At 36.6% G+C, this 72,089-nt stretch overlaps 3 protein-coding genes and 2 pseudogenes across 3 annotated transcripts; 3 read left to right on the forward strand and 2 right to left on the reverse strand.

Moving 5' to 3' along the window:
* The first annotated feature begins 886 nt into the window (after positions 1-886).
* Positions 887-7,924, forward strand: LOC111406538 (annotated as a pseudogene).
* A 17,593-nt stretch (positions 7,925-25,517) lies between these two features.
* On the forward strand, positions 25,518-27,992 carry LOC111406539 (leucine-rich repeat receptor-like protein kinase PXL1). The gene is made up of 4 exons (XM_023035947.1): positions 25,518-26,032; positions 26,210-27,428; positions 27,513-27,541; positions 27,644-27,992. The coding sequence occupies exons 1-4, from the start codon at positions 25,518-25,520 to the stop codon at positions 27,990-27,992; spliced, it is 2,112 nt and encodes a 703-aa protein (XP_022891715.1).
* Positions 27,993-33,947: 5,955 nt separating this feature from the next.
* LOC111406540 lies at positions 33,948-35,971 on the forward strand. The gene is made up of 2 exons (XM_023035948.1): positions 33,948-33,957; positions 35,274-35,971. Exons 1-2 carry the CDS (start codon positions 33,948-33,950, stop codon positions 35,969-35,971), a joined length of 708 nt encoding a protein of 235 aa, XP_022891716.1.
* A 12,283-nt stretch (positions 35,972-48,254) lies between these two features.
* Positions 48,255-50,514, reverse strand: LOC111406541 (annotated as a pseudogene).
* Positions 50,515-55,619: 5,105 nt separating this feature from the next.
* Positions 55,620-56,174, reverse strand: LOC111406542 (uncharacterized mitochondrial protein AtMg00860-like). The gene has a single exon (XM_023035949.1). It carries the CDS (start codon positions 56,172-56,174, stop codon positions 55,620-55,622), a length of 555 nt encoding a protein of 184 aa, XP_022891717.1.
* Between the last annotated feature and the right edge of the window lie 15,915 nt (positions 56,175-72,089).

Here is a 72,089-nt window from a genome sequence, read left to right on the forward strand (position 1 = left end):
AGGTAGCCTCCCTGATAAAGTCATTTTGGATGAGCTTCTGGACCTCTTCTTTCATAGCCTCATACCTTTCAGGATTGAGGGCTCTCTTTTTTGTCTGTGTGGGGCAACCTTTGGATCGACCTTTAGGTGGTGGCAACTGACCTTGGGGTCTATGCCTACCATGTCCTCATGCTTCCAAGCAAAGAGATCAAGGTTCTTACTTAGGAAATCTTTAATCTTTTCCTTCAGAATGTAGGATAAGATCTTACCTACTCTTAGCATCTCGGATGGGTCCCGAGGATCTACTGAGAAGTTCTCAAGTTCCTCAACTGGGGATGCTTGAGGTTCGTGTTCAATTATGCGGGGATCGATCTCATCAATGACCAAGACTTCCGGATTGGGTGGTTCATCAATCATATCGATATCTTCTGGTTCAATGGGAGCATCACCTGAGATGTCAGCCATGACTATATCGACTATGATTACATGGACGTCCCGGGGCTCTACCTTTTTTATGGAGCTTAGATAACACTCTCTCGATCCTCTTTGGTCACCTCTCACTGTTGCTACCCCATTTTTCGTCGGGAATTTCATGCATAGGTGGTGGATGGAGGTGACTGCTCCCAATTCCTTTAGGGCTAGCCTACCTAATACTCCATGGTAAGTCGATCGACTGTCGACAATGAGAAACTCCATGAAGTTCATCGTAGTTTGGGGAGACTCTCCCATCTCCACTGTAAGTGTTATCTTTCCCCTTGGAGTGATGCTATCTCTGGTGAATCCGTACAGAGGAGTTGTGGTGGGTGTCAACTGATGATCCAATATCATCTTGTCAAAGGCGGATCCAAATAGAATGCTGACAGAGCTACCGTTGTCAACTAACATTCGCTTGAGCCCATTTCGGACTATGACGGCTCTCACAACAAGTGCATCGTAATGGAGGTAGTGAACTTCTTCGGCGTCTTCCTGGGTGAAGACAATGGGTGGAACTTGGTTCCTCCGGAAGCTGCTGTCCACAATGTAGCTTGCCAAATGGGGGGTTTAGCTTCCCGGGCGTAATTCCTTTTGGCGTTTCGTGTCTCACCGCTGGCATACGGGCCTCCAAATATGTTGTCTATCTCGTGGTTAGGGGCCTCATCCTAGGCTTGTCGATTTCTTCGGTGCCTGTGTCTTTCCTAGGCCTCTCCGTTTCACGCTCCCTCCGTCATAGGGAAACATCCGTTTGACGGAGAGCAGCCTTCTCACGCCCACGTCGGTTGTCCTGCCTGGGCGGGGGCCTATTTGCCTGGGGTGATTCATTTCTGTCCCTAGGCCGGGAACGGTGCGCATAGTCTTGACAATCCGCTGTGTCGTGTCCATAGGACTGGTGGTGTACACAGTATCCCGGTGGGTTCTGATTTGACCTATTTCTAGGTCCCGAACCCCGGCCTCGGTCTCTCCCCCTACGAGATCCTTGTGGGGTTTTCGTCTGCTGGGTGTCAGTAACTGGGTTGATATCCTCATACGCCAAGGTAGAAACCGCGTTCAAAGTGGTAGTGGCAAGTGCTTGGCCAGAACTCTCATTTCCAGCCTGGTTCATCTGGTAGTCCATCAGGTGGGAGGTCGGCCCTCTAGCACACTGCCTTTGAGGAGGTGGGAGGCCTCTACTTGCCATGTTCCTATGCTCAATCAGTTCTTCATTGATGATTTCCCACCTCATCATCTCGAGTAGGGCATCATAGGTGGTGGGATCTTGATTTTGCATGTCCCTCCAGAATAGGGTATTCATGTTTAAACCTCCTTTTAATGCGGATAGTGCCTCACGGTCGGTGACTTGCATACAATACGTCATCTCATTGGTAAAGCGTGATAGGAAGCTCTTTAGGGACTCCCCATGTGCTTGTCTCATGTCTTGGAGACGTTGGCTGGAGGCCTTTCCCTCTTTGCTTATCGCGAATCTCTTCAAGAATATTGTCTTAAACTCGGGCCAGCTTCTTATGCTCTCATGTGGTAACGTGCTATACCAAATTTCAGCTGCTCCACTCAGTGTCAAATGGAAAGCTCTTCACTTTACAACTGGGATGGCGTCCCTTAGGCTCATGGGAGTTTTGTAAGCGATCAAGTGCTTCTTTGGGTCACCTCTCCCGTCATACTTAGGTATCTTTGGCATTATATAGTGGTTTGGAACCTGGGCACTCTTTAGTTCCCTCGAGAATGGCAAATTCTCATCGTCGTCGTCCAAGTCACAGGACCTCTGCTATTCATCTAAATCATATTCCTCGGCTTCTTGTCGTGGTTGTTGGTGAGAGGTTCTGGGATGGTTCCTAGCCTCTTCCTGCCTCCTCTGACGCCTATTTCTAGGTGGTGCAACATGGGGATGGTTTCATGCCTTTCTTCCGGTTGCTGGGGCATTGGAGTTGGAAGAGGTGACCTTGTCCAAGGCTGATGAGTCTGCTGTTGCCTAAACTTTGGTTCAACGGGGCTGATTCTGTCAAATACACTGCCTGCCCTCCTATGTCTTGACTCCTGCTCATACGGAGGTGGGAAGTTATCATGGTTCAATGGGACCTCGGTGGGTCGGCCAGAAGCGTAGTTGGAGGAAACATCAACATCAACTTCCCTTTCAAATGGGCTTCCACCTCGGCTATAGTCCGGCAATGCAGCTCTATGACTTTGAATTTCATCTTCTTGCTGGTAGTGCCCTTGAGGGGCATATGGAGGAATGGGGAAGCCTCATTTGCGCTGCATTTGGGCCATGAGCTCCCTCATAGCCAAGTTTTGGCTAGCAATATCCCTCATGTTGGCTGTCATGACAGCCATTTCTTTTGACAGCTGTGTCGTCGCTCGCATTCCACCTCTTCTTTGGTAGTGGTGGAGTCTTTACCGAGCTGCTGGGGCAGCGGTTGGAAGAGGCACATTTGCATTTTCTCTTACCATTCTGGGGGGTGTGTCTTCGTTTGAACTCATTTTCTTTTTGTCTGACTCTTCAAATTTTGCTAAGTTGTGGGGCTTTCTCTTGTTCTTGTTCAAGAACAAATCCTTTTTCAAGAGGGATGTCCAAATGCTCTTCAATAAGCTTTCACCACAAGTTTATTCGTGGTTATGGTATGGTCTTCCATAGATGGTGCCAATCTGTTGGCCCCAAAAAGTGTTGCCAACAGATGTCGGACCCACCCGTGCACATGTAAGCGAAGGTCCTACACGCTAAGACACGTGGACGGTCTAGAACGAAAGAATCAGGGGCGTGTGAGCTCAATGACGCGGGACGAGAACGTTCAAAATCCGGCGTGATGTTCGTAATCCGATTGTACGATTAAAAGTAATAGCCAGTAGGCAAATGTCAATGAGAAATATGAATAATGAATTATTTTTTTTAATTTTTTTTAAGAATGTACATTAAAATTGAATTGGAAAATTTTAATTTTCAAAAAATTACTCACACGCATGCACTTATTTTCTTGTATATTTTTAGTATATATGATGAGTTATTTAATTGTGTAGTAATCAAAAATGAGTTTGAGAATAAATGAATTTTGAAAAAAGAGCCTCAATAACATAGGCTCAACTTCTATTTGTAGAATCTGTTTGTTAATCCGATTTGCTAGGCTTGGCGTATTTATTGCTGTCTTGTCCCTTCGGAGTAACTCTATGCAACTAATTCTGCTGCATATTTTTAGTAATCTATGACAGTTTACAACAAAGCTCTACGCCTTGGAAAAGTTAGATAGTTAATATAAATGACCAAAGGTGTTTTAAACCAATACTATTTAGAAGGAGATTCATGGTCACAATAAAAATCAAATATATCTATTATTATATTACTGGTATATTTGATTTCAACATTTACCGAATATCTATTACTTTACTAAAATTGAACATATATATGTCATAGTGGTAAAGCTTTTCTTAATTCAAAAGGAGATCAAAGGTTCAAATCCTTTCAATTGCATCAGTTTTAATAACAATATTTCAAAATGATGGAAAATATTGAAGTAAAATAATTAAATAAGGGAGTTTCTTATAAAGAGTGAAAATCCTTACCTCCAGCTTAGGAAACGAGTCTCTTACCAATTGAGCTACAAGAATTACTAGAAAACAAATGAAATTACCAGATATATATCTAAAAAATATATACATTGATACCAAAAAAAAATCAATATCGGCAGATCCAGCACGGGTGATCACAAGTGCTAGATCCGTCGGTGTTAGGGGCACAAGACATACTTCACTTTACTCATGATGATGTAGATTAAGTCACGTGAATGTAGTTTTTTAACCTTTCATTGTACTTTGCATCTCCAAACAAGCAAGCTTTATGTTTATTTTTAATATTTTTGTCGTTTATAAAAATGCCATATAGAATGTTTTATTGTTAAAAAAAAAAAAAAAAAAAACCACCTATCCTACAATATGAAAAAAAAAATTTATATACCTCAGATACTTTGCATCTCCAAACAAGCAAGCTTTATGTTTTTTTTTAATATTTTTGTCGTTTATAAAAATGCCATAAAAAATTTTTTTTTTTTAAAAAAAAAAAAAAAAAAAAACCACCTATCCTACAATATGAAAACAATAATTTATATACCTCAGATTTAAAGCTACTTTTCTTAACAAAGTTCAACTTTTAAGAACTAACCTCAAACTGAATAATTACCAATAATTATGAATTTGATCATCAAAATAAACAGTTGACTTTGATTCTTAAATTCTTTATCTGCCGAGATTCACTTTTGATATCTTATTTATTCCCACCTATCTTCCTAGCTAACATACAATTGGAGGAAAATATTACATTTTGACCTTAGAAGCAATAAAAAAATGGGACAGAAAATCAAGAATTAAAAAAAAAAAGGAAAAAAAAAAATCCTTTTGCGTTGAAGAATGCATGTGCTTGTAGGGTCAATGAGATTAGCAATGGATATACAGAACAGATGCATCTGCTCAAAAATATGATTCAGTTTCTGTGGCTATCAGAGATTAGTGCAGTTAAGCTCTCAAATCTCTAGCCTACATTTTTCTATATAAAAAAGGCCATGCTCATTCTCCTCCTCTCTCTGCATCTGTATCTCACTACTTCATTTCTGTGTTTCACAATGGCTAATATATCAGCAGTTTCTCTTGTGCTTTTCTTTAGCTTATGCCTCTATCTCTATGGAAGTTATGGTGATTATGGAGGATGGCAAAGCGGTCATGCTACTTTCTATGGCGGAGGCGATGCCTCCGGCACTATGGGTACGTATTTTAAACATTTTCAAGATGCGCTTTGAAAAACAATATATTTGGCAGGTGATATCTGTCCATGCATATTTAATACATTGAATTGGACATCAATCAAATAACAAAGCTACAAATTGTGTCATGTGATGTTGATCGTCAACTTTGTCTAGTCGAGCATATTTTACTACATGGCTTGTAATTATAGTGAATTGAGATATGCCACATTGGCATATCAACTCTCCTTAATAAATGAAAACACTCCGAAATAATTTACTACAAGATTAAATAATTTAAGCAACTCTAGTCCTTGTTTGGTGTGGCTTAATATTTGATAAAAATTTAAAGTTAAGATTAACAATTAATTTGATCACATATTTTCAACCACACATTCCATCAACTTTTATTTTAAATTTACTAAGAATCTATTCTTATCTAAGTCAAACGTGGTCTAACCAAAGTTGCAATTTGAAAATGCAGGGGGTGCCTGTGGGTATGGCGACTTGTACAGTCAAGGTTATGGTACCAACACTATTGCACTAAGTTTTGCTTTATTTAACAATTGTTTAAGTTGGGGGTCGTGCTACGAAATGAGTTGCACCAACGGTGCTAAGTGGTGCCTCCCTGACTCGATAATTGTCACAGAAACAAATTTTTTGCCCACCAAATCCTTCACTACCTAATAACAATGGTGGGTGGTGCAATCCTCCCCTCAAACATTTTGATTTGGCAGAGCCCCCATTCTTGCAAATTGCTCACTATCGAGCTGAAATTGTCCCCCGTATCTTTTCGAAGGGACTTAATTGAACATGTTTAAAAGTCAAGGCTTGATGTGCAATATTGTATAGTTGTTAGGGTTTGGTTTGTGTATGGAAAGGGAGCCAGCCAAAAATTATATATGCACGCAACAGAAAACGGCAAAAGTGTGGCTGCTTGAGGAATAAAATTGGAGGCTGCTAGGTTAATTTTCATATACATACGCACGGGAAACGAAGCTGTGGGCTGGGGTGCTGAATTGAAGACATATTACACGCACAAAGAAAGGGCAGAAAGTGGACTCCAAACATTAATAAGGCTGCCGGCTGCAATATTATAGAGAGATATACGCATTGGAGCAGTTTTGGGCAGAAGAAAATCGGCAGGAGCAAAATAAATACAAACACAGAAATTGAAGCAGCTTTGGTGAAAATTAATTGCCGGCAAACAGGGAATTAGAAGGGGAGATTACACAAGCCGTTAAAACCAGAAAATTGGGAGACACCATAAGGATGAAGACGTCACATGCGATTGGAATTAAACACGTTCCATCAATGTTTTTGTTTTTGAGAAAATTAGAGATTGCCATATTGCTCTTACATTGAGAAACATCCTCCCATATTCTTTCAAGAGATCCAAGGAGTGCTTCAAGAGATTAATTCATCTTCTTTGTTCTAGTGATCCATCAATCCGTTGTGTGGGGAAAACATCAAAGTTTGTGAAGACAAAACACCGTGGTTCCTTAATCTTTTGAGGAACGGACTCTCTCATTGGAGGATTGAGAAAGGGGATGACAAGCGCAGGAACTGGACAAGAACAGGAGGTTCTTGGAATTTCACTTGGTGATACAATCAGCTAAAGACCAGGAGGCTGTATTGAATAGCAGATTGGGCTACAGGAGATATATCGAGAAGCTAGCAGGAGATTAGCAGTATCTACGGCAGTAGATAGTGAGACTGGAATAGCAGGTCTGACTGGGTATGGAGTTTGACAGAACTTTTACTTGCTGAATTGGTATAGTGGAAACTATTGGCTTGGTTCCGGAGTTTTACCCACATTGGGATTTCTCCGTCATCAAACAACTGTGTTCTTTATATTTCTACAATTTACTTATTTCCAGTAATTCAACGTAGGATAGTAAAGCATGTGAATTGACTTGGACACATTAATAATTGTGACTTGTTGCATTTATTAATTAATTTGTAAAATTTCGCATAAACACCTATTTACGCCCCCCTCTAGGTGTTATTTGGGTCAAACTACGTTATTTCACGAAGGTAAGGTGACATTTTAATACAAGAGCGATCATGATACAAAATATTGAATAGTTGACCAGAAATTTTAATTATTTTCTTCTTTATGCCATACTAAGTAAGCACAAATTCAAGCGACATTTCCTAAAATACAACATTTCTACTTATCATACACTTTTTATTTTTCTTAAGTAGAAAGTTACTTAACTAAAAATTATCTTTTAAGTAAATTACTTACTTTGAAATAACTAAATTACTTATTTCGAAACTTATTTATTCACTTATAAGTCAATATTTTAATCTTAGCCAAACATGCTAAGAGAAAACTTACTTTGTTTAGAAAAGATTTTCTTAACCATATTCAATTTTCGGATCAATGACCTTAAAATTGCATAATTTTATATATTTTTTATTGGTAATTTTTTAGAGAGTGCCATGCACAAAGAAGGGAGGAATAAGGTTTACAATAAATGGGCACTCCTAGTTCAACCTAGTGTTGATCACCAATGCGGTGGTGGTGAAGGTGTCCATTTTGCGTCAATCAAATGATCAAGAACAAGATGGTAACAAATGTCAAGAAATTAGGGTCAAAATTGGCAGAGCAACTTGTATCTCAAAGGTGAAACCCTCTCGTTTCAAGTCACCACTAGTGAAGGAAGGTCCATCGCGGGCTATAATGTCGCACCACTAATTGGCAATTTTGACAAACATTTCAAAAGGGGCAATTGTACTTTCGCTACTAGTTCCTCAGTACATTTTAAAAGGACTTAATAAAACTAGATAGTATTAAGAAAAAAGATAAAATTTTATATATTATATTGTTTAGTTCTATTCAATAACACGTACTAATAGGAGAATGGTGAGAGTTTCTATTGTTGTCGTGGCTGGTGACTAGCACCGACTTAGGCCCATTTGTGGAATGTTAAGGAATAATTTCGATTTTTTTCTTTCTTTCTTCTTTGAAAGTTTCACATGAAATGAGTATCATATGAAGTTGGTAGATTTATTCCCTGATTCGGTAACTTACCAACCATATTACTATTGAAATATTGATTCCTTGTGGAATCTATTATTCTCGAACTAAATATATTGGCATCTTACATAACAGATGTTGCAAGTCGAAAACTTTATTGTCTGATTAAAATGGCAATCAACTTTTTATCAAGAATTTTGTCAATTATCATAACTTTAAAATCATCAAATAGTACGAAAATTTTATTAGACATGTAGAAAATATTAAGTTAGCAGAAATTAGAGCTCATAGTTATAATATAGAATAGTTGGGCCATCGTCTTCATTTGTTATTGTAAAAATGTGCATGAATGGAGTCTTCATTTCTTGGTGTGAAAAGTTCATGTGTGATCATTGAACTTTGAACGAAAATTACTACTAAACTTAATTTTAGCTTTAAAAGTTATTGAACTTCAATTTTAATTTTAAATTTCATTGGTTTGTTGATTAATTGACGATCAAACTTCAACACTTCTTCTAAATAATCGTGATATGAAATGTTATAAAATATTAATAAAATCACGTCTTTTGACATTTTAATATAAAGGCATGCCATTTACTTCATTGTACTATTTCCGGGCTAATAGCTTAATAGACTGTAGGATTCAATTGTCAATATTTTCTATGAAAAACGTATTTTTTTAAATTTAAAATCCTACTTTTGTGTTGTTTGACTGACATTTCTTTCAATGGAAAATATTTTCCTACTTTTGGTCACGTGACCATATTTTCCTCAAAATTAAGGAAAATATTTTCTTGAGGAGAATAGGATTTTATTTTTCAAGGAATTTACTCTCTCTTTCTCTCTCTCATATAACCACTCTCTTTTATCTACCCAATAAAAAATGGACAAATATAATATTTTCTAAATTAAAAATTAAATAAATGAAACACACTTAATTGACAATAAGTTATAGGCAATTGAACTGTCTAGAGTTTATTTTCTTTCCATGCAAATTCTATACTTGCAATCAAGCGCACCCTTAGTTTAATGATATTTTAATTATTATTTTTTAAATTTCTCTGGTTAAACGATTTTCTCATTTTTTTTATTCCTTTTAAATAAAATTTTAAATAAATTCGGAGGTCTGTGTTCAACTCTTAGGAATATTGCAATTTGCAGGGAATCTCTCTCTCTCTCTCTCTCTCTCTCTCTCTCTCTCTCTCTCTCTCCATTTGATAGATATAAATTATATTATTATTAATACGTTAACTTGACTTAAAACATTTATATAATTATAATTCATTTAAGCGTATGCCTATATAGAGAATTTTTGGTGTAACCAAATGTGGATGGACTGCTTAATTTAACTGCTTAATTTTTCCAAATCCGAGATACATAATTCACAGCTGGTTCTGATTTTGTAGAAAATTGAAATTCAGACCTACAAGCACGAAATGTTGATTTAAAAATGGTATTTTTGTACTATAATGAATTGAATGTCCTTGTAATTGCTCTGTATATTGCCTCAGTCAGATACATTTAATGCTTAAAATTTATGTGTCATTACATAACTTATATTCCTTGGTGCAAATTATTTCTGAATTGATGGAATTGGTAGTGTTACAATAATGACCCAAGTTCAACTCAAAAATCGCAGAACCAAGATTTCACACAAAAGCTTCAAGTTCTCATCGATTGGGCTCAGATTACTCCTTGTACCCGTCTATACAAAGGTTGAATCTCACAAAAACCAGCCCTAAACTAAGGAATACAGAGACAGTCACTTCAACACTTCCAAAAACTCCCAACCCGACAGAAAAACCCTTTCTAGTTCGAAACCGAAGGATTACCAAGATTCCTCAGTCACTAATCTGCTAGAAAACCAGAAGTTTAGTGGCTAAAGAACATTTTTCACGTAGAAGATGAAAAGGGAGACACACGGTCACTTGAAAGGAGAGAGACCTAGAAGCTTCTCCAAGAAGCACACAAAGAGGCGAGAGAATAAGAGAAAACTAGGACAAAAGTCTCAGACCAAGAATATATATAGGCAAGATCATCACCATAGATCATAGGGTTAGGAAATCTAATGGACCAAAGCGACACATATGTATTACCAGAGTTTTGGGCCGGGTTACAAGGAGTCCAACTCAATGCTTTATTGGTCAAGGTCCTGTAGTATCTGAATTTCCAACCATTTATCATCATAGCCCAAAGTGGGCTGGACCACCAACTAATTATGGCATCACAGCCCAACAAATCTCTCCATTGATGCCAATGACCAAAAGGCACACAAACAAAAAAGGAATTATAATAATAGACTTCTCAAGCAATTGGTATAACTTCCCCAAGATCATCAACACCAAGTAAAATACACCTGCATCAGCACAAAAATTTACCCAGTATCAATTCTTAAAAATTGCAAACATGACTTAAACTTATTTAGAGGAAATTTTTAGTACCCATATCAGTGGGATTAAACTGAGTAGGGATTTTCTCAAGCAAAATAGATTTTTTTTTGTACAATATCTCTTATGAAATGAAATCTTACATCTATGTGTTTAGTTCATTCATGAAAAACTGGATTTTTACATAAATGTACAGCACTTTGACTATCCGAGTATAGAACAACAGGATCAACAAATTCATTTACCTCATTTAGGAGACCTTTCAGCCATAAGACCTCTTTAATGGCCTCGGTTGTAGCAACATATTCAGCCTCGGTAGTAGATAAGGCTACAATTGATTGCAATTGAGACTTTCAACTAATACAAGTGTTGCATAAAGTAAACATATAGGCTGTTGTCAACTTCCTGTTATCTGTATCATCGGCGTAATTAGAATCTACATATCCTTTTAATCTAACTCCCTCCTTATTAGGTCTAAAACATAAGCCTAAGTCTGCTGAGCCTTTTAAGTACCTTAATAACCATTTCATTGCATTCCAATGTTTGGGACCAGGGTTGGACATAAATCTACTTAAGGTATTTATAGAATGTGCAACATCGAGTTGTGTGCAAACCATGGTGTACATTACAAATCTAACAGCATTTGACTATGACACTTTTTCCATATATTTAATGTCAGATTCATCATGTGGGTATTGATCTTTACTCAACTTAAAATGACATACAAGGAGTAATGTCACAGATTTAGAATCATGCATAGCAAACTTAGATAATACATTTTTCATATAATCAGTTTGTGACAAAACTAATATTTGTTGTGACCTATTCCTTTTTATATATGTCCCTAAAATCCTTTTAGCATGCCCTGGATCCTTCATTTCAAATTCAGCACTTAGCACCCTTTTAATCTCATTTATATCACTCATTTTCTGGCTAATTAGTAACATATCATCCACATATAAAAGCAAATAAACACTCACATAGTTGCTGTCAGTCCTTTTAAAATACAAACAATGGTCAAGAACTTCTCACAAAGCCAACTGAAGACACAAAGTTATCAAAACATTTGTACCATTGTCTAGGAGATTGTTTTAGGCCATAAAGTGATCTTTTTAACAGGCATAGATGATCAGATATTTTGTTATCAATAAAACCTTGAGGCTGTCTCATATATGTGGTTTCATCAAGGTCACCATGCAAGAACACAGTTTTAACATCCATTTGCCCTAATTCATAATCATATTGTGCAACTAATGCAAGCAAGACTCTAATAGTAGTATATTTTACAACAGGAGAAAAAATTTCATTGTAATCTATGTCAAATTTTTGGGTAAACCCCTTAACTACTAATCTGGCCTTAAATATGAGGGGTTGATTAGGGGGAATGCCTTCTTTTACCGCATAAACCCACTTACAGTCAACTAGAGATTTATTTTCAGGTTTAGGCACTAAGCTCCAAGTCTTATTTTTCCCTAAAGACCTCATTTCTTCCTCCATAACAAGCTTTCATTCCTTAGAAAACTGACAACTAATGACCTCTTCATAGGTTTTAGGCTCCTTAAAGGTTAATTCCTGATAAGACAACATAGCAAGAGACATATAGTCTTGCATCCTAATAGTCTCTTTTATTTCTCTTCTAAATCTATCTCTAGCTAACTGGTAATCACTTAAGGGGTTTACTAATTCACCAGTAGGCACTTGAACAGTTTCATCTCCTGATTCTTCCACAATTTCATTTTCATCTTGATTTTCAACAACGTGATCAGGTGAAGGTTCAAGTTCCACCTGCAGCCTAATATTTTCATCTTCCTGAGCTTTAAGTGTGTATAGTTAGCCAACCTTCGTATCCACACTTCCTCAGGTGTTCTATTATCTAATGCACTAGTTGGGGTCTTATTTATGACATAAACTGCTGCCATAACAGCCTCTCCCCACAACACTTTAGGGATACCTGAACTGAACATCATACACCTAACCTTATCAAGGATTGTCCTATTTATCCTCTCAGCTATACCATTCTGTTGTGGAGTATATGGTACTGTTTTATGTCTCAAAATGCCATCATCCTTACACAATTTTTCAAAATCCGCATTACAAAATTCTAATCCATTGTCTGTTCTTAGAATTTTAACCTTTTTACCCATCTGATTTTCAATCAAAGTTTCCCAAGTTTTAAATTTTTCAAAAGTGTCTGATTGTTGTTTCAAAAGAAATACTCATACTTTTCGTGAAAAATCATCAATTAAGGATAAAAAAAATACCTATTTCAACATTGAGAGGTGGTGGATGATGGACCTCACAAATCAGAATGTTTATACTCAAGGATAAATGTGGTCTTATGCTTAGCTGTACTAAAGTGAAGTCTATGATGTTTGCCTAAGGAACAATATTCACAAAAGGGAATTCTAGAAATTACATTACTACCAAAGGCTCCCTTTTTACTTAAAATGTGCAAACATTTCTCACTCATATGGGCTAACCGATTATGCCATTTCAATGTAGCATCACTTTCAGCCACAGAGGATTCAGCAGTATGACTCAACACATTTGCCTTAGTGACATAAATCCAGTTTCTTTTAATACCCTTGAAAATAACTAAGGAACCCTTAACTATTTTCAAGAAACCATCTCCAAATTTTCCTCGGAGACCTATGTTATCTAAGTTTCCAACTGAAATCAGATTTCAATTTAAATTTGGTACATACCTCACCCTTTCTAAAGTAAATGTGTACCCATTATCAAATTTTAAAGTCACTCTACCTATCCCCAACACTTTATAGGCTGCATTGTTACCCATAACCACCTCACATCCATCTAAGTCCTTGAAATCAAGCAACCAATGCTTTCTAGAGGTCATATGAAAGGTACAACCTGAATATAAGATCCATTCAACATCTTGACTTAAATTATCTGCATAATTTGCAGAATCCAAATCAGATGTAGACTCAGTCACAACATAGACATTGACAGTATTCTTATCCAAAGGCTCAACTATGTACCCTTTATCAATTTTAACCTCTCTTTGTTCATTTTTCCTTTTAAAATAGTCTTTAATGTAATGACCTGTTTTATCACAACCATAACACTTTCTAGCTCCATTTCTAGATTTTGATCTTTGTCTGCCCTTCCAATTCTTCTTAGAGGTATTATTCCACTGATTATTTTGGTTACCTTGAATATTACTCTGTCTGGTCAGTGATCTACCTCTCACAAACAGGTTCTCACTGTCCTTGCCATGTCTCTCAGATTTAACTTCCAAATCTTTACTTTTTAAGGCATTAATCACTATCTCAGGTGTTAAAGACTCTCTGCTTTCTTAATACTGGATTGGACAAGTAAAGAATAATGGAAGTATAGGCAAGTTCATCAGATTCAATTTTTTGTTCATCAGTCATAGTAGCAGGATATTCACCAGTTATAGTTTTAGATACTTTCTGTTGAACAAGAACCCTCCTAATTTTTTGCTGCCAAATGGGGAAATCCCCTTTTTCATTAAAAACTCCAAGTTCAAATGTTGCCATTGTCATTTTGAAGTTTTTAATCAAAACAAGAAAATCTTTGAAGGTTAAAGTTCAACCAGAAGCTCCAAGAAGATAGTTCACTGAATATATGACAACTCAAAATATCACACACTATATGAAATCTATCAAGAATACAACACAGTGAATAGTAACAAAAAATAGTAACCAATCAGAGAATAATAATAAACCACTTCAGAATGCAGTGATGTGTCCTGGATTCACCAGGATTTCGTGAGGCTCAAAGACCTCAGGTCAAGGCTCAACCCAAGTCCACAATAGTGCAGTGCAAAGTGTACGGTATTAATGACAGATTCATTAGACAGTCACCAAGACTTTACAATAGGTAGACAACAGGAATCAAAAACTAATCACAAAGATTAATCAATGGATAGAATACACGAATCATAAATTAATCACCAAGCTCAATAGCATGCAGTATACTCAAAAAATGGGAAACATAAATACCAGATTCACCAAAATTCAAGAACACATAACTAATATAACATATACTACAAGAGGGTTAAAGAAATAGACCGGCAGATCGCAAAATCACAAGTTGACCCAAATTCTCAAAACTAGTTCATCAAGAAAGGTTTGAGAAAAACTAGTTTATCTCTACAGTAACACCAACAACATATGTTAGTTATCAAGAAACTAAAATAAAATCATAAACGAAATAAAAAACCCCGTAGACAATCAAATTTAGGGTTTTAACAAATTGTTGGATCTCTCAAGATCTGGCCGTAAAAATTAATTTTCTACGACCAGAAAATGGAGATGGGAACCTGACCAGCCTCTTAAGCTCTGATACCGCTGTTACAATAATGACCCAAGTTCAGCTCAAAAATCACAGAACTAAGATTTCACGCAAGCGCATTAAGTTCTCATCGATTGGGCTCAGATTACTCCTTGCAACCATTTGTACAAAGGTTGAATCTCACAAAAATAGGCCCTAAACTAAGGAAACCAGAGACAGTTACTTCAACAGTTCCAAAAACTCCCAACCCGACTAAAAAACCCTTTTCAGTTCGAAAACGAAAGATCACCAAGATTCCTCACTCACTAATCTGCCAGTAAACTAGAAGTTCAGTGGCCAAAGAATGTTTTTCATGAAGAAGATGAAAGGGGAGACACACAGTATCTCGAAAGGAGAGAGACCCAGAAGCTTCTCCAAGAAGCACACAAAGAGGCGAGAGAATAAGAGAAAACTAGGGCAAAAGTCTCAGACCAAGAATATATATATATAGACAAGGTCATCACCATAGATCATAGGGTTAGGAAATCTAATGGACCAGAGCGACACACATGTATTACCAGAGTTTTGGGCTGGGTTATAAGGAGTCCAACCCAATGCATTATTGGACAAGGTCCTGTAGTATCTGAATTTCCAACCATTTATCATCATAGCCCAAAGTGGGTAGGACCACCAACTAATTATGGCATCACTGCCCAACAGGTATAATTTAATCCAGTTGAGGACCTGTAATCATGCTGTTATTTTAGAAGAGGAGGTTCTTGTCAAATTTTGAATTGTATTGTTATTGAACTCGAAGTGAGGCAGCTGCATAAGTCCTAGCTGAATGCTTTTGTTACTAAAAGTATTCGTTCAACTGAGCATGCCTGGTTAAGCATGCCAAACATGCTGTAAATAGTAAGAATATTTTTTCGTTTGTAATATTTTTTTCGTTTGTTCCAGCTTTTAATTTACAATAGAGCAGTTTATAATTTTCTCTTAACATCATAATTTGATGTAATTAGATATAGAAAGGAAGAAGTCCAGTTTCTAATTCCCGATCGAGAAGTTTATATATTTTCTTAACCTCATAATTTGATGCTGTAATTAGATTTAGAAAGGAAAAAGTCCATAATTGTGACGTTGACTTGTTTTGTTGAAGTTTTCTTTTGGGAAATAGTGAAATGTTATTAAAAAAATGAAAAAGATTAAGAAGATGATGATTTTTGTGCAAGTATTTTTATTTTACAGCTACAACTTTGACCAGCTGGCATATATCGGTGACTTTCTGTTCTCTTCATGTGGCATTACGGTTGAAATTCTTCGAGCACAAACCAATAGAATCACAAATTGTAATTGAATTTGGTAATCTGAATGGGATTTCAATTGGATTATTGAACCTCAGCTTGGGATTCAATTCTGTTGGTTTCTATCAGGCATCTCTTTCCTATCTACTTACAATGTTCAACATTGAACTGTTTCTCGCGGATGTTTACAAATTGAGGATTTATTGTTTTACTTTACTTGCTGACAAAGCTGGCAATCATCCCATGTACAATACTATGGTAAAATCTTTTCCTAAGCAAGAAGTTCAAGTGGGTCACCACACATTTGATCCCTTTCTGGGCACAACAGTTGGTATCTGTGACTATCTGCTTTCTAGATATTGTATCACTTGTGTAGTTTATGCTAGCTTCTTGATCATTATTATGACATATACTATGGAAGTTTTTCTCCGCCCACTTGTTAGATTTTATATGTGTAGTTTGGAACCTTTTCTCCACCACTCATTAGAATTTTTAGGAAGCTTCATCAAATGGATCTTCATTTCCAAGTCCATTGTCTATTTGATCTACATAGTCCTTGAAAGAAGTATGACAGCAACCATCCCCTAAATGAACTAGTAGTTTGCTGACAAAGGATGATCACTGGACTTTTCGATGAATAAATAATGACTTTAGCAGAACATAATGTGAGGCGCTTAGACTTATGAAAAAAGTACATGACTGAACTGGACATTCATGTATTTTTCTTACTTGCAACTCTTAATTGAAGATATGCAATTTCTCACTAAATTCCTTTAGATTAGAGTAGGTCTTACTTTTTTACAATTAACATTTTCTTTCATCTTCCCCATTGTGGATTGTTACCTAATAATTTCCATATCTTTATTTTACCATATTGCATTTATTTTGTAGTCAAAGCATTAAGCTTTCTCTGATGGTCCTGCTTCTAGGTGTTTGAATTGCAACTGTTACTGATCTACAGCTCAACATTCTAGGTTCTGCTCTTTCTCTTCTTGCAGTTGTCACCACTTGTGTTGCTCAAATTGTATCCTTCATTATAAATGGTTTTTTTTCTTTCACCGGTTACACAACCTACTAACTCTAAATTTTTGATCTGCACGGGTTGAAGTCAAAATTTATAGAAGGGATGCTAGTAAGGAATCACAAGAGTGATAAAGAGGTCTACAGTAGCTTTCAGGATAAGAAGCTTCCACAATTTTAGGATACTCAAGAGGGCTCAAATTTTTGGTGTCAACTAAAAAGCTAAATAAGCTGAAGCTGCTGGCATAATTTGACAAGCACTTCCATGATGTGACAACATACGATAACCCTTTGGCAACCCACTATAAAAAATGGATACCAATTCTTAATTGTTCTTTATTTCCAAAAGAAAAGCAAAAGGACCTGTTTCACTTTTTTTGGATTAAAAGTTAAAAAATCTAAAGCCACTGAGATTCTTACTAGGTCTCCATAATTTTCATGCACGATGCCCAGCTGGGAATCCATGCCTGAATTCAGACATTAGGATATTTATCAATCTCATGACATCAACCTTTTCTAGAGCATCTCAAAAAATTAGAGCAAAACTATTATTATCTTTGATTCCTTGTCAGAGGATTCCCCCCTCTTCACTTTTCTGTAAACATCTCTAAGTTTTTATCCTTTCATCAGCATCTCATAATCATTTGAGGCATTCCCCGAACTTTGTCTTATTTCTCTTCTTGCATAAAAGTTCTTAGTATACAACACAAATTTTGTTTAGTGAGGATTTTCACTTAATTAACATTGTTTCTGAATTCAATTGAGAATAAGAATACTTCAAGCTTATATATATTTATTGCCTTGTAATTTGGCTAATTAGTTTTCATGGGCGAAAATTGCTCTTGGGGCTGGCAAGGGCCACGAATGGCTGCCAGCCTGTGAAGAATGTGATTGCTTATGGCTTGTACGGAGATTTTAGTGAGGTTTTTGATAGGAAAAGGTAAAACATAGCCCGAAATTAACGTTGGAAATGTTCACGTCTTCAAATGTAAAAGTAACTGTGGGCTACCTAATTTTGAGCAGAATTACTCATCTTTCGTATTATAACTCAACTTCGATGAAGCAATGGCCAAGGGCGATGCCACTTCAGTAGTGAAGTTACAGAGCGCCCTCAAGGTGAGTAATATTATTGGATGGATGGGCTAATATTCTTAAAATTGAAAAAATACACTCTTGTGTACACACTTGCATCGAAATTTCTTTTCTTCATTAATTAACTAGGCGTTACCTGTTTGAAATTGTGAACCTATATTTGCCAGCTTTTATCCTCAAAATAGAATAGAAACAAGTATTCATAACCTCTCTCACTACTCTCTTGTCTTCTTCCTCCATTTTTCAATCTGTGATGCTTTTAAGAATCAGATCTCTGCATTGGAAAATTAAAAACTGATCATTTAAGTTTTGTGTTAAAATTGAAGTCTAAACTTTTCTTTGTTGCAAACTCTTCATGTGATTTGTAATGCCCAATAATGATAAAGGAAAAAGTGAATATTTGGAGAGACGTCAGTAGAGAAAACATGTGAAGTGAAGTTCAAGAAGCTATATGTAAGCACCCAATCTTGTCCAAAAATTTACACAAAATTGCAAATATTTATATAGAACTCTTTCAAATTTAAAGCTAGCTAGAGGAACATTGTTAAAGACCTTTATCTCCATAAATATTTACAAAAGAAACCTTTCCAATTTCCATACATTATGAATGGATAATCTTTCTAGTGTTGTTTCAGTTAAGGCCACTGTTATAAGGTTATAAGAATTGGATCGAAACAATTGGTTCCACCAAGCAAAATTGAAGATATATAATAGTATGTAGCATTGTCGAAAGTTCTTCTGTAATTAAGATAATAGAAATCATGTCAATTTTCATTAATAGTGAATGATAAATTCATTCATTATAGTTACTCAATTAAGACATATGTTATAAAAATTGGATCAAATAGATTGGTTCAATCTGTAAAACGAGAGTTGAAAAGAAACTGGTCTTAGTAACATTTTGCGAAAATTGAAAATTTTAAAAATCGATAAAATAATCAAGGAATCGGCCTTATCATCTATTTTTAATTTTATCAGTTATTCAAGTTCTATTTCGTTAAAAAATATAAAATCACTTATTTGTTTATTTAATTTTTTTGACCACAACTTTTATGCTGATTCAATCTTTTGAGTATGTTTTCTTTACTTTTTTCACATAATGCTAGTGCTTATTGAACATAACTTAAGACACTAATTCGTGCCAAAACTTTATAACGAACTTATCGTTCAATGATTTTGATTCATATGACATAACTAGTAATATGTTATATAAAATTATTGTGTAAACTTATAATTTGGAAGTCAACTGTGCAAATTTAAGTGAGAATCTATCCCATGAATAAAAACTAGAAATCAATAAGATGGTGTAGTCAAGTCTTGATTTTTTTGTTTTTGTTACAAAAAAGTCTAAACCCTTTTCCAAGTCATTAATAGAACTCATATATTTAACAAGTATGGCATATTTATTTTCTCATAGCTCACTATTCAGAACAATTATTAAGGAAAAACTGTCTATATTATATTACAAGAAAAGAATTTTTTTCAAACTAAAGAACTGCAATAAAAATTTGAACATATCCATGTCTCAGAAGTCATGATGAATATAATTTCATGACATCCAACATTATTCCTCCTAAAAATTTACTAATAATTGTATTCAATGTACATAATTTTTTGGAGAATCTGTCCTCGAAAATAAACATCAATTGAAGGGGTGGGGTTTAAGTCAAGTCTTCCCATTTATTTTTTATCCAAGAAGTCAATACCTTACTCCACGGCATTATTTAATGATGGGAACTTATTGATTTGATAATTATTCCATCTAAGAAATTGACGGTTTCGCCCGGTTTCTGATTTTACTAGTTTTCAATTTTATTTTATAAAAAGAATATAATCTTTATTTCTTTATTTAATTTTTGAATTAATACCCAGGTTGGTTCATCAAACATTATTTAGATACTAATTTGTGGGAAAACTTCATAATCAAATTCTAGAGTGATGAATTTGATTTGAATTATCAAAATAGTAACTATCATATTTATGGTTATCACGTAAGATTACCGTTATATGAATCAGATCGAACCGATTGGTCCAACTAGTAAACTGAGAATTTGGATAGGATTGGTCTCAATTACCTTGTGAAAATCCAAAAAACCAATAACAAAGGAGTCGGTTGAATCGCCTATTTTTCAATTTTACCCGTTTTCGAGTTTTTTTTATTTTATTTTATTTTATTTTTATTTTTTATTTTTACCACGGCTTAAATTCTGATTCTACCTCTTAAGCCTTGTCTCTTTACTCTTTTTGCATCAATTCTCGGACTTATTTAGAGGTTGTTTAAGCCCCATTTTTGAAAAAAATAAATTTTATAATGGTCATTTTTCAGAGAGTTTTGAATTTACTGATAAATTTATTTTATTGAGAAATTGTGTGGTTGAAAATGAATTTTATGAGGCTCAAAGAAGGGCTTGATATTACTTAGGACAAGAATTTGTGCCAAAGTTCATAACGAAATTCACAATCAATAACTTTGATTCGCACGACAAAACATGTAAACTTATAATCTAGAACTGAACAGCAAATTTATTTGAAATCTTTTCAACGAATAAAAACTAAAAATCAATAAGGTGATGAAATCAAGTCTTCATTTTTTGAATTTTTGAATTTTTGAATTTTATTTTTGTTTTTGTTATTAAATGTCCAAACTCTTTCCAAGCCATCGGTACATATTGGAACTCATATAGGAATTCATTGATATAACAAGTACGGCATATTTTCCTCATATGTTCGATGTTCATTTCTTTGAGCAGTTTATTAGGGAAAAACTATCCAAATTACAGGAGATTTTTGGAGATTTTTGTGCTCTGAAGTCACAATGAATACTAATCTCCTAAATATTCAAATAACTTGACTATCAAACCACTTGATCTAAAAGACGAAATTGTTAAAGGGGGCAAAATACAAATCATTTAAATTATATCTTCAACGTTCCCCCCCTTACTTGTGGGCATGATCAAGTTTTCCCAACAAAACTCAATACATGCACAATTTTATTAAATGGGTATTGACAAAACTTGAGCTCGTAATCTTTGATTGATCCATATCATACCATATGAGAAAGTTTCATGTTGAACATTGAACTACATTTTGTTTTAGTTTACTCATTAAAGTTTACTTTTTGTTTTTGTTTAGTCATTTGTCCAAATTCAGTTGGGTTTTTAAAATGATGAGTGTGATGTGGCCATTGAAAATATGACATGACGCCAATATGCATGTCTTCCATGTCACACATTCCTCTAGAAAATGTAACTAAATTTAAACAGGACAAAAATAAAAGCAAATTTTAACGATCATTGAAATAAAATAAAGTTCAATAGCTAAAATTAAACTTCATCGTAACTTGAGTGACTATTTTTGTTGTTTTTTACCCAAAATGTCAGTGTATAATTGGGTTCCTAAGTATATAAATTTTTGGGAAATTCTTTTACCAATTGGGTGGTACGAAGTCAAGCCTTCCTTTTGTCCTTTATACAAGAAGTCAACCATTTTTCCTAGCCTACGGTATTGATAGGAACTCAATGATTTAAAAAGCATGACAAAGTCATGACCATTTTTTTCTCATTTGTTTGCAGTCATTTCTATGAGAAATTATTAAAGAAAATTTGTCTAAATTATAATGAATAATACCATATTGGACCACTTGATCAAAAATTTTATGAAATTGAAGTGTCATACATGTATCATCTCTTCCATAATTAGAGTTAATAAAAACTATTAGCCACTCAACTAAAGTGAAATTTTATGTTAGCCACTAAATTGTATTTTCTATTAATAAGTATACTTTTTGTCCTATTTCCTATTAGACTATAAGTCTCTTATTCATATGCAATAATTTTTTTTTTTTAATATGATTTTCAAACGGAAAGTGCAAATGATGAACGGAAATCTGACATGGCACCAAGGTGGAGGTCTTTCATGCCACTCATTCCTTTATAAAATGTAAATAAATTTAATTGAAGAACAAAAGTCAAATTTTAGTGATCACTTTGCAATAAAACAAAGTTCACTAGGTGACATGGAACTTCACCATAAGTTATGTCATTGTCTATGTTTTTTTTATCAAACAAGTAAGTGTGTAATTGGACTCCTAATCCTACGTTTGTATAAAATTATAAGTTATTTTTTTTCTATTCAATTGAAGTTAAAAATTAATTTCAACCATATAACTACAATTGCTACATATTTATTAACCATACAGTTTGTAAAATCCATTACAATTCCTTTTAAGTATTTACTAATAATTTCACTTGAAAGTACAGCCTGTTTGGTTTTGTTATAAATCAGATTTTTAATAGAATTTGATAAAAGTTAATAAAATGTGGGATTAAAAAATTGATAACATTTGTGAATTCCACAAAATGTAGTTAAACCAAATGATACCTATATAAATTTTTGGAGAATCTTATCTAGAAATAAAGACCAATCAACACCAGAGGATGGGGTTTAAGAGCATCTCCAAGAGATTTTTTTATTTATAAAAATTTAATGCTTAAAAATAAGTTTCAATAGATCTTTATTTTAACCTTTTAAAATAGAGAGTATGTTTGGCTTTTTGAATTTGAAGAGTAAAACTCTTTCTATTCTTAATGTACAATGATTACATTTCACAAGTAGTGAATTTCAATACTTTATTTTTTTAAAATATTCAAAGTGCGTTTAAATTGATTAACCATTGACATATAAAAATTTTTGTTAAATAAAATATGAGAAGAAATCAATAAATTTAGATAGTCTCTTTGAGCATATTTAAATTTGGAGAGTGAAAATTTTTATGCATTCCAACAATATTCTTTTTTTGGCTCTTCATTTTGTTTTTCTCAAGAAACATTTATTGATTTTCCTCAAATTTTATTTAAATATTTTTTTATATGTCAATGACTAATTAATTTAAATGTGGTTTGAATAATTTAAAATTTAAATAATTAAACTTTGTGAATAGTTTAAAAAGTTAAAATAGACAACCTCTTTGAGCATATTTTAGGCATTAGCCCTTTAGAATAAAGAACGTTTTGTATTTATAAAGTCTTTTGGAAATGTTCTAAGTCAAGTCTATTTTGCTTCTTATATAAAAAAAGAAGAAGAAGAAGAAGAAGAAGAAGAAATCTTTCAGAGTAGTCATACTGAAGAAATATGTTGGATTTCTTTCATAATTCAAACTATAGAGATAAAAACCAAATAGATTGTGAATGGTGCCATATTGTTCTTGATGCAACGTACTAAACAAATTAGTTTTAATTCATTTATGTATCTTTGCTTTATTTTAATTTTTTGCACTTAATTCATTTCAACAAGCCCCCTTACTTTTGCTTGCTTATCGGGACTCATTTCAACAGCTAAACCGATCTTGTTATATGGCAAAATCGGGAAACTAAAACGCCAGTATAAAACCCAAGGAATTAGTCACTTCATCCGGTGCTATAATTTTATACTATTTCAAGTTCTATTTTTTCAATAATATGACAAATTTTATTCATTTATTTATTTAATTCCTTGACCACTAATTTGATTTGATTGAACCTTTTTGACCTTTGATTACTCTTTCCGATCAATACATTACACGAGACATTAATTCGTGACAAAACGACATAACCAAATTCTCTTTGATTTGGGTTTTTTAACTGGTAAGTATGGTATATAGAATTGAGCGTGTAATTTGGTGCTTTACTTCGGAATTATGTGGATAATCTTTTCCAAACCTAATAACCAATGAGGTGATGGGTCAAGTTCTCCATTTTCGTTTATATGACCACAAAATTTTTCTAAGCCATCATGGTCCACTGGTAAATCTTTTCTAGAAATAAAAATCTATTGTACTGGGCATGGGAGGTGAGGGTAAGTCAAGTCTAACTTTAGCGGTAGCCTTAGTGAAATTACAAGGTAACATTCTTGATGCTATTAAAAAGATATTGTTCCTTTTATGTCGCAGCTTGGGGATGGTGGCGGTTCTACTCTCTAAGTGGCTAAGTTTTTATTCATTTTTTTCTGTCATTTACTGTAATTAACTTTTCTAAGTGGTGATGGTGATGTCGTAGTCGATGTGACTGCATTTATAAAGGTGGTGTTTGAGAGGAGATGAGAATGGATTAGGATGGGTGAGTGTCGATGTTGTGGGTGGATGAGTTTGGTTGGAGAAGATGGAATTTATGTTAATATATGTTTAGGCAGGATTTACTTTTGAGAAACTAAGCAATTTCATTTGCAATTTTATTTATTTATTTATTTTTTACTTCTTTCTTTTATTTTTGTTTATTGAAATAGTTATTTATATGTTTGAAACGGAGGGAAGGATGAGTTTTGTTACATAGTTAAAAGGTTAAGAATTGATTATGTTAAAAAAAAAAAAAAAGTATATCATAGATTTGTTATGTTTCTCAAAATTGAGGGTGAAAATCAGAAATTGGGCAAAATGGGTAAACAAACTAAGGAAAAAGGACAAAATTCTTTATTTAATTTTGGTCTATTACCCAACTTCAAATGTTATTTAGATACTAATTTGTAGCAAAAACATAATGAAATTCTTGGGTGACGAATTTTTTCTAATTATCTGACTAATAACTATAATTTATTCTGTAAGTGCGTCATTTGATATTCAACTTCAAATTATGTGAAGAATCTTTTCCAAATATAAAAACCAATAAGGTGTAAGTTACTTATTTTTTATTTATTTTTTGTGACAAGAAGTCCAAACATTTCTTTTCTAGCCATTGCTATTGATCGGAATTCATTGATTTAACAAGGATGCAACAATAATTTCTCGTTGTCTATGTTTTCTACCCCCAAATATAAGCGTGTGATTGGATTCTTAAGCTTATCATCATATAACATTAAAAGTTATTAAAAAAAGACACATTTTTCTATTCATTTAGTATTGATTATTACAATCATATATTCATTATTCACAACGAATTTTTTGGGAATCTTTTATGACAATAACGACCAATTGGCACTAGAGGGTGGGGTTTAAGTCAAGTCTTCATTTTTTGTTTGTTTAATCAAGAATTCATTATTTATCCAAAGATTATTAATAGCTGGAACTTTGATTTGACAAGTCAATACATTTTTCTAATGAGTTATTGCTGATATGAATAGTCTTTTCAGTAGCTTTCTACACAAATTCATTCTTACAAATGATGCTATAAGTAGTCTGCTTAAATGGTGAAAAATCACAAAAGAGAATATCGGAAAATTATTAGTTACAATTGTTCACAAAATGATAGTTGATCAAAAGTTCTTTCAACATCTCCAACTGTTAGTCATTGTACTACTACTAAGTTGTAGAGCCACTTTTGAACGCTCTACAGGAATGAAAGATGGCATCAGGTGCATAGAAAAGGAGAAAGAAGCTCTTCTCAAGTTCAAAGATGAGCTTATTGATGAATATATCGCTCTCTCTTCTTGGGGGAATGAAAAATATAAGAAGGATTGTTGCAAATGGAGTGGTGTCAGTTGTGACTATCAAACTAATCATATTGTTGAGTTGGATCTTCGTAGTATGCAGCTAAGAGGTAACATTAGCGTCTCATTGCTTGGAATACAACATTTGAAATATCTAGACCTTGGTGAAAATGATTTCAATTATAGTAGAATTCCACAATTCATAGGTTCCTTGGGTAGATTACAGTATGTTGATCTCTCTTATTCTAATTTTCGTGGAGAAATTCCACATAATCTTGGCAACCTTTCTGAATTGAATTCTCTTTATCTTGGCTCATCTGAAGATGGTTCACTAACTAGCACAAATCTTGATTGGCTTTCTCGACTTCATTCATTAAGTGACCTGTCCATGAGCTATGTTAACCTCACAATGGCAACCAATTGGTTACAAACGATAACTCAGCTTACTAAGCTTCAAGATTTATACTTATATTCATGTAACCTACCAATGGTACTTCCTCTCTGACCTTTCAATGCTTCTAATTCTCTTTCTTACTTTTGGCTCTTGGAAAATGAGTTCTCTTCTTCTTGGATATTTCCTTTGGTGTTTAACTTGAGCAGTAGCCTTACTTTCCTTAACCTCGCTTTCAACAAATTACAAGGCGAGATTCCAATATCCTTGGGGAATATGAGTAGATTAACTTCTTTATATTTATATGGTAACCAACTCACAGGGGAAGTGCCTTGTCCTGCATTATCTTCCTCGTTAACAGGCTTAGATTTTTCTGATAACATGTTCAATGGTACCATTCCCCAATGCATAGGAAGCCTTTCTAAACTCAAATCTTTGGACCTTAGTTTAAACAACTTTGAAGGCATAATCACTGAATCCCATTTCTTTAACCTTTCCCAATTACAATCGTTGCACTTGTCTTCCAACCCAGGTATCTCGTTTAATATCAGTTTAGGATGGAATCCTCCTGTTCAACTGACATATGTAAATTTAGCAGGTTGCAATGTGGGTCCACATTTCCCCACATGGATTAGAACACAAACGAGATTAAAGGCTCTTGATATCTCTAATGCTGAAATTTCAGACACCTTCCCTGATTGGTTTTGGGAGTCAAGTCCAAAATTATCATATTTAAATGTATCATATAACAATTTTCATGGTGTCCTTCCTGATTTGTTGTCGAAGTTCACCCTTTTCTATTTTGTAGATTTGAGCTTTAATCATTTTAATGGTTCATTACCAATTTTCCCTCCGAACGGATCTGTAGTGGATTTATCAAGTAACGAATTTTCTGGGTCAATTGCCAATTTATGCAATGAAACTAGTTGTTATTGGGGATATCTTGACCTCTCGAATAACTTACTCTCTGGACAGCTTCCGGATTGTTTTGGAAACCTGCAAAATTTGGATTATCTTAATCTGGCGCATAATAATTTCTCTGGAAAGATCCCTTCACTAAATGTCACCTCATCATTGCACTTACAAAACAACAGTTTCATTGGAGAAATTCCAACATCGTTGAGGAATTGTACTTTCTTGACTTTTATTGATCTTTCCCAAAATAAGTTGACTGGTAATATACCTACATGGGTGGGAGATACTTGGACTTATTTGGTCTTTTTGAGTCTCAAGTCCAATGAGTTCTTTGGTAGTATTCCTTCCAATTTGTGGCGTCTTGCAGACTTACAAGTGTTGGACCTCTCTTTAAACAAGATTTTTGGTGGTATACCAAAATGCTTAAACAACCTCACCGCTATGATTCAAGTGGATTCTAAGTTTGATATGGCATTTCTACTTCAACACAAAGGAGGATTTCAGAGTGCATTTGTAACATGGAAAGAAAGGATGCCGAGTACATAAATACTCTTAATCTGGTGAAACTCATTGATCTTTCAAGCAACAATTTAGTAGGTGACGTTCCTGCGGAAATTACCAGTCTTGTAATGCTAGTTGGATTGAACCTTTCAAGAAAGAACCTATCTGGATTCCTTCCTCCAAATATTGAAAAATTAAGGTCTTTGGATTTTCTTGATTTTTTCAAGAAACCACTTCTCTGGTGGTATTCCTACTGGTGTTTCTCAATTGGATCAACTTGGAGTGTTAGATTTGTCATACAATAACTTGTCGGGCAAAATTCCGCAAAGCATTCATTTGCAAACTTTCAATACTTCGGCATTTGAGGGAAACCTTGGACTTTGTGGCCTTCCACTTACAAAAGCTTGTCCGGAAGATGAAATTGCTTGTGTTCCAAAGATCGATCATAACGTTGATTGGATGAAAAACCAAGAGGAGGATAATCTAATCAATGATGGATTTTACTTTAGTATGGCAGTTGGATTCGTTTTTGGATTTTGTGGGGTATGTGGAACTTTCGTGCTCAATCACTCATAGAGGATTGCATTTTTCAAGTTGTGGAATCGCATAACGGATTGATTGTATGTAAAGATAGCCATCTACAAAATCCATCTCAGAGAAGCAAATCACAAATTTGTAAAACTTTAGCTTGTGCAATAATGTCCATTATCTAACTTTTGCAATGCTTAAAAGTTAGAATCTAATACATATGTGTGTTAATAAAATATTCGTGTATAAGCTTTTGTATATAAGCTCGTAAAATCTCAATTAGATAATTCATTAGTTATTTCCACTCAGGCACCCCACCCAAACTCTCCCATTTCAGCAACCACCTACTAGTGTCTCCCAACTATTGACTCTTGGTTCACGAAAGTGATGTTGAAATAAAGGGAATGACTGAATATAGTAGGTCTAGCATCGGGTATAGAGAGCTTTATTTTTTTTCCTTTTTATTGGATTGTTATTAGTTCTTTTTTACCTTTTTTTTTTTTTTTTTCCTTCGAGACATATATATTGATGAAAGACCAAAATATCTCATTAGAAAATTACATGTCCACCATATGTGCTTCTTTTACTAGAACTAGTCCTTGCCCGTGCAATGCACGAGATGGATTATTTTGAAGGCAATTTTAGTTGAATGCCCTGGTTTCTCATGGATGTATGTAAAAGAAAAAAGTAATAAAATATAAAATGTAGTCTGCCTACATAATAAACTCTAAAATCCTAACAAATGAATGCAAATAGATAGAGTCAATTATGTAAAAATTTAGACCTAGAAACAAAAAACCAGAGAAATAGTTTTCATACGCTTCTTTGTTTAGATTTTACACAATCCCACTGAAAGCCTAGCAGCATCAGATAGAGATTGTTCGGTGGGTTTTAAAATGTCACAGAAACTATAGATTGCTTCGGTAGACGCCCTTCAATGGAAAGTAGTTGATCTTTTGAAATCCTATCGTAAGGAATTCTCTGGCTAAACACTTCAGACAAAATACATGTTAAGAAGAAAAAGAAGACTGAATGAAATAAATTGAAGATTATTACACAAACCCATGAATCATGAACTGCGAGAACGAATTTGTTTGAGAAACCTCACGGGAAAGAAATTGCATCCATACAGTAGCTAATTCCATTCATTCAGAAATATAAGTTGCATCTATCTTTGATTTCAACATATATATTATCTTGATTTCTAACTTTCAACTGCAGTCATAATTAAAGATTAATTGAAGCCTTTTCACCCATCTTAAGAAAACCAGATTACAATAGAACTAATTTGTAGATACATCAATCAAGAAAAATATCTCTTGGAAACGCACCTTTCGGGTTGGCAAAACACAGCCATCAACCTAAATGAGGTTCTTGTTCTACCAGTAAACAGTCTATAGCATCTGTGAGAAACACATTACAATACAAATTTCATCTACAAGATTTTAGTATGAGAAATATTTACCAAGAGACAGCCTTTTCAAGCTGTGGCCAACAATGCGCCCTACAATATTCTATGAGAAATGAACTTTAGAACCTAGTCCCAATCAATTTCCAACTTGACACAATTTTTACACTAATAGAAGGGGAATGATATCTATATCTCTTTCTTTGCCTGTGTTGTCTGTGTCTATATCTATCTCTCTGCCAAAGATTTTCCGAAGAAACTTTACCAACCCGTCACACGTTTTTGGCCTCATCTTCTAGCTCCAAAATTTTAAAAGCACCAAACAAAATATTTAAGCTCTACCTGTAGAAGAGCTTTCAACTTCTCAACATGTAGTGAGTATTTAAATCGGACATCATTATCAATAAAAACATTCCAGTAAAATTAGGGTATTAAGGTATGAATAAGAATTTCTCATCATTTTTATCATGAATTCGTACCTTGCAACAATTCGATGTTGTATAAACTCTCGTATTATTACTCCATAATGCAAAACAATATACAAATCCTCACACCTATAGAAAAATGAAATGAGAAATAAAGATACACACATGCACCACATGTATAAATATACATAAGAAAACAAACATACAAATTCACATCATCATTTAAAAAACTGTAGATAAAAATAGAAAAAAATTATTATAAAGTTTTTAAATTAAATTAAAACAATTTAAAGAAAAAATAAATATTATTTAAATCAAATTTAATGAATGCCTTTTTATCATAAGGAATGTATAAAGATTATTTTATTAAACCAAATTAAACAAATAAAATTAAAGAAAGTTACAAAAATTAAATAAATGATATATAAATATTATTTAATTAATTAACACCGTGCAAGGAATGGTAATAATTTTTTTTAAAAAAAAATTTATTTATAGTAATTTTTTATTAGTAAATATTTAATTTTAAAAAAATCTCTCCATATCTTAAAAGAGAGAATGTGAGGTTTACTGTTCATTTTATTAGTGATAATATTTTTTTTATATAAAAGTCATTCTTAATTTCTAAAATGTAAAAAGTTACTTATAACTAAAAAAATCACTTCAAGTTTTTTAAAAGTAAAACAAACTTATACTTGTAAAAGTTACTTATAAGTAAAAATATTAGCTTCAAATTTTTTAAGTATAAATATTTAGATGCATTTAGTTTTTTAAATTAAATATTAATAAAAGGATTGCACTATCTAGAATGTAAAAAAATATTTATAGGTAAAAACGATCACTTCAAGTTATTTAAAAGTAATAACAAAAACTTATAATTGTAAAAGCTAGTTAAAGATAAAAAAATATTAACTTTAACATTTTTAAATAAATATTTAGATATATTTGATTTTTTAAATTAAATATTAATAAAAAATTACTATAATTAAAAAAAAAAAAAAAAAGTTAACTCTGTGCGCAGAGTGATAACCACTCCATGCACAGAGTCATGGAGTGAAAAATCATTCCATGCAGGAGTGAATGGAGTGAAAAATTACTTCATGCATATGCTTTTTTTCTTTTTTCTTTTTTTAATTATAGTAACTTTTTTTATTAATATTTAATTTTAAATTTTAAATATATCTAAATATTTACTTTAAAATGTTGAAATTAATATTTTTTTATCAATAAATAGCTTTTATAATTATAAATTTTTTTTATTACATTTAAATAATTTGAAGTGATTTTTTACTTACAAGTAACTTTTTACTTTCTAGATAGTATAATTTTTTTATTGTTATTTAATTTAAAAAACTAAATACATTTAAATATTTATACTCAACAAATTTTAAGTTAATATTTTTTTACTTATAAGAAGCTTTTGCAATTATAAGAGAATGAGGGATTAATATTTTTTTTACCTACAAGTAGCTTTTACAATTATAAGTTTTTTTTATTACTTTTAATTAACTTGAAGTGTTTTTTTACTTATAAGTAATTTTTGCATTCTAGATAGTGTAATATTTTTATTAATATTTAATTTTAAAAACTATATATATCTAAATATTTATACTTAAAAAATTTAAGTTAATATTTTTTTTACTTATAAGTAGATTTTACAATTATAAATTTGTTTTACTTTTAAATAACTTGAAGTGATATTTTTAGTTATAAGTAATTTTTTACATTTTGAAAACAAAAAATAACTTTTATGTAAAAATTTATTTAAAAAAATATTATTACTAATAAAATTATAGGATATAGTCCACTGTAATGTAGACGGGGATGTAAAAATGTTTTTGAATGTAACAATTGATAGTAAATTTCACACGATTATTGAAGATGTTCTTACCGTCGTTAAAACTATTTGTGTTATTTTCAAAAATGAAAAATAAAACTACGTACTTATGTAATAGTTGAGTACGATGTGAAATCTTTTAGTCCTTCCATTTTTGTTTGAAGTTCAACTATGAAAAGGACGAGAGAGCTTTAAAAAGAATTACAAGGCAAGGATTGGAAGAAAAGATCCCCTCATTTACTTGAGAACAATTTAGATTAAATTTGTAGTCTCAAAACTTGAACTCAAAAAATAACCTTCGAAAAACCTTACTTTAAACTATTTCAAAATGAGGCGAATAATTGTTCAACCTAAATTTGCATGAATTCATAATAAAATTAATTGTTGATTTGGACTTAAAATTTAACAACTTTTAATTCATACCAAACAAGGGCTTAATAGTATGATCTAAGTTTTTTTATTATTTGAAAATTATTTATTTATTTTTATCAGATCGATCCCGATTCGACCAGTTGCCACAAATAAAAATAGTCGGGAATGGGGATAGAGAGAAAAAAGGTTGGGGACCTTTCAGGTACTTACCCTAATATTATTTCCCCTTCAATTTACCCTCTCTTTCCCTGCAGAATCGAAAATTAATCCTCAGAGCGTGCAGTCAAGCAGCGAAAGAGAGCCTATTTCTCTACAGGTGCAGTATTTTACTTAGGGGTGGGCGCAGGTCAGTTCAGTTCGGTTCTAAAGAGAACCAAATCGAACCAAACCAAAATTTTCGGGTATTTAGTAAATGGAACCGTTCGGGTTTGGTTCAGTTTGGTTCGGTTCGGTTCCATTTAGTTCTGTACTATAATTAAATTTTTTGACATTTATAACAATATTATATAAATACAACTAATGACACATTCAATAGTTTTGAAATATCAGAGAATAGTAGACTACCTTGTTCAAATAATCGCTATGGTCAAAATTTCGGTTGGCGGAGGTCATAGCTTCGATCAGAGGTCACAGTTTCGGTCGACGATTGTATAGATTTTGGAATGTCAGCGAGGTTGCAAGAGTCGAGACAGTGTTATGCATTTCATTGCAGGTGTTTAGGGTTATTTAGTGGGTTGGATTTTGTTGGGATAAGAAATGAGACAATAAAATGGGTAATTGGGCCAAAAATAAAAAAATTAGAAATGAAATAATTTATTGGGCCAGAAATTTGAATTTAGAAAATTTTAATTGTTAATTTGTTTAGAAAAAATTAAAATTAAAATAATTTGATTTATCCAATATAAAAAAAAATAGAAAGATTCGATTTTTATTCGGTTCTTCGATTCTTGTTAAAAACCGAAAACCGAATCGTACCCGTCGGTTCTCAATTCAGATACCCGTTCGGGTATTTAATTTGACAAGAACCGTCAAATTCGGTTCGGTTCGAGTTCCGGTTCGATCGGTTTGGTTCGGGAGATTTGCCCAACCCTAATTTTACTTGTCGTTTTTTTCATTACAATTACAATATTACTCTTTCGATGTGCCTTTTGTATAAAATCTTGAATAAATTTTTAGTGGCAAATTGGGATGAGATTATTATTATTCGTTTTGCTAATTTTACATTATCTAGGAAAAAAATAGATGATAATTACAGTCGAAGAATTCTGGAATAAGAGTTTCGTATTTATTTATATTTTTGATAAATAACACTTTCATAATCCTCTTGCAGAAAAAGATCTATTTTGTTTGAATATTGTAGTAATGGAGGAAGAAATGTCCACTTCAATCCGTCGCATGTCTACTCGAAGTCGAAAGGTTGCTCCGAAAATGGCTGCCGCCCTTGCCAGCAGTGATAATCGCACTCAGGTCTATCTATAATTATTTATTTCAGTTTAAAACAATTTTGATTTTTCTTCCATCCAATAATTTTGGAGCTTGGCTGTATGTGAATATTCTGTTAGAAAAACACGATTTTCCTAAATTAATATTGGCAACATATTAATACAATTATATTAGCTATTTAATATAATGGGCAAAAATCAAGTGGTCTATTTTTTGTATGCCCATAGACTACTCAAATTAATATGGACTAAGTGAGTAGATACCAGCTAATATTACTCTAATTAAGAGATAATGGGAACCTTAATTAAGTAGTATATAAAGGTTATTTTGGTTATGGTCCCCAATATACCAAATCATACACTTTTTTTCCTTCTCCCCATCAAGAAGAGAAATCACGGTCTCATTGAGGAATAAGGAGATTTGGTTGGGGAAGATCACAAAACCACCCTCTTCATTTGCATTCATCGGTATGTAGTCGATTGTCGCAGTAATTCCGCAACAGTAGGCAATCGTTTACAATGGATACAGGTATATTATCCGAATCTGTGAATCCTAGTAATTTAGCATGATGTTGATCCTAAGATTTAATTTATATTTGGATCTAATTTGATTTTCTAACAAGTGGTATCAAAACGATCATCATTTGCTAGATTATTAGGATTTGTGCATGTTCTATTCGTATGATATTTGGATTATTTTTCTCGAATAGAATGTTTGAATTTTGTGAAATTCCTTAAACTGTTAAGTTTAAGAATTATTCTTGATGCATTCGGCAAAATCGGATCTCGAAATTTTTGGCACAGTTAGTATTGATTTTAAATTCTGTTCGTGTCCATTTTAAGTTTTTTTTTTGGATCTGAATTTCATCTGCCTTTTAGACATCTGCAGTTTCGGATCATTTTATAATGAATTTCAATTGCATCAATAGCAAGTCAGCAATTTTGGACTGTTTATAATGGATACATCACTTTTGGTAGCATGTAGATCACTGTCAAAATCTGTGACCTTCATTATGGATCTAGAAATCAGAATTTCAACTGCATGAATTAGCCGCATTTTTTGACCCTTGTTTTATGCCTCATAATGGAGTCAATATAGAATGGTGTATGACAGAATACTATTTGGCATATTTAGTATAGATTGGTAATACACGTAACCTTTCACAATGGATCAATTTCAATTGCATTATATGATTCAGTTGCAATTGTTGACTTTTGTTTAATAATGGGTCCAAGACATGTGCCTTTTGGTTTAAAATAAAATATATATATATATATATATATATATATATAGATTGTGGTAGACATAAAATTGGAAATTGATTCATTTTGTTCAGCCCATTCATATTTCAGAATTCAGTTTTTCCAATTTTAAGTTTTAAAATAAATTCAAAACTTTGGTTTTGATTGTTCCCTTTGGATGTCTAGTATATTCAATTTAATTGATTAAAGCAACATGTTGCCAAAGTAACCCCTATTGTGTAGATTGATTTAATTGAAAATACATAGATGTTTTGTACGGAGTTATTTATGCGAATTGTGCTCGGCCCAAAGGAAGACACAATTTGGCCAAATAACAACGTGCTTGTGATGATAAATGTGTGACAATTATAAAGACATTTCATGTGAATAATAGTCGGTCCAAAGAAAGGCTATTATTTGACAGAATTGATTGTCAATGTTTGATCATTGCACCAAGAGTACCAATTACAGTTAATTTCTCTGTCCAAAGACTAGGAATTAATGTCGTACTAGGTATCTTGAGATGGATCCCAAAATCTGGATTATTTGTGCGTGTCTTAATTTTCTTATTTGACATGCTTGCTTATTTTGTTCTCTATACAGTTTCTGTTGTTAATGCTGCGAACGTCTCTGCTCAAGTCAGCAACATCCCAATGTTGAGCGGGACGAACTTTAAAGTTTGGAAAGAAGCCGTGAAAATTTTCCTTGGCTGTATGGATTTGGATCTTGCACTTCGTTCAGATCGACCCGCTTCTACTCTGGAAAACCCCAATGAGGGTAAAATTGAAAAGTGGGATCGCTCTGACCGGATGTGCTTGATGATCATGGAACATTCCATTCCGGAAGCGTTTCGGGGCTCTATTACTGAGAGCGGGAGTGCCAAGAAGTTCCTTGAAGAAATTGAGCAATATTTTGCCAAGAATGAAAAATCGGAGGCGAGTAACCTTTTGGCTAAACTCGTTTCCATGAAGTATAAGGGTAAAGGGAACATAAGGGAGTACATCATGGAGATGTCTCATCTCGCATCAAAACTCAAGTCGCTTAAGTTGGAGCTGTCTGATGACTTGTTCGTGCACTTAATTTTGGTCTCTCTTCCTGCGCACTTTGGACAATTCAAAGTGAGTTATAACACTCAGAAGGACAAATGGTCCCTAAATGAGCTTATATCTCACTGTGTGCAAGAAGAAGAGAGGCAACAGCGTGATAAGACTGAGAGTGCTCACTTGGCCTCAAACTCTCAGAACAAGAAAAAGAAGAGAGCTAAGGATGCTGTGGAAGGAACTTCTCAGCAGAAGAAGTAAAAGAAGCAGGATAAGGAGTTTACCTGCTACTTCTGCAAGAAGTCGGGACACATGAAGAAGGAGTGTCCCAAGTACGCTGCCTGGCGTGTAAAGAAGGGCATGCTTCTAACTTTAGTTTGTTCTGAAGTTAATTTAGCTTCTGTACCTAAGGATACTTGGTGGGTAGATTTTGGTGCTATTACTCATATAAGTATGTCCATGCAGGATTGCCTGTGGAGCCGATCGCCAAATGATGCTGAAAGATTCATCTTTGTGGGCGATGGCAATAAAGTTGCGGTAGAGGCTAAAGGAACTTTCAGATTACAATTAAAAACTGGGTTTTATTTGGATTTGTTTGAGACATTTGTTGCACCGTCCTTTAGATGGAATTTAATTTCTATTTCTAGTTTGGACAAATCAGGATTTTCTTGTTCATTTGGAAATAATAAAGTTAGTCTCTATCAAAATTCAAATTTTGTTGGTTCCGATTATATGATTGATAATCTGTATATACTTGATATTGTTAGTTCCTATAACGAAATACTGCAAACAAGTTCACGTGGTACAAAGCAAAAATTAAGTGAGAATTCTGCCACTTTATGGCACAAGCGTTTAGGTCATATCTCTAAGCAGAGAATTCAGAGGCTTGTGTCGGATGAAATTCTTGAACCCCTAGATTTAACAAACTTCCAAGTTTGTGTTGAGTGCATCAAGGGGAAAAGAACAAACATGAGAAAATTAGGTGCCGAGAGAGCTACAGACGTCTTAGAACTGATACATACTGATATCTGTGGCCCATTCTCTACGGCTTCTTGGAATGGACAACAATACTTCATTATGTTCATAGACGATTACTCTAGATTCGGTTACATATATTTAATACACAAGAAGTCTCAATCCCTGGATGTTTTCAAGTCTTTTAAAGCTGAAGTTGAACTTTAACTTGAAAGAAAATAAAGGCTATCAAATTTGACCGTGGTGGTGAATACTACGGAAGATATAATGGATCAGGAGAACAACGTCCAGGACCCTTCGCTATTTTCCTCAATGAGTGTGGAATTGTTCCGTAATACACCATGCCGGGCAAACCTAGTATGAATGGTGTTGCAGAACGACGAAATCGAACTCTTAAGGATATGGTAAGGAGTATGATAAGTCATTCCTCCTTACCAGAGTCACTTTGGGGAGAAGCTTTGAAGACCGCAGTGTACATTCTTAACAGGGTACCAAGAAAGGCAGTTGCCAAAACCCCTTATGAGTTGTGGACAGGCAAGAAGCCTAGCATTAAGCACTTGCACATTTGGGGTTGTCCAGCTGAGGCACGGCCTTATAGGCCACATGAAAGAAAACTGGACTCAAGGACGGTTAGCTGCTATTTTGTTGGTTACGTTGAACGCTCTTGGGGCTATAAGTTTTACTATCCCACATCAATATCCTTCTTTGAAACGGGAAATGCGAGATTCCTTGAGGATATTGAGTTTGGAGGGAAAGGAAACATAAGGAACGTTGTCTTTGAAGAAGAATATGTTATTGACTGCAATCAGGTCTCTGTACCTATTGTTGTTCAAGACACAGTTCTGGCAATAGATGACAATGTTCAGGCTCCTATTCCTGACATTGTTTCAAACCAAGACAACAATGAGATTCTTCCTCAAGCACCACCTATAGAACAAACTCAACAACCTCAAGAAGTGCTATGAAGGAGATCCACTAAGGAGAGAAGAAATGCGATTTCAGATGATTATATCGTCTTTCTTTAAGAACATGAGGATGGCGTTGGTTTAACGGAGAATGACCCGATCAACTTCCATCAGGCCATACGCAGTTCTAACTCTCAGAAATGGATTGATGCCATGAAAGATGAGATAAAGTCTATGAAAGATAATGACGTTTGGGATCTCGTTGAGTTGCCTAAAGGTGTGAAGCCCATTGGTTGTAAGTGGATATTTAAAACTAAGAGGGATTCAAGAGGCAGTGTCAAGAGATATAAACCTCGTCTAGTCGCTAAATACTTTACTCAAAAGGAAGGCATAGACTACAAAGAGACTTTCTCTCCGGTATCTTCGAAAGACTCTTTTAGAACAATAATGGCACTAGTGGCTCATTTTGATCTAGAGCTACATCAGATGGATGTCAAGATTGCGTTTCTCAATGGAGACATTGATGAGACGATTTACATGGTACAACCAGAAAGCTTTGTATCAGGAGATCCAAAGTCTATGGTTTGTAAGTTGAAGAAATCCATCTACGGTCTCAAACAAGCTTCCCGTCAATGGTATCACAAGTTCCATCAAATCATTACCTCGTACGATTTTGAGGCAAATGTTGTTGATGACCGTGTATATCATAAGTTCAGTGGGAGTAAATATATCTTCTTGGTATTATGTGTTGATGATATTCTACTCACTAGCAGTGATATAGGCTTATTGTATGAAACCAAGAAATTTCTGACGAAGAAATTCGAGAAGAAAGATCTTGGGGATGCCTCTTTTGTATTAGGTATTCAGATACTGAGAGATCGTTCTCGAGGTATCCTTGGACTTTCACAAAAGAGCTATATCGATAAAGTTTTGAGTAGATTTGGCATGAAAGATAGTAGACCAAGAGACACGCCCATCTCTAAAGGAGACAAGTTTAGTCTCAAACAGTACCTCAATAATGATCTTGAAAGAGAAGAGATGCAGAAGATTCCCTATGCATCAGTGGTAGGGAGTCTAATGTACGCTCTAATTTGAACTCGTCCCGACATAGCATTTATAGTGGGAGTTTTGGGTAGATACTTGAGTGATCCTGGCATGCAACATTGGAAAGTAGCCAAACGCGTGATGCGTTATTTGAAGAGAACAAAAGACTACATGCTCACTTATCGGAGATCAGATAGTTTAGAGATCACCGGGTTCTCTGACTCTGATTTTGCGGGATGCCAAGATAGCAGACGCTCCACATCAGGCTACGTCTTTATGTTGGCTGGAGGAGCTATCTCATGGAAGTCTGCTAAACAGACTCTCATAGCTTCTTCAACCATGGCTGTGGAGTTCATTGCTTGTTATGAGGCATCCAACCATGGAATATGGCTACGAAACTTTGTCACTGGACTACGAGGGGTAGATGGCATTGACAAACCATTAAAGATTTATTGTGACAATAACTCAGCGGTGCTTTACTCCAACAACAATAGGAGTTCGCAAAGTCGAAATTCATTGATACCAAGTTTCTAGTTGTTAAGGAGAGAGTTCAAGATAAACAGATTTCCATAGAACATATAGGAACAAATTCCATGCTAGCGGACCCACTAACCAAGGGCTTAACGCCGAAGGTCTTTCATGAGCACACTGCTCACATATTTTTGAGGATATTCTAGTCTAGTGGGAGTCAATTTTATGTTTTATATGTTTGCTTTAGACATTAAATTATTTAACCTTCTGCAGAATAAAGTTGATGGTCTATGATTCTATTTCTGAGTTTGCTTGTGTTTTCATTGTGCAATGTTTGCATTGCATTAAGGACTTTGGAATGATCTCACTAAAGACTAAAGAAGGACTAGTTGGAAATAGGCATGTTTGAGATCACATTTCATGTAAATTTCCATGCTACTCATCCATATTTGATCTATGTCATTAAGTGTATTAATATGTTGATCATCGTGGTTTAATCACTAATGTATTGTGATGAAAGTTGCGGTGGTTCCATTATTAGTATATGAGATGGACAAGATTGTTTAAGGAGCAGTCTAATGATAAATAGCATACAGATGTGCGCCTAAGGAGTTTTGTAATATAATTGTTTAAGGAATAATATGTAGCCAAGTGGGAGATTGTTAGAAAAACACGATTTTCCTAAATTAATATTGGCAACATATTAATACAATTATATTAGCTATTTAATATAATGGGCAAAAATCAAGTGGTCTATTTTTTGTATGCCCATAGACTACTCAAATTAATATGGACTAAGTGAGTAGATACCGGCTAATATTACTTTAATTAAGGGATAATGGGAACCTTAATTAAGTAGTATATAAAGGTTATTTTGGTTATGGTCCCCAATATACCAAATCATACACTTTTTCCCTTCTCCCCATCAAGAAGAGAAATCACGGTCCCATTGAGGAATAAGGAGATTTGGTTGGGGAAGATCACAAAACCACCCTCTTCATTTGCATTCATCGGTACGTAGTCGATTGTCGCAGTAATTCCGCAACAGTAGGCAATCGTTTACAATGGATACAGGTATATTATCCGAATCTGTGAATCCTAGTAATTTAGCATGATGTTGATCCTAGGATTTAATTTATATTTGGATCTAATTTGATTTTCTAACATATTCCACGATCATAACAAAATGTAGGCAATCCTGGCTCGCCTTGAAGCCTTGGAAAATGATAATGCCGGAATTACGGGTAAATATAACCTGTATAACACTTAGGGCCCCATCAGATCTCTGTTGACAGTGACATTCTAATTCCATTTTTGAGAACCTCTGAAATGAAATGGTTAATTACTTGTGCTTTTACTAAAAGGAACAGCAGTGACCTGGATCAGTTAGATCCGCCGTAACATGAATGTGAAAACAATATCGTTTGACCCAAATTACACCTAGAAGGAGGGGGAGGGGGTGAATAGGTGATTATATGGAATTTAAACTAGTTAATTAATAAATGCAACAAGTCACACTTATTAAATCATCCAGAACAACCACAAGCACACTATCATACAGTTAATTGCCACAATATAGTAAATTGCAGAAAGTAAATAACACGAGAGATTTGTTGACGAAGAAAACCCTTGCGGGATTAAAAACTCTGGGCCCAAGTCAGTATGAATCCACTATAAACGATTAAACTTACAGTACTGCCAGACTCTATCAACACTAGAGCTTTCTGACCTCCTGACTGCAATTTTCCAAAGCCCTCCTAGAATGCGTGCTCCTGCACCAACTCCCGGCTTCTTGAGTTCGTTTATCTCCTGCGGATTCCTGAGAACTCCTCGTTCTCCCTCGATCGTAACTCCGATCACCTTCCTCGATCTTCAACCATTTGACAGATGTTTGGAAGTTCTATTTTTGGTGATTGATTTATGTGTGTTTGATATTTTCTTCAATAGCAACACTCAAGCAAAGTAGGATAGAAAGAAGGTCGTGGATGATTATGAAGTTTCACAATGTTCAATCCCATAGAATTTTCGTGTGGAGGCGCTATGGTTTATATACGTAGGTGTTTTGGGTAGTATGGGCCTCTCCAAAATCTCGAAAGTCGCTAACTAGGGATTTTTAGTTCGGTCTGTCGCTTGAGCGAGATCTCGGCGATAAGCGAGCAAAACAGTTTCGCTCGAGCGAAGGGTAGGCGATAGGCGAGCAATGTGTTTACTGTTTTTGACGCTCGAGCAGCGGCTTGGCAACAATCCAGCGAAAATTCGGCAACTTTTCCAGTGTTCCAAACCCGACTCCAATGACTTCTAAGCCCTCTAAGTAAATTACAACTTGACCCTTTGACTTTTCAAAACGTCTATACAACTATGTATTCGTTCACAGATTGCGAACAACTTTAAAACCTAACAGAATGATTTATCATGTTACCTTGAGAAAGGGTGATAGAGCTTAAAAAATGCGAGTTTCTGTTCTCTGTCCTTGATCGCGGCTTTCCTCTTGTTATGGAAGTACCTAAACTTAGTTGTCCATAATCCTTTGTGCATTAGATTTATTGCAGAAATATCTACGAGAATATCATTATTCCTTAGTTATGATCTCTATATCCATCTACTCTCTGCTTGCCTCTCTTTAGCAATATTTTCATGTTTCCATGTTTTTTTGACCACCTGTTAGGTCTGTTAATTGCCTCCTCTGATCACGTGATTAGATGGTGGATTTATATTATCAATAATTGGGCCATTCTGCATCATCATCTTGTCAAATTAGTGATCTTTTTATGTAACTTATGCTGCAGTGTATCAAAAGAAGCGATCCAAAAGCACGAAATGTAAAACTCGTCAAGCTAAAGCTCTTGAAGATGCTAAGAGGGCCCCGAGAACATTCCTTGAGCTCTTAAACGAGGTAAAGATTATGAAAGCAAGACTCTGCTCTCTATTATTTCCTCGCTAATGTTAGTTGGCTCGAGTATCAGTTCTGATTGAATGATGTTGGAATTAGGCAAGCCTAGAGTCATTGCCTCCTCATGTGCCCTCCTACTTCAGAGCAGCTGTGGGACCTCCAAGATCTATCGCTCGACGCCATTTTTGCACAGTTTGTGGGTTTTCTGCAAACTACACATGCATACAATGTGGAATGTGTTGAGAAAATGACCTCCCAAAGATTGCCCAAGAAATTAAGCTTGACAATGTGAAAATTTCCAAACCACTTCAAGAACAAGAAAATAAGGAAGAAATGATTTCAATATATAAATGAGGAACAATGTATTAGATTACTTGAACAAGCCTCAAGTTAATCCCCAAGAAAAGAAAATAGCTTGGAATTTATACCCAAGAAGAACAACCTCTTACTTGTTAAATTCAATCCAAGCTCTCTCACTTTTCTCTCCAAAATTGGGTGTACAATGAAGGGGAAAACACCAGCTATATATATAGCTGAGTCGGGCGCCATGGCGCCAAGATCGTTCAGAACCTTAGGCGCCATGGCGCCTGCATCAGTGGTCCATTATTCACAATTTGGGCGCCATGGCGCCTGACTCCCTGCACTTCTTTCTCACAATTCTCCACCTCGTACATCATTTGATAGATCTCAAATTTTGGACGAACACAAGAAGAAGCAGCAAGCGCCAAACTCGGCTGCACCATTCAAACCATGGTTGCCTACGTACCCAAAATTCGGGATCAAGCCTCCGTAGTTCACCTCCATCTTCATATACTCTTCACCTCATTTCAACCCCGCCCCGAAGGGCCATGCCCACTCGAGTATATCAACACGGACTAATGTAAAGCAAGTCCAAGCAATGGTGAAACTTGCTACCCGTTACCACTTTGGTTAACATGTCAGCTGGGTTCTCATTTGTGTGTACCTTCGAGAGTGAAATATCACCTTCTTCTATAACATCACGCACAAAATGATACCTGACGTCAATATGCTTGGTTCGAGCATGATGAACCTGATTCTTAGTCAAGTGAATCGCACTCTGGCTATCACACCACAAGTCCACACAATCCTGCTCAATCCCCAAATCATCTAGAAGACCCCATAACCACAATGCTTCCTTCACTCCCTCTGCCATGGCCATATACTCGGCCTATGTAGTAGAAAGAGCAACTGTAGCCTGTAACATCGATCTCCAACTAACTGGGGTACCATGTATGCAAAACACATATCCAGTAGTAGATCGTCATCTATCTAAATCACCTGCATAATCCGAGTCCACAAACCCACTTATATGACATGCATCTCCACCAAAACATAAACCCGTATCCGCGGTACCTTTTAAGTACCTAAGGATCCACTTCACAACTTCCCAGTGTACCTTTTCCGGATTCGCCATGAATCTTCTGACCACACTCACCGCCTGTGAAATATCTGGGCGTGTACACACCATGGCATACATCAAACTGCCAACTGCACTAGCATAAGGCACACGATCGATGCGTACCTTTTCTTCCGCTGTAGTAGGAGATTGTTTACTAGTGAGCTTGAAATGTGGAGCCAATGGAGTTACCACCGACTTTGCACCTTGCAACCCGAACCTAGCAATAACCCGCTCAATGTAGCCTTTCTGACTCAAGAACATTCGCCAGTTCGTCCTCTCTCTTCTAATCTCCATACCCAGTATTTTCCTAGCAGCCCCCATATCCTTCATCTCAAACTCTTTACCAAGTTGAGATTTCAACTTATCTATCTCCACCTTACTTTTCGAAGCGATAAGCATGTCATCCACGTACAGAAGAAGATAGATATAGGTACCTCCCCGAAGTTTTCGAATATAAACACAACAGTCATACTCACTTTTGGAGAAACCATGCTTTAGCATGAAGGAGTCAAATCGCTTGTACCACTGTCGAGGAGATTGCTTCAATCCATATAGTGATTTTCTCAAGCGACATACCTGACGTTCCTTATCCTCAACCTTGTAGCCCTCAGGTTGATGCATATAGATCTCCTCATCCAAGTCCCCGTGCAAGAAGGCGATTTTGACATCGAGTTGTTCTAGCTCAAGATCGTGATGAGCAACAATACTCAATAGCACCCGAATGGAAGTGTGCTTGACCACCAGAGAAAAGATCTCATTGTAGTCAACTCCCTCTCTTTGTGCAAACCCCTTTGCCACTAACCTCGCTTTGAATCTTGTACCACCGAGCTTGGTAGGATCCTCTTTCTTTTTGTACAACCACTTGCAACCAATAGCTTTCTTACCTATGGGCAATGGGACAACCTCCCATGTTTGGCTTTTGTGAAATGATTCCATCTCTTCTTCCATTGCCGCCAACCAACTCTCGCTATTGTTGTTTAAAATAGCTTCCTTGAAAGTGGTAGGCTCATCATCCTCCACCGAGAGTGTATACTCAACCAAATTTGTCTGCCCATAGTGCCTCAAAGGCTCGTCTGACCCCAACTTTAGAACTTGCTTGTAAGTACGACGTGGCTTAGAGGAAGCCAAGTTATCTGCAAGCTGTTGTTGTTGCTGTGCCTGTACATTCTCTTGCTGAATCGCCTCTTGTTCAGGCCCATCATCACTCTCATCTTGAGTGTTTGTTTGATGCTCCTCTTGAGCATGCCTAGAATCAGGTTGATCTCTAGGTTCTATGTCAACAACTTGAGACATTGTAGTCTCAACATCATCACCACCGGGCACTGTAGCTTTCAATGAAGCTATCATGGAGTTCTCATCAAAAGTAACATCTCTACTGATTATGAACTTAGAATCCTCTACACACCAAAGGCGATAGCCTTTAACACCTGCTGCATACGCCAAGAATATAGCTTTCTTGGCCCTCGCATCGAGCTTTCCCTCGTTGACATGATAGTAGGCTGTGCATCCGAATATTCTGAGTTTCTCATAATCTGCATGTTCTCCTGTCAATACCCTGTAAGGTACATCTCCATCTAACCTTGAATGTGGAGACCGGTTCACAATGTAGCAAGCATTTGCAATCGACTCTGCCCACCATTCTCTGCCCAAACCAGCATAGGATCGCATACACATCGATTTCTCTCGAAATGTGCGATTCAGTCTTTTCGCGACCCCATTTTGCTGCGGTGTATTTCTAACCGTCCAGTGTCTCACAATGCCTTCCTTACCGCAGAACTCCTTGAAAGCACCATCTGTATACTCAGTACCGTTATTAGATCGCAGTGTCTTCAATTTCTTTCCTGTTTTGTTTTCAACCATTGCTTTCCACTTCTTGAAAGTGTCGAATACCTCATTCTTATGCTTCAAAAAATAAATCCAAGCATATCTAGAATAATCATCAACAAATGTAACAAAATACCTGGAACCGCCTTTGGAAGTGACAAAAGCCGGACCCCATACATCCGTGTGCACATAGTCAAGAATGCCTCTGCTTCTATGTTTGCTTGGCTGGAACTGAACTTGGTGTGCTTTACCGAACACGCAATGCTCGCAAAAATCCATGCAAGGCTTCTTCAAGTTCTTTAGCAAACCTTTCTTAACTAGCGAATCTAGCCCCTTTTCAGACATATGCCTAAGCCTCCTATGCCATAGCCGAGTGCACTCACATGGGTCTCCACCACTTCCACTTGTTCCAATTGCTACATCTTCAGTAACTGTAGTACCCTGAAGAGCATAGAGATTGCCTTCACGAATACCCTTCATCATAATCAAAGAACCACGAACAACCTTCTTTACTCCATTCCATGTTACAATCTTGCAACCACCGGAGTCTAAGGCACCAACAGAGATAAGGTTCTTTCGCAAATCAGGAACATGTCTAACATCTATCAATGTTCTAACCACTCCATCATGCATCTTGATTCTAATTGAACCGAGCCCCACCGTTTTACAAGAATGGTTATTACCCATCAACACGGTTCCACCATCAGTGCTTCTATAGGTAGTAAACCACTTCCTATTTGGACACATATGGTAAGAGCATCCAGAGTCAAGAACCACTTACCGGAGATTTCTTCATCACAAGAGATGGTGTAGCACTCATCGCTTTTCCCTCCTTCCGAGGCATAGCTTACCTTTTGCTTGACTTGCACCTTCCCGTTGTTGGTGTTCTTATTGTTCTTCTTCCAACCCTTTTTGTTAGGAAAATTCGCCTTGAAATGCCCAAGCTCGCCGCATTTGGAACAAGACCTTTCCGCAAGAGGTCTAGAACCCGATCTAGATTTTTCTCCCTTACCATTTGGTCGCACATTACTTCTACCCCTTACAAATAATCCTTGATCTTGCTCCTTGTTACCAATGGTAGACATGCCACTAGTTGCAATCTTTCGAAGATCATCCGCTAGAAGTGACGTTCTAGTGTCCTCCATCACAAGTTTATCACCCACAAGCATCAATGTTTGTACTAGGTTCTTGTAAGACTCTGGCAATGAAAGAAGTAGTAGAAGTGCTTGATCCTCATCATCAACTTCCACATCAATGTCCTTCAAATCCGATATGATCCTATCAAACTTGTTGACGTACTCCCGAATTGGTGTACCTTCATCCATCTTGCAAGTATACAATTTGGATTTCAAATAGATCCAATTTGTTAGAGTCTTTGTCATGAAGTTCGCCTCCAACTTTGTCCACACCTCCGCCGCCGTTACCTCACTATCAACCAAGAAAGCAACATCTCTTTCAAGGCAAAGAATGATAGACGCTCGTGCCTCAAGATCTAGCTCTTCCCAATCCTCGTCCTACATATCAACGTGCTTCTTCTCCTTTCCCGCCAATGCCTTGTACAACTTTTGAGAAATCAACAAATTTTTCATTTGCATTCTCCAATATGAAAAATCATTCTTCCCATTGAATTTCTCTATCTCATACTTCCCAATCTTCACCATTCCTCTAGTAGACATGATTTATCCACTTGTTTACCAAAAATAAATCACCAAAGTTCATTTGGGAATTTTCACAAACACCTTGTGTGCACAACAAAGTTCAAGCAACTCACCAAAAATCGAAACTTAACCACCTTGATTTAAGAAGAAGCTCTGATACCAAATTATTGAGAAAATGACCTCCTAAAGATTGCCCAAGAAATTAAGCTTGACAATGTGAAAATTTCCAAACCACTTCAAGAACAAGAAAATAAGGAAGAAATGATTTCAATATATAAATGAGGAACAATGGATTAGATTACTTGAACAAACCTCAAGTTAATCCACAAGAAAAGAAAATAGCTTTGAATTTATACCCAAGAAGAACAACCTCTTACTTGTTAAATTCAATCCAAGCTCTCTCACTTTTCTCTCCAAAACCGGGTGTACAATGAAGGGGAAAACACCAGCTATATATACAGCTGAGTCGGGCGCCATGGCGCCCAATCATGGCGCCTGACTCCCTGCACCTCTTTCTCACAGAATGCGTTTCTGTTCAATCAAGTGCCGGGCTATCCACAATGATACTCGTTGCCTGAAGTTTATTGCTTGAGGCTCGAAGTTCCTATAGTTTTGCTGAACTCAGGTAGTGTTAATGGTTTCTTCTGGAGATGTGACAATTCACGTTCAAAGAACTCTAGCGATTTCTGAACAGAGAGCAAATTTGACGTTATCATTGGGATTATCTTCTTTATTCATACACATTTCTTTGCAGGACTGTCTCAGCAAATAAATCTTCGCTCAATGACGATACCAATGCCATCCTGTCTTGGTGAATTAATAAACTGCATGACCACGAACTAGATTACTTGATTTGCTCATTTGACTTTTCCGTGTTCTTCTGTTAGTTGAAGGCTGAATTGAAGTAAGGGTTTTTCTAAATGGCGGCCCTGTCCATGTAGCAGGCTTCTTCAAGTGAACTGCCTGATGAGCATGCAATCAGACATGGAGTAAAGTTTATAATTAATCTCACTCTCTTGTGGCCAGTGTTGCAGAGAGTCGCATGTCCTTTGCTGAACATCCACAGCAGAAAACAAAATTGAATTAGAAGTCTCATGGAATGGGCTTCTTTGCTCAATCGAGTCATGGAACGTTTATGTTGCTTTTGTGCCGACCGGGAGGCACCTAGTCAAATAGGCTAGTTTAAGCTCATAAGACTTGCATCATTCTTGGTTTTATGGCGTCGTGAACAACGTTCCATGTTTCCAATCATTATATTATCACTTGTCATCAGAAAATCGAAAAGTAAAAGAAGTTGATTAAGACATGCTTGCTATAAAGTGCACAAAAAACACTGCCAAGTGGGTAATGTCCCATTAATTTTTTTGCAACTTCACCTTCTAATTCTATGGCTATTTGTAGATTATAATAGGAAGTATTGGTTTTGCAATTGAACAAACACTTGCCATAACAATCAAAACTGCGCGTATAATCCAACTTATCAGTAACACGGTAGCACTGTGCAGAATCATGTGGCACCATGTGAGGTTGCATGGCAGCCGATAACTCCACTGTAGTCGGTGTCCGACTGACTGAGTGGCATCTGTGTCTCCTTCAGGCTGTCGTCCTCTCCTGATATCTCCTCAAGATACAGTCCCATGGTTTCCCTACTAGTGAAGTGCAGAAGAATCCCACCAGGTTTGTGACGGCAAAAGGATCATGGCCTTCTTAATTTTGTTTACATTTCTATCTTGCGTATAGTTTTTGCACTCCAAATGCACCAATAATGGCCCCTGCCTTTTCCCCGATGCTGCACTGTGCATGTGGCAAGTGGATCTAACTCTCATTGGGAATAGCTCGGCCGGAAGAACGAATGTGGTACTGTTGTGGCCAAAATTGGCAAAGAAACATGTCACCCCATAAACACCCATTTGTGATTTTCGGTTGTTAGGTAATCCTAACGTATTCTGATAATAAGCATGAATCTGGACACCATAAAAAGCTCCATAATTTGGATTCAGAATTTGCCTATTTTGTCTTTGTAATATATTGTGAACCAGTAACCGGGGAAGGTCCCCAGAAAGGCAATTAAGAACATGGCACTCAAAGTCTCGAACATTTAGTGCTGAGAGTTCATTTTGGCTGGTTGGCTGTGAGTCTCATTGTAGGAAATATTTCCTTTTGAGTCAGGTTTTGGCTATAGAAAGCTATGTTTAACGAGAACCATGTAGTCATCGTACCAGCTAGGTGTCGGCCATGGCATCCCAGCCTTGACCTCTGTTCATTCAAAGTCTGAACAACTCCTTTGACAACAAAGGGTATTCTTTAGCAGCCTTGAATTGTGCTAAGTTTTCTTGATCAGCTTGAATTTCCATGTCAAGAACTCTGCCCATATCAGTAGCTGCTTGGTTAGCACAACCCTTTATGAGAGGTGATATCGCTCTGTTTCCTGCATCTTCATACTCCAGTAAAATGTGTGAACGCGGTGAAGAGCTCCAAGCATCAAAATTATTCTCCAAACATTATATGCGTCAGGCACAGTAGGCAAAATTTTATCATCCATTCCTAAGTAATCATCAAGAAAAATTCGTGAGATTATCAATCAACACACAGGTAAAGGCAATACTAACGACTTGCCTAATTTAATCACAGGTGGAGATATTATGAACAAAAAAAATGAAATGGACCTAAGAGTTTAAATTATTATTTTACAAGGACTATTTATCATAACTTCAATTTTGGGTAAAAACAATTAAAGAAGATTGATTTTAATTTTAATTATAATATTAAATTATGAATTTAAGAAAGTAATTAAAAATGCACAATTGAGAACTAGGATTTTTAACATAGATAGGAGAAGTGTTAGGAATCGTGATCTCATCATATTTTTTTCCTTTTATATCGAATTCAGTAATTTAATTGACTTACCTCTCTCTCTCTCTCTCTCTCTCTCTCCCTCTCCCTATCGAGTTCAAATCAATTCTATCGAGTCAAGTCAATTCACTATATGTCTACATAAGTCAGAATAAGTTTCAACTAAGTTTTTTATTGTTGAATTTTACATGATCTATATCTATAATTGCCTCTTGATTCGTTATAAATTTACAATTCAATGAAATAGTGGTAAATTATTTCAGATACAATAAATAATTAAAATATTTATACATGTTTGGAAAAAGTAAAAAAATTGAGCACTTCATCGAATTTTCAACGAAGAATGAAGAAAATTGGACACTCTTCAACAATGCACGCTTTTCTCTTGAAACATAGTTAAGGTGACACGCTTTTGAGTTCTTACCATAATCACGGGAAAATCATGTGATAACGACAATGCAAGCGATACTGACGACGACGTTTAAACCCTTTCTTCATCTTCTCTAATTTTCTAAGAAATCTCCCTGTAATTCGTCTTTTAACTAGTTCTTCCACCTTCAAATTCATTGCTACATAACAGGTGAAAAATAAATATAAATTCATAAAAATTAGAATTTAAATTGGAAAATAATAATGCAAACCATTTCTACCTTCAAATTCATCACAGTTTCTCCAACACCATCATCCTTCATTCCAAGAATTTCCATCACGTGCCCTTTATTTTTCAAGAAATTATCATCAGGTACCCAATTTTCATCTTCCATTTCCAATCGTCAGAAGAAGCAGAGATACTGGAAGCAGAGTATGAGTGGCTTCAAAAGTCACCGGAGAAAACGAAGCCATTGTACTTTCACAGCTTGCCATGCATAGAAGCCTGGGTGAGAAGTCTTGGGTTTTACCAGAGTAGAGAAGATAGAGCTGCTTGGTTTGTTGAGAAATCTGATTGGCATGGCCAACTCTCGCTTGATAACACTGATCTTTCCATAAGGTTTTGTTGTATTTCATCTGATGACTAAAGATTGGAGTTTTAGCTTTTTTATGATTCAAATTAGTATTTTTCATATGATTCTTATGGATATTTTGGTTAGTTTTGTTTTTTGTAAGAGATCATCTATTACTTGGTTTGTTTAGTGTGTACTACTCTTGTTGCAGTCAAATTTGGCTTCCTTGTTTATCCTCCTTTCTCCGGTAGCAATATATATAACAAAGGGAATGATGTATTGCCTAAGTTAGTTGTTGACCATATTGTTGGTTAATGAACTTTAATCATCAAAATAGGAAATTAATTTTCCTTTGAAGATTAAAATCATGTAAATAAGGATTTAATTAACCTTGAGATCATTGGATTATTAAATCCTCACATATATGGAAAGGGGAGGAGATAACCTTTTTGAAGGAGCTATTAATGGCCTAGTCAATTGCTTCCTCCCTTAGATCTTCTCCATTGTTCCCCACTAGGTGTTATTCCTTTTTAGGGAATGTAAAAAGTGACTAACCCTAAAATCACACTAAAACATGCCAATAATGTGCATATTTATAATGACCTATTAGGGTTTGGAAATTGCACAAATTTCCTTAGACTTTATTGTAGTAGGCCAATTAAGTCACACACCTTTTATTAGAGCCAAGAGAGGGACCTAATTGGACTCACATGACTCAAGTTCCAATAGAAGTTTTCAATTGGGTCAACTCTTGACCAATAGAGATACATCTATTAATCATGGCTTATTCTACCAAAAAATCGAGATTGCACTATCGAGTCGAGTGATAGTTATAGAAGCAAATTATGATCCAATAACAATATTCTCTGATTATCGTTCCACAAGTCAACCCCCATTTGACCGTCAATATGTTGAAATTGGCAAAATGACCGTTTTGTCCTTCAACATGCATGATCCTCTAAGTCCCATTTTCATACGGCAAATTCGTTGTGATCAAATCACAATGTAAAGTCCAACGATCTCATAGTTGACCTACTGAGCTCAGACTCAATTTGGCTAGGAAAATACCTTAGAGTGATGATCATCTCATCTCAATGATTAATGGATTCCAATATTGTAAGAATATGATCTCTAATTGTTTCGACCCGATTATCAAAGCATCGAGATCAATCTTCTATTTAAGACTTCACTCATTGATATCTCAAAGAACTTGAACTAGCAATCAAAGGTACATTACTCACTCAAGATTTAGGTGACCTATTTGATAATCAAGTAGAGTTTCATTTCAAACGGTCACAAATGAGTTATCTACGCGGTCCCGTTCAATGTGCATCAAAACACATTATTATTCCTATTTCTAGATCTAGACAAATCTTAATAAGAACAATACAATCTTATCAACATAAAGCATCCAACTTTATGAAACCGATTGTGAACGACATAATTTTTGATCATATCACAAATTGTGTCTTTCTATATCCGATCCATCGAGTATACAATTTGTGACATCCTCTATGATCATGGTACCTTAGATAATCACTTCAAATTATAACACGCAAATAAACTAACGTAAATTCATAATGTGATTTTACAAAATATTACTCGAAGAATGGGCATCAAATTAACACATATGATTCTAAATATAGTCGAAACTGGGAAATTTGCAAGTGTAATACATCTTATTTATACTATGGCGTACCTTAAGAGCTTGTAGCAGAATCTGTTATAGTTCTTGAAGGTCAAGTGTCGATAGATTCTTGTTTGGACAGAAGTGATAGATCTCTGCTTGGACTATAATAGTAGAGTTCGAATTCCATTACTTCTTAATCAGTAGAGTCCATTTGAATGAGATATAGTTGGAGAATTTTTAATGCGCAACAGCGCAATGTTGTTTGACTGGTTAATTATTTTCTTCTTTCCATCATTATTAGTATTGGGATTCTGGAATCTAGTTTAGGGTTAAAATTATATGTTGGAGCAGTATGCTCAGATCATTGCACATTTGTTTTAACTGGGGAAGAAAGAAAATATTTGGTTTTATTTTGTGGAAGGGAAAATTAAGGTTATTGGGAAATAAATTGGTTGCAGGGTAATGGATGATATTGCAGCTTGTGAGTCAATGAATTTTGGGGTTATGGCTCATTGATAGGTGAATATGTTGCATCATGTGACCCATAATTATACTGTGTTCACTTATCCCATCGATTGTGGATTGACCAATATTCCATGATATCTATAGCTACTCGAGGGTGCTGTTTATTAGAGATACGCAGATTGAGAGGTGTGAGATCTCTCCATTGTGAACTTCTTGCCGATTTTCATTAGAACTTGTGATAGCGAGCACTAGAAGCTCTATGTTTGCTTTGTTACTTTTAGATTCCTGCTTGCTTATTATTGCACTCATAATAAGGAATAAGGATTAGTGTTTGTTTGGGATAGCTAAAAAGCTGATTTTAACAAAAAGGATTGGTGGATCCCCACGAAATGAGTTGTGAAAAAGTGGATATTAATTGGGGATCAATGTATGGTTAAAATTAATTGTTGAATGTGACATCAACTTTCTAGTAGCTTTTTAAGTTTTCCCAAACAAGATCTTAACATCTTAACAATCTTAGCCTATGATAGTCCTTGCAACGGTGTTGCAAACTGCTTCAGGAAAAAGACAAAGAGACATCATCTATTATATGGCTTATTGATGTAGAATTACATAAACATAAATACAACAGAAGGGGAGAAAAAGAAACTAGGGAAGGAAGAGGAAGAAGGAGAGAAGAAGAGAAGAGAAGGGCGGTGGAAGTCTGCAAACTCAGTTTTCATTTCATGCCATCAGTTCTGTCCATGCAACAGGCTGCATGCCTATATATAATATACAAACAAAATATACAAACAAAAAGATTGGGCTTGGGCCAGCCCAAAACACTATACAAGCCCAAAGTATAATAAAAAGGCCTAGGCCAATACACAAAACATAATATAATCCCAAATAAAAAGTCCAACATAGATGTCATTATCAACTCTCTCGGGGTGGGAGAAAACTTGACTCTGTTGAGAGAATAACTCGCAAAAGGCTGCAATCAGTCGCCCAACCATAAGCTGAGTGGTTGGACAAACCTCTTTCGACGTCCACATACACGTGTGATAGGTGGTCTGGGTAATAGAAGATCCTGCTGACTCCTATAAAGCTCCAACAAGTGAGGATCAAGTTGTTAGAGTGTCTCTCTAGGGATCTATGTGCAATCAGAGTCAGGTCGTCCTACCCAACGAACAAGAAAGCGCTGAATTTCTCCATTATTGGTCAACATAATCTTTTCATCTAAAATATCATCAATCTTATCTTTAGGTATTGTGACAGGGGTTGTTGAAGTAGGGGTAGCAATAGGTTCAGGTTGAAAGTCAACATATGGGGGTAGAAAAGGGTCATCGGAGGGTTTAAAATGACCTTTATAAGCAACTAAATCCTCAACATTGAAAGTAGAGTGGTAGCCAAAATGTGATGGAAGATCAATGACATACGCGTTTGGACCAACACGCTTTAAGATTTTAAAAGGATCAGCGCTATGGGCTTGCAATTTGGAAGCAGATCCAAATGGACGCCGTTCCGGTCTAATTCGGATCATCACATAATCCCTAATTTTAAACTCAACATATTGTTTATATAAATCAGCTCAAAGTTTATATGATGCATTACTTGCCTCTAGTTGTTTATTGATCTCAATATGCAATTCATGAAGATGTTGTACAAATGCGTTAGCTAACACAGACACATTAGCATGTGGGGACATAGGGATAAGGTCTAAAGGTTTCCTAAGTTTATAACTATGAACAACTTCAAAAGGACTTATGCCTAAAGATCGATTCACAGAACTGTTGTATGCAATTTGGGCTATCGGGAGGATTAAATCCCAGTTCCTCAGATTTTACTAAACTAGACATCTTAATAGGTTACCAAGACTGTGATTAACAACTTCAGTTTGACCATCAGTCTGAGGATGATATGCAGTGGAAAATTTCAACTTAGTGCCAACCATGTGCCATAAGGTTCTCCAGAAGTGGCTGGTGAACCAAACATCCCTATCTGACACAATGGTCTTAGGAAGGCCATACAATTTAACAATCTCAGTAAAATACAGCCTAGCAACCTTAGACGCATCTGAAGTCTTGCTGCAAGGGATAAAGTGGGCCATTTTCGAGAAACGATCCACTATAACAAAAATAGAATCATGTTTCTTTGGAGTACGTGGAAGTCCTAGTACAAAATCCATACTGACATCTTGCCAAGGACAACTAGGGACAGGAAGAGGTGTGTAAAGAACAGTGTTTTGTCTCTTCTGTTTGGCCAATTGACATGTGTTACAAGCACTAACAATCTTAGCTACATCTGTTTTCAATCGAGGCCAATAAAATTGACGTTCAACCTCTTCGATTGTCTTATCACGTCCAAAATGCCCAGCCAGGCCTCCCGCGTGACTTTCCCAAACTATAAAGTCTCGTACTGAAGTTCGAGGGATGCACAATTTATTGGGCCTAAAAAGATAACTATCCTCTAGACGAAAACCATTAGTATCAGCCAATTGTCCACTTTGCAATGCAAGGAAAATTTCCTTGAAATCGGGACATGACTTATAATCTTCTTTGAGTTGTTCAAAACCTATGACCTTGATACTCATATTGGTTAAAAGTGAAATGCGGCGACTTAAAGCATCCGCCACTTGATTTTCACTGCCCTTTTTATGCTTCAAAACAAAAGAGTAGGCCTGCAAATACTTGATCCAACGACCATGCCTAGCATTCAACCTCTTTTGGGGATTAAGGTAGCGAAGTGCCTCATGGTCCGAATAAAGAACAAGTTCTTGGGGCAACAACTAATGACGCCAATAGCGTAAAGCTTGTACGACTGCATACAACTCCTTGTCATAAGTCGAGTACCATCATTTGATATCATTTAATTTCTCATTGAAATAAGCAATAGGGTGGTGCTCTTGGCTCAAAACTCCACCTATCCCTACTCCAGAGGCATCACATTCTACATCAAAAACTTTGAAAAAATTGGGAAGTCGCATGACTGGAGCTTCTGTCATTCGCCTCTTATCCAACTTAAATGCTTTGGTCGCTTCATGTGACCAATAAAATTTTTCTCTTTTCATGCACTCCATAATAGGAGCCATGATCGTGCTAAACCCTTTAATGAAACGACGATAAAAGGTAGCTAAACCATGAAAACTCCGAACGTCATGTATAGTCTTGGGCTCAGGCCAACCAACAATGGCCTGAATCTTTACAGGGTCAGCAGACACTCCTGTCGTGGAAACAATAAAACCTAGAAATATAACTTTTTCTGTGAAGAAAGAACATTTCTCCACATTAGCATACAGGCTTGTCGCGCGAAGGGTAGAACAAACCTGCGTGAGATGATCCCTATGTTGTTCCCTAGTTTTACTGTACACAAGAATGTCATCAAAGTAGACAACGAGGAATTTACCCATGAATGGTCACAAAGCTTGTGTCATTACTCTCATAAAAGTACTCGGGGTATTGGTTAGCCCAAAAGGCATGACCAACCACTCATAAAGACCATCCTTCGTTTTAAAGGCAGTCTTCCATTCTTCACCTGGGTGAATCCTAATTTGGTGGTATCCACTCTTTAAATCAATCTTAGAAAATATCGTGGCACCAACCATCATGTCCAACATATCATCAAGCCTAGGGATTGAAAAGCGGTACTTCATTGTGATCTTATTGATGGCATGACTATCAACACACATTTTCCAAGAACCATCTTTCTTAGGAGTCAAAAGAGTGGGAACCGCACAAGGACTTAGACTCTCACGAATAAATCCTTTGTGAAGGAGCTCCTCTACTTGCTTCTGAAGCTCAGCATGCTCAGTAGGATTCATTCTATAATGAGGTAAATTTAGAAGAGACGATCCAGGGACAAGATCTATAGCATGTTGAATGTCTCGTAAAGACGGCAATAGATCAGGGAGGTCTTCAGGAAAGACGTCTCGAAACTCTTGAAGAACTGATTGGACCTCATCAGGGGTCAATATTGGAGATTCCAATGGAACTTCCATGATGACCACGACAAATACAACAGAATCCTCTTTGAGTGTACGTTTAAATTCTGTAGGGCTAATCATATGTAACCCTTTCTGCTCCACAATTTTCTTGGTCTGTTGTGAGTCAACAAAGTTTTGGCGGTAAAGGATTGAGGTGAATCTTCTTCCCATTAAACACAATGGAACATGAATTTGATCGACCATAGATTGTGACATCTAAATCAAACAACCAAGGTCGTCCAACAATGACGTGTCCGACGTCCATGGGAATGACGTCCCACCATATATGATCTTTGTATTCAAGATACTGGATAGGACCAAACAATGCTCATTTACGGCAATGGAAGAAGTGTCAACCCAAGAGACGCTATAAGGTTAAGGGTGTGGGACTGGCTGTAATCCAAGAAGGGACACCGTAGCCACAGAAACTGCATTAATGCAGCTACCACTATCCACAATAATTTTACAACCCTTGTTATTGATCTTGATATAAGTGTGAAAAATGGCGTGACGACGCCAATCATCAGCATCTTTAGGGTGAGTGAGGGTACAACGTACAACATTTAGTCGCGAGGTGTCAGGGACAGAGGTCACAAAATCTAGATCTATAGGGAAGGTTCGGATGCAACCTAACAAGGTATCATCAATATCATCCAAATCGTCAAACTTTTCAAACTTAGGTTCATAGACTTGATCTTCTAATGACTCACCTTCTACATCTTTTCGTTCCTCAATGACTAAAGCTCGACTAGGACATCTAGATGTGATATGACCAAAGCCTTTACAATTGAAGCACTGCAGGCAAGAAGAAGTTTTTGGAATTTTGGGAGCTTTACCCTTATTTTCTAACACAGGGGGGACATTAGATGGGGGAGGCCCTAGGAGGGTGGCACGGATGAGACGGAAGGACGATTGTCAATACGCCTTCCATATGGAGTCCTAGTGACCAACTCATAATCTTGGACTAAAGAATAAGCATGATCAAGGGTAGTGACACCTCAAAGTATAAGCTCACGCCTAAGATCATTTTTTAGGCCCTGTCTAAATCTACTCAAAGTCATGGCCTCATCCTCAACGACATGACACCGCATTCAAAATTCATCAAATTGAGTAACATACTGAGTCACTGGTCGATTTTCCTGTGTAAGGGTATTCCATTGGTCCAAAAATATGCCCCTACAAGATTGGGGCAAATACTTCTCTTGAAGGCGATGCTTCATTTCCTTTCGACTTCCAACTGGAGGTGCATGATGCCCCTCAAGGAGATCCTCTACACTTTCCCAGAAGAGTTGGGCGGTGCCAGTTAATTTCGGATTGGAAAACTGGACACGTTGATCTTTTGGGACTCCATACCATGCCAAGAAACGATCTATGTCTCTAATCCATTGAGTAAAAACTCTAGGATCTAAGCAACCATCAAAAGTAGGAGCGTCTAACTTGATGTTTCTAAAGTAACGCTCGTCATGGCGTGGAGGAGAATAATTATCGTGATGGCTATGATCTCGTTCTCGATCACGGCCCTGATCTCTATTCCTTTGATCACGTCGAGGATGTTGTCGACCACCTTGTCGCGATAATAGGATACATTATGGGACGCTTCAGAGTTATCAGCGTCAGTCGAATGAGGGGTTTGTTCAAAATTGTCCAACCTAGTAGCTAGGTCTCTACCCTCTTCACGAGTAGCAGCCATCTCGATTTGGACAGCCGCTATTTGAGTCTGTAAATGTTGCTGGCTAGTGACAAGTTGAGCTAATTGTCTAGTGAGTGCATCAAACTGTGAGGGGTCCATGGTGAATGTACTAGAACTAGGTGTGACGAGACAACCACTACGCAATTGTATGCAATGTAATACCAGCTATATGACTTGCGATGGAGAGATCAATGAACAACAAGTGAAAATAACGAAAAATCGCAACTTGAGCATTTAAACTAAAGATTTGGGATTAAGTATGTCAAAATATGGCAAGCTAATACTGCCGATAGATGTAAAATCACAAAGCGAGGGTCAAATTACCAGCCAAAATCTAATCACGTAAAATAAGTGGGATAAAAGTGGGGGTTTAACAAGGGTTCAATCATGTAGTTTCAGGCAAAGTAATGTAATAGCAGAACAGAAAACTAATTGATGCGATTTTAAATTAACAGTAATATAGACCAAATATAGATAAAAACAGTAACTTCCCTATTTGTTCGCTGAAGTAACTGGGTATATCAACAGGAAAAGAAGAAGTACCTGCAAAACAATGTTAGAAAATACAATTTGTTTTTCACTTTCTCTTTTCTTCCTCTTTTATTATTTTTTATTTTTTTAATACTTACAAAATCAGAACAACAAAATAATAAATGAGCTAATTTCACAAAATTGAGCTTAAATCAAATTCAAATTTCCAATCAAGCCCAAGCCCAGAGTAATAACTAATAAAGCCAACCTGATTGAAAAATATATATCCAATTGCACGACAACTCTGGATTCATTGTTGTCAGTGCTGGACTCAATTGCGTAGCCAGGCTGTGGGAGTCGGCATCTTGGGAGGTGGCCGACGAAGGAGAGAGTCAACTATTTGGGTCGCTGGTTTACTAGCAGTTGACGACTTGGGAGGTGGAATTTGTTTGTTCAAAAGTCCGAATTCGTAGGTTGTCAAGCTCGAACAGGTGATGGTTCCGTTTCTGGTTGCTGTAATTTTCGGCGATTCGTTTCAATTTTTGGTTTACTATGATGGTTTGGTTCAATTTTTGGTTTACTGTCTTGGTGAATTTAAGGGTCGCGATTTGGGGAAGTTGCCGACAGTCACTGTTCCCGCTACCGATCGTGAATCTGGTGTGGCCGGAATAGTGGGTTGTGATTTTGTGAGTGGGTATTGTGGTAGTTGGCTTATGGCTGGACGCCTGGACAGTAACGGTGGAATGGTGGGTAGAATGTGGCTGAGTGTTGATTTCAGTTGTTGTTTGAAGTGGGTTGTGTGTATGTGCGTGTATGGTTACTGGGTTTGTGTTATGATAGGTTGTGTATATGTTGTATACAGGGTTCTATTGGTTATTATATGGGCTAGAGATTGATGGTGTGGACTCGCCGGTGAAACTTTTCTTCACTTCCATGGCAATCTGTGACTGTAATTCTCAGTTGAAGTCGTTGGAACCAGGTTTAGCTCTGATACCAAGCTGATGTAGAATTACATAAACATAAATACAATAGAAGGGGAGAAGAAGAACTTGGGAAGGAAGAGGAAGAAGGAGAGGAGAGAAGGAGAGAAGAGAAGGGCGGTGAAAGTCTGCAAACTCAGTTTTCATTTCATGCCATTAGTTCTGTCCATGCAACAGGCTGCATGCCTATATATAATATACAAACAAAAAGATTGGGCTTAGGCCAGCCCAAAACACTATATAAGCCCAAAGCAAAATAAAAAGGCCTGGGCCAATACACAAAACATAATATAAGCCCAAAGAAAAAGTCCAACATAGATGTCCTCATCACTTATACTGAGTTACATGTGAGGAACGACTAGCTACAAAACATTTTACAATAAAAAGGAAGAAATGTGAAGTCCTAGGGCATTGTGGTGCCAACTATGCTGGCATTATTTACGCTTGTTCCATTGCTAAGATGTAATTTGATAAGAGTTGACAACGAACCGTATTAGTGTTAGTATCCAACCGTTGTATAGAGTTGATTAATGTGGGCTGGTTAATGCACATGGCTAATGCAACTTATTCTGAATTCCTTTATTGAAGTCAATCATTGTTAAAAGATTCAGTTGAAAGACACATTGACCAGAGACTTTGAATTGTTCCATAATTTTAGTCTCCCAGAACTACTTGAATGTCACAATAAGATTAAGACGGAATCTTAAAAAATCATCTGTAAATATATAGATTTTTCTCCAAGATTATCTCTGCTCTATTGAAATCTAAAAAAATATAGCAGCTTTTGTCTGTTCATTCATGTCTTGTTTATTTGAAGCCTCAAGTTCTGTCCAACTTAAGTGAATGATGGAAAGCTACGAAGTCGTCCTGGTGTTTTCTTTAATTTTCCTCCTCCACATATCAATTTCTTTTCACGTAGATTTCACAGATGCTTTTCCTCTTTTATAGGAACAAAAGATCATCTTTTTTGTTAGTTGAGAATCCAGAAATTTGTTTGTTTATAGTGCAAACATTTGTTTGTCCGGAGTTCCTTTGTTGGATAGTATATGTTTCTATTCTGTTAAAGTTTGTGTCTTAGACCATCTTCGCATCATAATAAGGCTGTGAAATTCTAGTGATAAGCCATGTTCAGCATTACACTTGTGATTAATGCTTTGAATGCATGTTTGGCACACAGTACTAGAGTGGAGTGGACAGTATAACGAAGAAGATCTTTTTCTTCTTTATCTTCCTTATAGTGTCGAGTTTTTCTAACACTGCCTACCAAACATACCACGATCTCATTTTTGATGGGTCTTTACGAGTAGCATTAAACTTTTGAGAGAGATCGGTAGTGTTGTCATATTCTGCTGCTATACAAGTAGAAGCTTAGTTTCTAAGGACATTTTAGAAATATATAGCGTTGTGGATGATTTCTTGAGATGAATTATTGGCCTGAGGTTAACTATTGACCATAACACTTCGCAATGCAAATCCAACAGATGTAGATCATAGACATACTTGTGAAAGTAAGTTATTGATAGAACTAAAATTTAGGTTTAATTGAAATTGAAATGTTGATTAACAATTAAATCAGAAGTAATTCATTTATTTTTCAACTTGCCTGTCCACAGAAGTCTTTTTTCTTTTTCCAGTCCCTATCTTATTTACTAGTTATGTTGTTTGTCATGTATTCACTGGCAAATAAGATCTGAATTTAGACTAATGACAAGATCCTGCAGTAAATCAACAAAGCCCAAAAAGAAAGAGGTATAATACTGTTCTGATGTTGAAGGGTTCAACTCGATGAGTAATTATGGGAAGAGCAAACAAAGACGGTCATTTGTAATATGAAGTCTAGACAACTCTCTGCTCTGATCTAGGTTTCAGTCTATCTTAGAAAGACTAGTAGATGAAGTTAAGGATGCTTCTTTAATGGAACATCTAAGATGGTAGAAGACGCAATGCGTTTTCTCTTTTTATAGACTAGTTTTTGCTGCTTTTTAGTATGCCGATCTATCGGAACTCCCTTGAGCAAACCAGAATCCTCCGAGTCAATTTCAGAATGTCTACCTTCAAGAAATTACTTTATTAGTGTTTCGCGCGGGTTCATCGCTAACAATTAAAAGGGCTCAGACGATGGTGTAAGGGACAAACCTCTTGAGACAAAGTCCCAAAAAGGGGTGTTCTTTATTGGCGATGACTTTACAATTGGAAATTAAAAACAGAATGCCTCCAAGGGGCGCAAGCACACGAGTTACTAAAAGAAGTGTTTAAATCTAAACTAAGAAATTTAAAATTACATGTTCTCTGTTCGAGAGTTTTTAATTTGGGGCCTCTCTGCTGTATGTCTTTTCTTCTTTTTATACTCCCTGGATGATCTCTTTTTGATCAACCGCCTAAAAACTGCTTGATCGTTCTATAACTGCCCACTTTCCTTGTAATGGCCAACTTGTCATGGAACTGCTTTTTTTAACTGCTGCCATTACTCTTCATCGTTCAACCATTTTCGATTGAATTCCTTGAATCGTGGAACGTGATAGGTTTGCTTAATAACTGCTTTGATAACTGCGCTTCTTGATAACCACAACACTTCATGTTTGCTAAGACCTTGGGTGACTCGAAGGTTTGGGCGAGAATAGAGTAGCAGTTCTGGGCGACTGCATGGCACTCCATTCGCTCAAGTCCTGGGTGATTTACAAGCTTGGGCGATAGTGTTACCGCGTTCCTGGGCTTCCCTATTTGGGCTTTCATCCTGAATTGTCTGATTGGGCTTTATCCTTTAGGCTATCTGATTTGGAGATCCTCCTATTGGGCTTCATTCCTTGGGCCGTTCGATTTAGGCCGAATTTTTATGTGTCAACAATTACCCCCCAATATGGCAGAATTAATACCAATTATTAAATTTTGCCATATTCAGTTTTGTGTTTCCAGCAACATTCGAAATTCCCAAAAAATTCAATCATTGTTTTCTTCCATAGCTTTGAAAACGTGCGACGTTTTGCAAACCCTTATAACCCCCAAACACGCCATTTCATTGCACCATTAAATCACGTCTCACTTTTTCGTGTTTCTCTCCCGCAATTTACTGTTCATCTCTTTGCTTCCCTACTACGTAACTCTGAAAAACTCCGTTTCATCCCTAATGGCTACTTCACAGTCTCAATCTGGCGACTCCTTTAGTTTTGATGACTTTCAGAAACTCCTTAATCGTCCATGCATAACTCCGAACTTTCTCGCATCCGCCAATGTCGAACTCAATGAGTTCTACCTAGGTCCTTTCTTCAACAATGCAGAGGCAGTCGAACAAGCAGCGGTGGGCCAGCTGTTTCCTTGTACTCAGGGGCCCTCCATTTCTAAACTCTCTGCCGCTGGGGCCACTTCGTGAAGGAGGTATTCGCACTTGGCCCAAATCTGATGTAGTTTTCCGTAGGTGGCATGCTCGCCTTGTGGACCATGGTCCTACTAAGGAGCTTTTTGATAATGCTAGGATTTCTAATTTGTTAGAAATCTCTCTTCAACTCCCTACTTTTGATTCAGCACTTTTTTCGATCGGTTTAAGTTTTTGGTCTTCTGAATATAATACCTTTGTTTTCCCTCTTGGCCCCATATCTATTACTTTGAGGGATGTTGAGGCCCTAGTGAATCTGCCACCTTTGGGCGATACCATTTTTCCTGGTATCTTGGTTTCTGGTGGGGCCCCAAAGTTCGATAAAACCCTCACCGAGTCTTATTCAAGTCTGCAAACCTTTCATAACCATTCGAGCGCTGAGCCTTCCCATACAGAGCGAGTGGCCTTTCTTCTAGTTTGGCTTTGTAAATATAATTTGTGTGTGCCAAGCATAAAGCCCTCCCTGAGTTATTTACCCATAGCCCACGAATTGGCACGTGGCAGGCCTCTGAATTTATGTTCTTTCTTTTTGGCTGCCCTCTATAGAGGCATGGCCTCTCTTCAAACTCAATTGAAGAATGGTGCATCTCCTACTGGCAGTGGACCTCTTTGGTTCACTCAAATGTGGTTGAGATCCTATTTTCCATTGCTTAGTGCTCCATCAATTTCTCGTCCTTCTGCTAGCTGCTATGGGCTAGCCATTGAGCCCCTGGCTCCTGTAAATATGTCTAGAAGGGACATTTTTTCATTCTTTTATTCTTTGGATTCAATCCCTTCCTTCTTTCCTTTTCCTCCCTTTTTGACTCCAGACTATGTGCATCCTCCCTCCACTATAGACAGCGCGTGCAACTCTCTGTTCATTTGGATCCAATTTTTAACCAGGAGGGAGTTATTTCATGATATTTTGACTGGGACCAATGCCAAGGCAGGGGTAGAAATATATGCTCCCCAATTTTTTGCTCGCCAACTTGGTTTCGGCCAAACTTGGCCTGTTCCTCCTTGCTATTCAAGGAACTTGGTAGACTGCTTCCATATTATTAATAAGGTGGAGGCATAGGTTATAAATGCTTGCAATCTTCTTTTAACAAGCCATTTTTCATTAGCACCCTTCAATTCTAGCCATGCCATCCATCCCTTTTTTGAATAGCTCTGGCCGTCAGTGAAGCGCAGATTGTTTGCGACTGATGCCAATCGTGCCTTTCATTCACTGGACCAGCTGAGCATTTCTTCCCCTCCTCCTGTTTTAGTCACTCCTTTATCCATCCAGAGTCCTTCTCCTCCTCGTCGCGCTAAACAGTCTGCTCGTCCATCTTCTTCTCTCCCTGCCAAGCCTACTGCAGCCAAAAGTGCCCCAAGTCGTAAACGGCCAGCCTCAACATTTCCCATTCTGGAGGGTGATGTTGATGATGATGATGATACCCCTCTTATCATTAGGAGGAATGTAATTAAATTGATTTACTCACAATCATACTTTTTCATACTTGAAGCTTTTCTGTGTGCTGATGATTTATTTGGTCTTCTTAGAAAAGTTCAGCCTATCCTTTAAAGGCTTTGGTATCGGCAGCTCCTGCTCCATCATCCTCCGCTGAGGCTGCCTCATCCAAACCAGCTGATGAAGGGACTACGCTTAAAGAGACATCTTCAGTCCCAGAATCCTCATCACAACCAATGGACGAGCCACCTTTCTCCCAGGACGTCAACCCCCCAAACATTGAAGTAGAAGGTAATTCAATTTTTTGATGCTTTACCTTTGCTTGTGCTATTGGTTTCTGATTTATTGCTTTTGAGTTCTATAGATGCTCCTATGAGTTTGCCCGTTGTGGCAACATCTTCTCGATCGGACAAGGGGAAGTCCTTGCGAATGGTGGAGCCACAGGTGGTAACCTTGGCTGAGGATATGCCATCTTCCAAGATTATTGATGAGGTAATCTTTGCTTCACTTTTATTTCCATCTTGTTCGTTGTAGTGAGAATCTTCAATATTGGCAATTTTCTTTACAGGATGCTGATAAGATTGTGCATTCCATCCAAGACTTGTTTGCTTCCTGGGGCCAAGTCAGGACATCTCGCCCTGCTTCATCTGGTCATCCCGCTACTTCTTCAGAGGAAGATATGAAGTTCCTCAAGCAATCGATATTTGAGTACGTGTCCTTCATGGATATGGACATTGGTAAGGCTAGTGTTGTCAGGCATAAGGATAAGCTTGAGCATTTGAATGCAAAGTTGGAGTAAGCACTGACTCTTCCGTCGCTCAATCTTTCTGCTGATTTTAAAGCGGCGTTGAAAGTTATCCATTCCGAGGTCCTCTCTTTGCTGGCCAAGAATGTTGAACTGAAGGCCAAAAGAACTCAATATCTTCGCGCCGTATCTGAAAAAGAGTCTTTGTGTCTGGAGATCAACAAAGCTGACGACGAGTTGAAAGAAATCTCTTCCAAAGTCATGATTGAAGACTCTTTGATGGTTGGCTTGGCTGCTCAGATGAAGGAACTTCAAGCCAAAATAGACGACTGCACGGCGAGAATGGCTGCTAAAAAGCGTAATGCCTCCCAGGGAATTGAGCGAACTAAGTCTTTGGTCGAGCAATACAAGAAGTTGGAAGTTGATGATGATATCGTGGCCGAATTGAACATCACTTCCTCTCGGCAGAACGAGGATTGGGAAAAACTTAGGGAACGAATTCGTTCGGTATGGAGTGGATTGTAATTAAGACATATGACGCCTTAACTTTTTCCTTTTGTAATTTCGCATTTGACTTTCCCTTTGTAACCTTGTTCATCATTAATGAACATATATGTTAACTTCTTGTGCATTTATTTGACGTTTCTCTTTTAATCGTCAATTCTTCAAGCATTTAACTGCTTTGTGCTAAAAATCTTGCACATTTTCTCTTGATATTTCCACCTCTTTTCCCAAGACTTTGGGCTACTTAATTCCATTTACTAGGCAGAATGTGGCTGCTCATATTCTGTCTCTTCATCTCCACCCCCTATAAATGTACGTATGCTTCGTACTTTCCATCTTCCATCTTCATTTTCATTTTCTTTTCGAAACCAATTTGCTGCCATTGTTTGGCATTCTGACAACCAATCCAAAACCTTCGTCTTCTATAAAAATGGATTGTTTGGTCCGCCCATTTTACTATTTGCCTTGATGTCACCTTTGGTATGGGAGGTATAGGAAATATTATTTGGCCAGCAGCAAAGTTCTTCCCATCAAAGTTCTTCCCATCGTCTCTTTGTCCTTTACGAGTTCAATGATAAAAGGCAATTTTTGGGATGCTTGCGGGCCACCTTGCTTGCTGAGAGTGTTTCACAGCCTCTTTGCCTGCCATTGCAGCGATGCATTTAGGAAGGCGGTGTGAGGCCAGTCCACCCTCTTACTCGGCAGTCGACCGGGAGATTAGCTTACTTGTAGCTTGTAGGGCATCTATTATTTGTATCTTGCAACTTTGTAATGAACGTTTGATAATAAAGGACTTTATTCGAACGTATTTCGCTCTGACCTTGTTATCTTTAATCGTTCAACATGTTTTGATTACGCTTTTATCTATTCACATTCCCATAAAGAAGGAACATATTTTTTCAAATATTTGCCGTTAATGAATCTCACATGCTTGGTGCCATCTAAATCTTCCAAATGATATGCTCCATTAGGTAACACACTATTTACTTTGTATGGTCCTTCCCAATTGGGCGACCATTTCCCGTACTTTGGATCCTTGTTATCCAAAGGGAGTATTGTCTTCCAAACTAATTCGCCCAGGCTGAACGACTTGGCTATGACTTTTTTATTATAAAACTTAGCCATTCTTTGTTTTTGAACTTGTAGTCTATCTAAGACGTCTAACTTTAATTCGTCCAATCCCAATAAATTTTGAACTAGTGATTCAGTATACTCATCATCATTTAACTTATGTTGCAAGCACACTCTAATTGATTGCACGTTGATTTCCATAGGCAAAACGACCTCTTGTCCATAAGTAAGTTGGAAAGGAGTAATTTTGGTACTTGACCGAGGTGATGTTCTATAAGCCCATAAGGCTTATTCAGACATTCGTGCCAATTTCTGGCATTTTCATCTATCATCTTTCTGATTATATTTTTTAGAATCTTATTAGAAGATTCTGCTTGTCCGTTGGATTTAGCGTAATATGGTGTGGAGTTTACTAATTTAACCCCAAACTCGCTCAAAAATTTGTTCACTTGATCTCCATGCAAAGATGTTCCGTGATCTACCATCAACGTTTGTGGAATTCCAAACCTATAAATGATGTGATCACGGATAAACTCTATGACATTCTTTTGGGTGATCTCTTTCAAAGGTACCGCCTCTACCCACTTCGTGAAATAGTCGGTTGCAACTATAACAAAAGTATGTTGCTTGGACGATGGGGGATAAATCTTCCCTATCAGGTCTATCGCCCAACCCTTGAACGGCCAAGGTTTAATAATAGGTGCCATCTCTCGTGCTGGCACCCTTTGTATTGGACCATGCTTTTGGCATGCTAAACAACTCTTTGCATACTGAACGCATAATTCTCCCATCTTTGGCAAAAAATATCCACTCCTAATAATTAACCATCTCATCCTTTGGCCAACTTGATGAGCTCCACATATCCCTTCGTGCACCTCAGTCATGATCGTCCTGGCTTCTTGCAAACTTACGCACTTTAGCAATACACCATCAGAGCGTTTTTTAAACAACTCCTCATCTATTAGTGTATAGTTCAGCAAACACAGCTTCATTTTCCTACTAATCCCTCCATTAGGTTCTTTAAGGAACCTTTTAATCTCTGTTCTCCAATCCATTGCATCTCCATCTTATATGCAGTGAAGTTCAATTCATCTCGCCCTTCTTTGGATCACGGGCAATATGGTTCCATACTCACAAGTAGACCTCCAATTCAAAACCTTTGAGTACCCTGAGGCCATTTGGGCCAACTCATTTGCCACATTGTTATATATCCTATTAACGCATTGAAGTTCTACTTGGTCGAATTCTTCTAACAATTCTTGGGCGATCTCATATTGACTTATAATGGAATCACTTTGGCATTTAAAATCACCATTCAATTGGTGAACTACCAATTGAGAATCGCCCCTAACGATCACATTTTTTACTCCCATATCCATCATTAGTTCTAGGCCTATAATTAAGGCTTCAAATTCGACCTGATTGTTGGTGCACATCCTGTCTAAAGTGAACGCGAACTTGTAGCAAATTCCTAAAGGATTAATCAATGCTACTCCTACTCCTGCACCTTTAGAGGTTTTTGACCCATCGAAATACAACACCCAAAGTTTTAGCTTGAACGAATTGATTTCTAATTCAATCTCTTCAGGCATGTCAAGGCATGGATGATCGGTTAGAAAGTTAGCCAAAGCTTGATTTTTTACTATCTTTTGAGGTATATATTATATCTCGAATTCTGATAAAGCTAATGTCCAAAGGCCTACCCTTTGGTGTAAAATAGGGCGCAAGAACATATACTCAACTAAATTTACTTTAGAAATTAAATAAACGGTTACGGGCTGTAAATAAGCCCTCAATTTTGTATATGTGAAATACAATGCAAGATATAATTTTTTGATAGCAGAGTAATTACATTCACATTTTGTTAACCGTCTACTTAAGTAGTAAATTACCCTTTCTTCACCAAATTGGTCTTCTTGTACGACCATTCCAGCTATTAATTTTTTTCAGCAGATACGTACACTTTCATTGGCCATCCTTGGATTGGTGACACCAACACTGATGGACTTGATAAATATGTCTTCAGGCTTTTAAAAGCCTTTTGATATTCTTCTTTCCAGACGAATTCGTCCTGATTTTTCAACTTTAAGAGCGGCGAAAAGACTTTAGTTCGCCCTGCACAATTAGAAATAAAGCATCTTAAAAAGTTTACTTGGCCTAGAAACCTTTGCAATTCTTTTTTGTTGCTAGGTGGTTTGGCCTCTAAAATGGCATTCGCTTTATTTTTATCAAGTTCAATCCTTCTTTTGTGTACCAAGAAACCAAGAAAGTTTCTTGCATTAACACCAAATGCACATTTCAAGGGATTCAACTTTAGCTTATATTGTTTCATTCGCTCAAACGAACATCTTAACTGTTCGAAATGGTCCTCTTCTTTAATGGATTTGACCACTATGTCATCTACATACACTTCAACAAAATTGCCTATCATATCATGAAAGATTAAATTCATTGTCCTTTGATAAGTTGCTCCTGCATTTTTTAGGCCGAAAGGCATGACTACCCATTCAAAACATCCTAGAGATCCAGGGCATCTAAAGGTAGTTTTGTGTATGTCTTCTTTAGCTATATAAATTTGATTGTATCCTGAATACCCATCCATGAAAGAATACATGATGTGTCCGGCAGTTGAGTCTACTAAAGAGTCCACCGTGGGCATTGGATACTCATCTTTGGGTGTAGCTATGTTTAAATTTCTAAAGTCTATGCACACCCTTAATTTATCATTCTTTTTAGTACTGGCACGATATTGGACAACCATTCGACATATCTGATTGTTCTAATAAAACCTACTTTCAATAATCGCTCTATCTCTTTCTTAATTTCAGGGAGTACATTAGGAGAAAAACGTCTAGGAGGCTGCCTATGAGGCTTAAAATTAGGCTTAATTGGTAATCTATGTTCCACAAAGTCTCTATCTAAACCAGGCATTTGTTCATATTCCCAAGCAAAACAATCTTTATACTCCTTTAGCAAAGCGATTAATTTATCACTAACCTCTTGATCGAGCATCTGGCTGATGAATGTTGGACGATCTTCTCCTTCATTGCCAATATTTACTTTGATCAGAGGGTCTTGTGCTTGAGCGTATCCAGGTTTGATGATCCGCATCACTTCGTCGTCCAGTTCCCTTGTAAGTACTTCTTCTTCTAAACAGTCCACCTTGTTGACTTCTCGGCCAATACTTTGTTCCATCTCGAATACTGCCCATTTGTCTTTCAGTGGTCTTAGGGCTGCCTCTTCTTTCGTTTTGTCCTTGCATTCTTTATTGAAAGCCATTAGTTTGGCTTTGAAGGCCTGAATATCGGTCATTTGCTTTTGTAACTTAGAATCCATTCAAGACTCCTTGATTATTCTTTTGCCAATTACTGGCTCTTCTAGGGCCACTATTTTTGGCCTCATCTGTCTGAACATTTCAGTGAGTGCGTCCACTGAAAATGGCTCTTCGCTTTGCGCGACAACTTGAGTTTCTTCCCCATCTTGTACTACCCTGACAGGTCCATAGTTTCCTTCGTACATGAACTTTTCCACCGAGTTTGCTTCTGCGACAAAAGGCCTATGATCGGCCTGTACCACCTCTACTTTGCCCTTGTTATTCCAAAAAATCAGGCATTGATGGAGCGATGAGGGTATACATCGACTTTTGTGTATCCAATCTCTTCCTAGTAAAACATTGTAACTAGTAGGACCATCTATTACAAAGAAAACTGTGGTCCTAGTAGTTGTCCCTATAGTTATGTCCAATGGCATAACTCCCTTAGCTGAAGTTGCTCCTCCATTGAAACTCGTAAGGATGACTTCTGTTGGAATCATGTCACCCTCTGTCTTTACAAATTTCCTCATTATCCTAGATGGAATGGTGTTTATAGCTGCTCCATTATCGACAAGCACTTTCGCCACAGGGATGCCGTTAACTAGAGTTTTAACGTACAATGACCTCAAATGTTTAGTTAATTTCATGGCTGCCCGTTTAAAAATAACCTTTTCGACAGCCTTTATTTCTACTTCCTGCTTGTTTTCTGTCGAATTATCCCCCTGTGATAAATCGACGTGCAGCATATCGTGCTGAGTCTCTGTCTCCTGAATTTCCCCTTACTGTTTTTTAATACTTCCTCATCAGTTACCCAACCTGTGGGAGGGGGCATTATTCTTGGACGTGATCTATACTTTTCAGAGTGAGGCACTCTCCTCTTCCTTTTGGGCATCCCGTACAGTACGTAGAAATTGAAAGGACGCTCAGATGGTTCTCCCAACAAGTATACTTCGCGAACTCCCTCTCGATGTAGTTGCTTCAACAGAGTATTGTGCGATACTCCTCTCCTTCTTCTTTCTGCTTCTAGGTCAATTTCTTCTTCGATGTCTGTCATCCTATCGTCTTCTTCATCATTGTAGGCCTCTCCAAAAGTTTGGCCTTCTTCACATTCCAGAGCGCAAGCCTCTCCTTCGTTGTCCTCCCTTTCTTCTTCTTCTTCTTCTTCTTTTTCTTTATTCTTGAATTCATTAGCCAGTAAGTAATTATTAGCCACGACAGGAGGTAACGTATTGAATTGGATAGTAAGGGACTGATCTGGATCTTCTCCATCCCTTCTGTCTCGCTCAAACTTTGATCTCCCAGAAAAAGTCTCTGGCAGTTCTTTCATTGATTCATCTGTACCGGTCTCTTCACTACTTTTGAAAACATTTTTATTGGCTACCTTGAGTAGTTTAGCCTCTTTAGGATGTGGCACTCCCTGTTACTGCCTCATCATTCGTCCATAGTTTTGTTGAAAATGCCTTTGTTGGGTTCTAGTCATTTCATCGAAGGGTACTGCTCTTCCTGCATTATACTGGAATGAATGCAATACATTTGGCCGGCGAGGTTGCGGCCTGATTGTTCTCCCATTATCTACTGGCCTGAACTGCCTTTCAAAAGGCGGTCCTCTATAGAATGATGTACCTCGCCCTCTACCAGGCTGAGTGTTTGGGAAGAAGGTAGGGCGATGGGGATGCTGCCATATCCCTGGTTTCTCCATGTTCCCACTCACTTCTCTTTTACATCTTGCACACAGGACGTCTTCATCCTTTTTTGGCTCTTTCCCC

Source organism: Olea europaea, chromosome 12 (genome assembly GCF_002742605.1).
Source record: "Olea europaea var. sylvestris chromosome 12, O_europaea_v1, whole genome shotgun sequence".
NCBI classification, from domain to species: domain Eukaryota; kingdom Viridiplantae; phylum Streptophyta; class Magnoliopsida; order Lamiales; family Oleaceae; genus Olea; species Olea europaea.

Bases quoted from the DNA above. Each gene is read 5' to 3' on its own strand.
- LOC111406539 (XM_023035947.1), top strand. From the start codon at position 25,518: ATGAAAGATGGCATCAGGTGCATAGAAAAGGAGAAAGAAGCTCTTCTC. The intron at 26,033-26,209 runs GTTACAAACGAT...TAACTTGAGCAG, and splicing joins CTCACAATGGCAACCAATTG to TAGCCTTACTTTCCTTAACC. The intron at 27,429-27,512 runs GTAACATGGAAA...ACAATTTAGTAG, and splicing joins GAGGATTTCAGAGTGCATTT to GTGACGTTCCTGCGGAAATT.
- LOC111406542 (XM_023035949.1), bottom strand. From the start codon at position 56,174: ATGGGTAAATTCCTCGTTGTCTACTTTGATGACATTCTTGTGTACAGT.